Raw genomic sequence first — 72089 nt, forward strand, 5'->3', positions numbered from 1 at the left:
CTAAATACAAATAGTATTATTTGTGTGTGAGCACAGAGTCAAGTTTTGCGAGTGTCAGCGGAAGGATGCATTCATGATTCTCTTTGCTTCATTCACAGGCTTTTGTGTTACAGATCAGAGGTCATCCCAAACCCTAAATGTCATGTATTTGTTTTTACGAAGAGTTGAAATGCAAACTAGAGCAAAGTACATGGACCTGGGGTGGGGTGTCTCACTGTGTTTTTAAATGTTCAAGTCACCCCCCCTTCCTATAACTCAATGCTTTATCCAATGAGCAGTCAAACAAGGAAAGTCCTCATTCCTAAAATAAAAGCAACACAGAGGCTAGAAATCTGAAATAAAAACACAGGATGCTCAGTCAAATCAGAGTGGTCACATTCAACTCAAAACATTAGCTGCTTCTTTCTCCACAGATGCTGTGAGACCTGCTGAGTTTTTTCAGCACTTTTTGCTGAAAAGCTTTTCATTTTTATTTAAGTCCTTCGCCCTGGTCTGTGCTGATAGCAAATCTTAGCTGGGCAACAACAGGGGTTTTGTAACTGGTCTTACAGGGACAACATGGTAGCACAGTGATTAGCACTACTGTCTCACAGCGCCAGGGACCTGGGTTCGATTCCCGGCTTGGGTCACTGTCTGGGTGGAGTCTGCATGTTCTCCCCGTGTCTGCGTGAGTTTCCTCCGGGTGCTCGTTTCCTCCCACAGTCCAAAAAACATGCTGGTTAGGTGCATCAGCTATGCCAAATTCTCCCTCAGAGTACCCGAACAGGTGCCAAAGAGTGGCAACTAGGGGATTTTCACAGTGACTTCATCGCAGTGTTAATGTAAGCCTACTTGTGACACTAATAAATAAACTTAACATTACTGAGGTAGGAAGGAAGCAAAACTCTCAGTTCCAATCACTGGTCATGATCAATGCTGACAGTGTGTGTGTTCAGACAGCAGGATTGATGTTCCAATATCAAATACAGATCCAGGTTAAAGCTGTCGAGTGGGTTTAGCATCTTCATCTGAACACACGGCTCCACAGTGAGTATTGACAGCCAAAACCAAACCAAACCTAATTCAATGATACGCACACACATGCATTTTCAACATTGGATAATGATTTGGTGCAAGTTTCATTCCTAGGTGAGAGACTCTCAAGCCAATAGTGCTAACAATCGTGGGGCAGCACAGTGGTTAGCACTGCTGTCTCACAGCAGCAGGGACCGGGGTCCATTCCAGCTTTGGGTGGAATTCGCACAGTCTCCCTGTGTCTGTGTGGGTTTCCTCTGGATGCTCTGGTTTCCTTCCACACTCCAAAGATGTGCAGGTTAGGTGGATTGGCAATGGTAAATACACAGGGGTTATGGGGTGTGGACTTGGGTAAGATGCTCTTTTAGAGAGCCGGTGCAGACTCAATGGGCCAAATGGCCTCTTTCGACAGTAGCGACCCCTACTATCACCACAGCTGAATCAGCACGGACTGGAAATTAAATCTTAAGAGCTTTTTTTTTACATGGTGTGGCTTTGCTTCTGGCCATCTTTCTCCATTTACACACAGTCTTACTATTTCTGATACCTCCAGCACACAGGTCAGAAAGTTGAGGTTAATGGAAAAGTAACGTCAATGCTATACCCTCAGTTAATAAATATGGTTCATTGGTAAACATTAACCTTGAGTCAGGCTGTGTGTGATCGAAGTGTTTGTCAGCAATTCTCAAAAAGCGCTCAATGTTGAGGGTTGATGATTCTCTACTGTTCAAACCATTCAGAACACAACGTACAGCTGAAGATGCTGAACTCTGGCTTGACTGGACTCCGTGGAATTCTCTCTCATTTAAGTAGCTCACACAAGGAGAAATAATGTAAAAATCACAAATATTTGTAATTGGTTTTATTGACCATATATTTATCATCAGTAAGGTATTGTTTACAAGGTTTAAAGAGACAAAGGTTGCTATTCCTAGATAAACAACAGTGAATGAAAAGAAATAAAAGCGGGGTAAACACGTGTCAAACCTGGACAGAGTATAACAATCCCATTCTCAAACATGCGGACAGACTCGAGTCTATTAAAGGGTTTCCACCATACTTTAACGTCACGATTCTGGTTTTATTTGTCTTTACTGATTGCAGTTACAGTATTCCAAGTATTTCAGAATCAATATCCCACATGGGATCACGGGAATCCATCATCATCATCCTCTGCCATTTCTTTCGCAAACTCCAGGTCTTGCTGTTCCCGCTCTCGCCGCTCCTGTGAAGCAGAGGGGTATTTAAAATCTGTGCAATATATTCACTTTTATTCTACAGAGCTAGAGATCTGAATCATGGGCCGTAAATTCCAAGCTCTCCAGGGTCGAATTTGGGGTGGGGTGGGGGGCAAGGATTGGCGGAGGAAATCCCTCTTGGAACCTTACAGGTCAGAATCTGCACAGCAATTGTCAAGGGGTTCAGATTTTCTCTGGCAATTGTGCTGCGCTGGGAACCACCCGAAAATGCAACTTGAACTTAACTTTAAGTTCTGCCAGGGTTACACTAACATTAACTCTGAAAAAGTTAGAAGAATTAAAAGCTTTTCTAACTTGGGTAACTATTGTAAAGGTGCAGACTGATCCCTCCCACAGGACAACCCCAAAGTTGATTGAATTTCCTATTTTCATTCGACACCCTTCATTTTAAATTGCTTCCCTGAATCCCATGCCACCAGAATGTTCCTGAATTCAATTTTTGCCACGGCTGCAAAATCTCCGCTATCTCCACTAAGTCTTGTTCAGTTACTGAGTGACGCCTAGGGAATGCAGCATGGTCAGGAGTTAACGTTATAGCTATCTTTGATAGTCCCAACAGTAATTCTACACCTTGCTTGTAAGACAGAATACCCAAATTAAATACATTCATCCAGATTTGGCTATAACAAGGTCAGATACAACTTTATCAAGATCAGTCTTACAAGTCACACACCTTTAGCCGTACGTCCCAGTAATCTATTTGTTTTATTTACTGCCTGCAAAATTGATTTTAGAAATTTATCCCAAGAGTTTGCTGAAATCTCATCCCTCCACAGTCACTTAAAGCAAGTCACAGAATGGTTACCGCACGAAGGGGGTCATTCAAGCGATCGTGTCTCCACCAACCCTCCAAGAGCAGCTTAGTCAGTCCCACTCCCACCTTGCCCTTCAGTTCTGCATATTTCTCCTCAGATAATCATCCCACGATCAAATCACACTCTCCGACAGTGCGTTCCAGATGATCGCCTAACACATACTCACTTCTGTGCTCCCACCTAATTTCATCACTTTGATCATAACGCTTTGAACTCCATCTGTCATCTCTCTGCCCATGGGTCCTGTTTGCCCAAATCCATTTGAGTGATCCCATATTATTCATTACTCGTTGCTGCATCCAATTTGGTGACATCCGCAAGCACAGGCACCGTGGAAATTATCTGCCCTCTAATTTAGATTTTAAAAAAAAGAGTAATCCCAACACTACCCCTGGTTAATGGCACCAGCAATTAGTTCCAACATGCCACCTTTCCACACTGTACCAACTTTTCAGTTATGCATCAATCTAGCCTATTGCTTTGCAGCTATCTCACGGGAACACATTTTGCGAATCTTCCCCCTATAATCACATTGTTAGTTTCATGAAGTTATATGGACCAGCCATTATAAAGATTGTGGCTACAAGAGCAGGTCAGAGATGGGGAATTTTGAGGCGAGTAACTCACCCCTGACTCTCCAAAGCCATCTACAAAGATCACAAGAACAAATAGGGATAGGCATCAGATGCTGGCCTAGCCAGAGACACCCACATCCTATGAAAGAATAAAACGAAACAATGGCAATCTCACCTCGGCTGACTCCAGGTCTTTGTTGTATGATTTGGGTGGGAATCGCATTGCCTGTAAAACAGAAGTGAACATTTGAGATTTCTAGCGGTTAGAGGTTCTAAACGATAAATCCATCTTTATATTCTGATACAATAGAATTGTCTTGGGGCACATCCTGTTGGCGCTAGGATCAAAGCACTGAACCCTTTCTCCAGCCAGACCTGAATATTTTCCATCACAAAGCTCTACCGATTCCAAAATATGTTAAAGACAGTCAGGTACTTTGTGGCTACAGAGATCTCTCACTTCAAAGCCAATACTCCCAGCACTGCCGTAAAGATGTGGCACTGGGCCACACAACGCTAGCCTTCAAATAAGATAACTTATAGTAAAGAAAGTGGCATCAATTGTTGCAAAATAACCTTGCCAAACAATCCTGTTGGTGAATAGGAATATTTTTGAGAACCAGACATTAGAAGTTGTTAGAGAATCAGATTCACTTAGACGGGCGATTCAGTCTCAGTTCCGTCCTCATGGGGAACAATAGCACACGGCAATGTTACTGGGCTATTCCCGCAGAGGCAGAGAGATGAGTTCATGTCCCATCAAGGCAGCTAGGGAATTTAAATGTAATTAATTAAATCTGGAATGTAAAAAACAAGTAGTCTATTAGTAATGGTGATCATGTAACTAGCAGGTTGTCACACAAAAATATATGGTTCACGAATATCCCATAGAAAAATATTCTACCCAATCTGATCTAAATGACTTCAGACCCACAGCAATGTAGGTGACTCTTAACTGCCTTCTGAAATGGCCCAGCAAGCCACTCAACTGTCAACAAAGATGCTCACCTTCTCAAGGACAACTAGGGATGAGTAACAAATGCTGGCCTTGCCAGCAACACATACACACATATCCAATAAATAGAAACAGGCGGGACGGTGGCACAGTGGTTAGCACTGCTGCCTCTCAGCGCCAGGGACCCGGGTTCGGTTTCTGTCTTGGATCACTATCTGGGTGCAGTTTGCACGTTCTCCTCTTGTTTGTGTGTGTTTCCTCCGGGTGCTCCGGTTTCCTCCCACAATCCAAAGATGTGCGGGTTAGGTGGATTGGTCATGCTAAATTGCCCCTTGAGGTCAGGAGGAACTAGCAAGGGCAAATGCATGGGGTTACGGGGATAGGGCTTGGGTGGGATTGTGGTTGGTGCAGACTCGATGGGCCGAATGGCCTCCTTCTGTACTGTTGGGATTCTATGATAATGCCACGTTTTCACTCCCTCACACAAATTCTGCACAGGCTTCAGGTGTATAAGCAGAAACGGCAGTGGAAAGAACATGGGAGAGCACTTTTTGCTGAGAAGAGAACTTGGTCTTAACGAACAACAACCCAAACTCTAAATGAGCTCACCAATGCAAGTTTAAAAAAGGCTGAATTATGCATCCCTCCAATCTGTAACTATGGATCAAACTTCCCGCTGCCTTAAGAAAGCAGCCAGCATAATCAAGGACCCCACGCACCCCGGACATTCTCTCTTCCAGCTTCTTCCGTTGGGGAAAAGATACAAAAGTCTGAGGTCACGTACCAACCCACTCAAGAACTGCTTCTTCCCTGCTGCTGTCAGACTTTTGAATGGACCTACTTTATATTAAGCTGATCTTACTCTACACCCTAGCTATGACTGTAACACTATATTCTGCACCCTCTCCTTTCTTTCTCCTCTATGTACACTATGATCGGTACGTTTTGTCTGTATAGCGCAAAATAATACTTTTCACTGTATCCCAATACATCTGACAATAATAAATCAAAAATACTTCTACATTCGTGCTAATCTTAGTTGTTCATTTCTCATCCTAGAAATTCAATTCAATCAACTATGGAAAGAGCTGGGTGTATTTCTGCCTTACTTTGACAGACATGTTGTGGATATCCAGACAGAAGGAGATTCTCTGGTGAAATGCCAGTTGAGGTTCTCTTGTCCCGTAAATGTCGATGGTCTCTTTAGACTGCACGTATCCCCTCTCATGGTTAATTGAGGCTTCAATCACTCCATCGCGAATGGCCTGGTTAAAAAAGAAAATTAGAATGACTCTTTCCCCCTCCCCTCCCCTCCCACCAACACCTTTCTTCCTTTCCTATTCTGAAGGTCCTGTCTCCTGTTAGGTTTGGCAAATGTCAGCAGCCCCCCTCACTTTCTGACTGAAGCGGGCACCCTTAGTGCGAGAGGCTGGAAGGCGAATGTTATCAGAGGGTTCAAGAATGCCAGGCCACCACTGAGGCCAATTCTAACTGGACTCAAAGTATACAGTAGGAGTTACTGGATACTGATCGGATGATTTTCTCCGCTTGTTACACAGTTGCTGACAGGCGGATGTAGAATCACTCGAAACACTCCTCCTCATCAGACTTTCTTCTCCGTCGACCCTGCTCATTTTAATCACAACTCGCCTCCAGGACTTTTAATTCAGGATTTCAAGTATCTGAGCAACAACTTGGGCGGCACGGTGGCACAGTGGTTAGCACTGCTGCCTCACAGCTCCAGGGACCGGGGTGGATTGCCGGCTTGGGTCACTGTCTGTGTGGAATTTGCACATTCTCCCCGTGTCTGCGTGAGTTTCCTCCCACAGTCCAAAGATATGCGGGTTAGGTTGATTTGATATGCTAAATTAACCCTTAGTGTCCTGGGATATGATAGGTTAGAGGGATTAGCAGGGTACTAAGCGGGGATAGGGCCTGGGTGGGATTGTGGTCGGTGTAGACTTGATGGGCCGAATGGCCTCCTTCTGCACCGCAGGGATTCTATAACTTGTTGCCTTAGCCAATGTAGAGGGAAAACAGGCAAAATATAGAGAAGCTCCTGCTCACGGTGACTTCCTTGCTGAATAAACTCGAAACTCTCACTAGGTGAAGCCCCCCCCATGTTATTTTCATTTTCCCGTCACTCCTCCATGGGTTTCAGTATCGTGTTTCATTCTCCAACCAAGAGCTCATTTATAACTGGGAGCTGGGTGTTGGTAAGGCCAACCCTTGCCAGGGAAGCTATTTTCCAACCCCTGGAAGAAATACAACAACAGAAAATGTTGGGTTAACTCAGCAGGTCGGGCAGCATCTGTGAAGAGAGGAGCAGGGTTAATGTTTCCAGTCTGTATAACATCTTCAGTTCTGAAGAGTCATACTGACTCTAAATGTTAACTCTGTTTCTGTCTCCCCAGATGCTGCCAGACCGGCTGCGATTTTCCAGCATTTTCTGTTTTTATTTCAGATTTCCAGCATCCAAAGTATTTTGCTTTATTCAAAGAAATGTCACCATCTTGAAATTTGACCTCAAAATGTCAACCTATCAATTCACAGTACAGTGGCCTTCTAATCCATGACCCCATGTATAATAATCGACCAGAGAGACACTGTGGGTTTGAAGGAAATTCTAAAACCCTTCAGAGTTAAAAATAAAAAGTGTATAACCAACCTGAAATGTGAATCTATATCTTTCAGATACTGACTCATCTACTGTCCACCCGCAGAACTTTGCTTTTCATTTCAGAGTTCTACCAACCAAACTTTCTTTTTTAACCCCTCCTATTGAAGTTACCTTGGCAACTATAAATTCAGCATCTTCAGGACTGTCCAGCTGCAGTTTCTGTGCTATGTCAGTGAGGGAGATGCGGGAATAAGATAAGCTAATCATCCTTACACCTGTAGGGGAAAGAGAAGAGATTTTAAAAGTTGCGTGTGATTTTTTAGGTATTATCAAGCATTGGCAAAACACACTAAAGGTATCAGGGTTTTTATTTTGAGAGGCAGTGCATTAAACAGAGGAAGACAGCCTTCTAACCGATTCATTTCAGCAGATAACCCTGTAGTTCTGCCCTCCCAGTCTACTGCTTCCATCTCTCAGACTCTCAAACTCAATCAATGAGATCGAGAATCTGGTGAACTGGTGTGGTGACAATAATCTCTCTCCCAATGTCAACAAAACCAAGGAGATTGTCATCGACGTCAGGAAGCGTAGAGGAGAATATGCCCCTTTTACATCAACAGGGACGAAGTCGAAAGGGTCGAGAGATTCAAGTTTTTAGGTGCCCAGATCACCAACAACCTGTCCTGGTCCCCCCATGCCGACACTATAGTTAAGAAAGCCCACCAACGCCTCTACTTTCTCAAAAGACTAAGTAAATTTGGCACGCCCACTAAGACTCTCACCAACTTTTACAGATGCACCATAGAAAGCATTCTTTCTGGTTGTATCACAGCTGGGTATGGCTCCTGCTCTGCCCAAGACCGCAATAAACTACAAAAGGTTGTGAACGTAGCCCAATCCATCACGCAAACCAGCCTCCCCTCCATTGACTCTGTCTACACTTCCCGCTGCCTCGGCAAAGCAACCAGCATAATTAAGGACCCCATGCACCCCATTCATTTGCTCTTCCACCTTCTTCTGTCGGGAAAAAGATACAAAAGTCTGAGGTCACGTACTAACCAACTCAAGAACAGCTTCTTCCCTGCTGCTGTCAAACTTTTGAATGGACCTACCTCACATTAAGTTGATCTTTCCCAGCTATGACTGTAACACTATATTCTGCACTCTCTCGTTTCCTTCTCTATGATCGGTATGTTTTGTCTGTACAGTGCACAAGAAACAATACTTTTCACTGTATGCTAATATATCTGACAATAATAAATCAAATCAAATCAATCTGCCACTGGCCTCTCTCAGTTCCAAATTCACTCCTGTCCTTTTTAATTTTTGGATATTTAAAAATGCTGTCCCAACTCTCTAAGGCTATCCTGTCTTAAAAGCTGCAATGATGGTAGAAAAGTTCCAGTTTCTATCCCTGTGCTGCAGTGACAGTGAATAAAGCACCAAGCACATATTAAAATCAAACTGTTTACATTCTGGGCAATTGCCATGACTCCTGAAGAAGCAGCACATTAATTTTCTGACTGTCTCTCCTGCCACTGCTCACAGGAAGCAGTGAGGTGGCCAGAAACCAAATCTTAATTTAGTATTTTTTTATTCATTCATAGGATGTGGACATCGCTAGCGAGGACAGCATTTATTGCCCTTCCTTAAACAGCATTGAGAGCTGTCTTCTTCAAATGCTGCATTCCAGGTGACGCAGGTACACCCAAAGTGCTGTTAGGGAGGGAGTTCCAGAATTTTGACCCAACGACAGTGAAGGAATAGCGATATATTTCCAACTCAGGATGGTGAGTGGCTTGGAGGGGAACCTCCAGGTAGCGGTGTCCCCTTGTCCTTGTAGATGGTCATGAGTTTGGAAGGTGCTGTCTAATGAGCTCTGGTGAGTTCCTGCAGTGCATCTTGTAGATGGTAAACAGTGATGCTAATGTGCATTGGTGGTGGAAGGAGTGAATGTTTGTGGATGTGGTGCCAATCAAGCGGGCTGTTTTGGCCTGGATGACGTTGAGCTTTTTGCATATTGCTGGAGCTGCACTCATCCAGGCAAGTGGAGAGCATCCCATCACCCTTCTGACTTGTGCCTTGTTAATGATGGACAGGCTTTGGGGAGTCAGGAGGCGAGTTTCTCACTCCAGGATTCCTAGCCTCTGACCTGCTCTTGTAGCCATGATGTGGAGATGCCGGCGTTGGACTGAGGTAAACACAGTAAGAGGTCTCACAACACCAGGTTAAAGTCCAACAGGTTTATTTGGTAGCACAAGCCACTAGCTTTTGGAGCGCTGCCCCTTCATCAGGTGAGTGGAATTTCACTTCACAAACAGGGCATATAAAGACACAAACTCAATTTACAAAATAATGGTTGGAATGCGAGTCTTTACAGGGAATCAAGTCTTAAAGGTAGACAATGTGAGTGGAGAGAGGGTTCAGCACAGGTTAAAGAGATGTGTATTGTCTCCAGACAGGACAGTTATAAGAACATAAGAAATAGGAGCAGGAATAGGCCATCTAGCCCCTCGGGCCTGCCCCGCCATTCAACAAGATCATGGCTGATCTGAAGTGGATCAGTTCCACTTACCCGCCTGCTCCCCTTAATTCCCTTATCGATCAGAAATCTATCTACCTGTGATTTAAACATATTCAACGAGGTAGCCTCCACCACTTCAATGGGCAGAGAATTCCAGAGATTCACTACCCTCTGAGAGAAGAACTTCCCCCTCAACTCTGTTCTGAACCGGCCCCCACTTATTTTGAGGCTGTGCCCTCTAGTTCTGGTTTCCCTTCTAAGTGGAAAGAATCTCTCTACCTCTACCCTATCCAGCCCCTTCATTATCTTATATGTCTCTATAAAATCACCCCTCAGCCTTCTAAATTCCAATGAGTACAGACCCAATCTGTTCAATCTCTCCTCATAAGCTACACCCCTCATCTCCGGTATCAACCTGGTGAACCTTTTCTGCGCTCCCTCCAAGGCCAATATATCCTTTCGCAAATAAGGGGACCAAAACTGCACACAGTACTCCAGTTGCGGCCTCACCAGTGCCTTGTACAGTTGCAGCAAGACCTCCCTGCTTTTATGTTCTATCCCCCTCGCGATATAGGCCAACATTCCATTCGCCTTCTTGATCACCTGCTGTACCTGCAGACTGAGTTTTTGCGATTCGTGCACAAGGACCCCAGGTCCCTCTGCACAGTAGCATGATGTAATTTTTCTCCATTTAAATAATATTCCAATTTACTATTATTTCTTCCGAAGTGGATAACCTCACATTTGCCAACGTTATATTCCATCTGCCAGATCCTCACCCACTCGCTCAGCCTATCCAAATCTCTCTGCAGACTTTCCGCATCCTCCACGCAATTCGCTTTCCCACTCATCTTCGTGTCATCAGCAAACTTTGATACCCTACACTCAGTCCCCTGCTCCAGATCATCAATGTAAATGGTAAACAGTTGAGGCCCCAGCACCAATCCCTGCGGCACGCCACTGGTCACCAACTGCCAACCAGAAAAGCACCCATTTATTCCAACTCTCTGCTTCCTGTTAGATAGCCAATCCCCAGTCCACGCCAACACCTTACCCCCAACTCCATGTACCCCAATCTTCTGCAGCAACCTTTTGTGAGGCACCTTATCGAATGCCTTCTGGAAATCTAAAAACACCACATCCACCGTTCCCCTCTGTCAACCGCACTAGTCACATCTTCATAAAAATCCAGTAAATTCATCAAACACGACTTTCCCTTCATGAATCCATGCTGCGTCTGCTTGATCAAACCATTCTTATCCAGGTGCTCTGCTATTTCCTCTTTAATGATGGACTCCAGCATCTTCCCAACTATGGACGTTAAGCTAACCGGCCTGTAGTTACCCGCCTTTTGTCTACTTCCTTTTTTAAACAGCGGCGTAACAGTAGCTGTTTTCCAATCAGCCGGCACTACCCCAGAGTCCAGCGAATTTTGATAAATAACTGCTAACGCATCTGCTATTACCTCAGCCATTTCTTTCAGTTAGTGAGATTTTGCAAGCCCAGGAAAGTCGTGGGGGTCACAGATAGTGTGACATGAACCCAAAATCCTGGTTGAGGCCGTCCTCATGTGTGCGGAACTTGGCTATCAGTCTCTGCTCAGCGACTCTGCGTTGTCGTGTGTCATGAAGGCCGCCTTGGAGAACGCTTACCCGAAGATCAGAGGCTGAATGCCCGTGACCCACTGAAGTGTTCCCCAACAGGAAGAGAACACTCTTGTCTGGTGATTGTCGAGCGGTGTTCATTCATCTGTTGTCGTAGCGTCTGCATGGTCTCCCCAATGTACCATGCCTCGGGACATCCTTTCCTGCAGCGTATCAGGTAGACAACGTTGGCTGAGTTGCAAGAGTATGTACCCTGTACCTGGTGGATGGTGTTCTCATGTGAGATGATGGCATCCGTGTCGATGATCCGGCACGTCTTGCAGCGGTTGCTGTGGCAGGGTGATGTGGTGTCGTGGTCACTGTTCTCCTGAAGGGTGGCATTGCTGCAACTGCCTCAGTACTCAACGCCGACAACTGCCAATTTCCAGATGCAATTTTACAACTCATCTGCTTCATCCTGGACCACAATGTCTTCACCTTCAACAACCAGTTCTTCATCCAGACACACGGAACAGCTAGGGGGACCAAATTCGCACCTCAATATGCCAACATCTTCATGCACAGGTTTGAACAAGACCTCTTCACCGCACAGGATCTTCAACCGATGCTATATACTAGATACATGCCGGACGTGTCACTTCCTGTCACTAAAGTGACCTTCCTGTCACTTTACCGATGAGTGAGAATAGACTGATTGGGTAGCCGGCCAGGTTGGATTTGTCCTGTTTTTTGTGTACAGGACATATCTGGGCAATTTTCCACATTACTGTACAGGAACAGCTTGGCTAGGGATACAGCAAGTTCTGGAGCACAAGTTTTCTGTACTATTGCCGGAATAATGTTCGGGCCCATAGTCTTTTGCATTGATATGCTGGGCTCCCCACCCTCCCCATCATTGAGGATGGGGATATCTGTGAAGCTTCCTCCTCCAGTGAGTTGTTTAATTATCCTCCCCCACTCACAGCTTGATGTGGCTGGACTAGAGTTTAGGCCTGGTCTGCTGGTTTTGGAATCGCTTAGCTCTGTCTATTGCTTGCTGCTTATGCTGTTTGACATACAAGCAGTCCTGTGTTGTGGCTTCACCAGGCTGACACTTCATTTTTGGGTATGCCTGATGCTGCTCCTGGCATGCCCTCCTGCACTCTTCATTGAACTAGGGTTGACTCCCTGGCTTAGTGATAATAATAGAGTGGGGATGTGCCGGGCCATGGTTGTGGTCGAGTGTAATCAACTTGTAAGGACGGAGATGCAGAGGCAGACAACATATTAATATTAACATATAGAGAGAGAGAGATGAGCAGAGAAAGAGAGGAGGAGAGCAGACCAGAGGCTAGAGAGTCAATTCCCCTCCTAAACCATTATATAAATACAAGCTTGTTCATTCTGACATTTGAGCCCTCACTATAAAGCTGGCAAATCATATGATGTTCAGTCATCTGCTGCTGTTTGAAGTTAAGGTTGCGAAACAGTTGAAATGTTGACCACCTTATACACCAGTCATTTATTTTTTGGGGCTGTGAAGTAGAGAAGCTTATCCTACACTGGGTCATCTTAAGTCTGAGTATAAAATAACCAATACCCTCTCCCAAGCTCTGACATTGGACCGTAAGCCTCAGATATATTATTCCACTCATGAATGTTCTATCTCCATACTATCAGTAACTGCGTGCTCTGAATTATAAGGAGAGGCTGGACAGACTGGGACTTTTTTCTCTGGAGTGTAGGAGGCTGAGGGGTGATCTTACAGAGGTCTATAAAATAATGAGGGGCACAGATCAGCTAGATAGTCAATATCTTTTCCCAAAGGTAGGGGAGTCTAAAACTAGAGGGCATAGGTTTAAGGTGAGAGGGGAGAGATTCAAAAGTGTCCATAGAGTCATAGAGGTTTACAGCATGGAAACAGGCCCTTCGGCCCAACTTGTCCATGCCGTCCTTTTTTTTAAAAACCACTAAACTAATCCCAATTGCCCGCATTTGGCCCATATCCTTCTATACCCATCGTACCCATGTAACTATCTAAATGCTTTTTAAAAGATAAAATTGTACCCGCTTCTACGACTACCTCTGGCAGCTTGTTCCAGACACTCACCACCCTCTGTGTGAAAAAATTGCCCCTCTGGACACTTTCGTATCTCTCCCCTCTCACCTTAAACCTATGCCCTCTAGTTTTAGACTCCCGTACCTTTGGGAAAAAATATTGACTATCTACCCTGTCTATGCCCCTCATTATTTTATAGACCTCTATAAGATCACTCCTTAGCCTCCTACGCTCCAGAGAAAAATGTCCCAGTCTATCCAGCCTCTCCTTATAACTCAATCCATCAAGTCCCGGTAGCATCCGAGTAAATCTTTTCTGCACTCTTTCCAGTTTAATAATATCCTTTCTATAATAGGGTGACCAGAATTGCACACAGTATTCCAAGTGTGGCTTTACCAATGTCTTGTACAACTTCAACAAGACGTCCCAACTCCTGTATTCAATGTTCTGACCGATGAAACCAAGCATGCCGAATGCCTTCTTCACCACTCTGTCCACCTGTGACTCCACTTTCAAGGAGCTATGAACATGTACCCCTAGATCTCTTTGTTCTGTAACTCTCCCCAACGCCCTACCATTAACTGAGTAAGTCCTGCCCTGGTTCAATCTACCAATCTACTTGCATTTGTCTAAATTAAACTCCATCTGCCATTCGTCAGCCCACTGGCCCAATTGATCAAGATCCCGTTGCAAATCCAGAGGAGACATTTTTTCCACACAGTGGGTGGTGAGTGTCTGGAACAAGTTGCCAGAGGTAGTAGTAGAGGCAGGTACAATTTTGTCTTTTAAAAAGCATTTAGACAGTTACACGGGTAAGATGGGTATAGAGGGATATGGGCCAAATGAGGGCCATTGGGATTAGCTTGGAAGTTAAAATAAAAGGGTGGCATGGACAAGTTGGGCCGAAAGACCTGTTTCCATGCTGCAAACCTTGATGAATGAGGCTGCCAGTGCAATGCCAATTTAGAGTCGCTGCATTTTGGTCTCATGTCCACCTGGACCTAGACTTGTATAACAAGCAGAGCCTTTAACTTACGAACTGCAACCTTATATCAATCAAATGGACTGAGTGGACACTAGTGATTGAGACTAACGTATTTTATGCTGGTTATACAGGTGCCCCTTTTACCAGCCCTGAATTGTTGGTAGAAGCAGGAACTTTGGCTAATCTTTTCCCCTCCCAATGCAGGGACTATTCCCAACTCCAAACCTAGCCGAGATCAAGCCAAAAGAGAAAATGCTGGAAAATCTCAGCAGATCTGGCAGCATCTGTAAGGAGAGAAAAGAGCTGACGTTTCGAGTCCAGATGACCCTTTGTCAAAGCCAAGATCAACATGGACTGAGAATCAAACCGGATCAGATTTGTGGCGTGTGTGTGGCCTAGAGCTGAACCCACTCCAGGTACTTCAAGCAAAACAACTGGAGCAAACCAATAACAAAAAAATGAATCTTCCAGATTCGAAAGTCAATTAAAACGATGCTTGCCTGGAGCAGGTTCTAGAGTAATGAAACAGGCAGTAGGTGACGAATATTTTAACACTGAATTCTGACCTGTTTTGATGACGTTGTGTCGCAGGCGGATGATCAGTGTATAGGTGCCGTCAGTCTGAAACTTCTCACCAAACTGCTCCAAAACCTGGTTAAACTTGGCCAAGTTCCCAGTTCGCACAGCTGGTGGAGGACAAGAGAGAAATGTGAAGCTATTTGAGAACCGTGTGAGTGCACAACTCCTTCAGCACAAACGATAATGGATTTCAGTTTAAACGCAGCAGCTTTTGTCTGATTAAAATATAAGCAGGTGAAGGAAAAGACCCATTAAACTGGAGGGTAAAGAGGAAAAAAAAAAGCAATGCTTCTTGTTACAAAACACCATGGCAAATTCAGTGAAGAACACAAAAGAATAATGCTAAGACCCAATTAAATCAGATTTATTGCTGGTCATGATTGTGATCAAGCCTGAGTTTCCGAGATCAAAGCTTTATACCACAGTAATTTTAGCATGAAATTCAACAAAGGTATCTATTTTGGCACCCAGTGCCATTCTAGTGGAAGGCACCTTAAAACTTCTGCACCTCCTGCACTCTTCATTGAACTAGGGTTATTTCCCTGGCTTAGTGATAGAGTGGGGATGTGCCAGACCATATGACTACAGGTTGTGGTCAAGTGTAATCAACTTGTAGTGATGGAGATGCAGAGGCAGACAACATATTAATATGTTGGCTAATATTATTATCCAAGCCTTTTGGCTTTGTGGCCTCATGGTTAGGTCTCACGCAGCCTTAGAGGTCACAACACCTAAGTCTATCTTCTCATAAACTGTCATGCGTCTCAAGTTGCTGAGGGTAACAAGTGAGGTAACAACACTAAATCAGCCCCAGAAAATCCTCCACAAAATTCAGACGGGACAAATCAACAGATATGACCCATAGAAGCACAAAAGTGACACAACTGTCTACGCTTTAAGGATGCATTTCCAGGGCTGCATGGAGTCGCAGGCTGAACCACCTCAGCGCAGCAACCTCGGATCAGTCTTCAGTGACCACAAGAGACATTCCTGTGCTGGCTCTGAGAGCTCCTACCAAACCAGGGACAGTTTGTCCTGAAGCTTCACATTCAGTCTTGACTGAGGCTGTTCTAAACTATCACAATTCTGGCCAAAAGTAATGAGATTTTAATCTCATCAATCCAGGCTGGGTTCAAAACCACAGAAGGCAGAGATACTAATCCATTGTGCCATCAGCTCGGGGGGGGGGGGGTGCTTTAGTAACAGAAAAGCTGCTGTTGTTTTAATTGACCAGCAGGTGGCTGTGTTCTGCCTGGCATTAGATGATTAATTGAATAGAAATGATGTGCAGGGGTACAGGGAAAGACAGGGGAATGGCACTAAGCCATAATGCTCGTTTGGAGACCCAGTGCAGACACGATGGGCCAAATGGCTGCCTCCTGCAACGTACCAATGCTGTGATTCTCGGTTGCTAATATGGTGGTGCGCAGGGGCTAAAAGTAAACTTAACGATGTTAATGAAATCAAGAGCCCATTTAACTTCAACTGACAGGATTGCGTCAAATTAATTCGAGTTAAACAGCTTAAATTTTAAAGTGCATTTCATAGAATTATTGAATCCCTACAGTGCAGAAGGAAGCCATTCTGGTCCATTGAGCCTGCACTGACAACAGGCCCTATCCTGATAACCCCAAGTATTTACCCTGCAGCACCGTGGTACAGTGGTTAGCGCTACTGCCTCACAGTGCCAGGGACCTGGGTTCGATCCCCATCTCGGGTCACTGTCTGTGTGGAGTTCGCACGTTCTCCCCGTGTCTGCGTGGGTTTCCTCCCGGTGCTCCGGTTTCCTCCCACAGTCCGAGAGACGTGCTGGTTAGGGTGAATTGGCCATGCTAAAATTCTCCCTCAGTGTACCCGAACAGACGCCGGGGTGTGACGACTCGGGGATTTGCACAGTAACTTCATTGCAGTGTGAATGTAAGCCTACTTGTGACTAATAAATAAACTTTAACTTTGCTAATCCCCCAACACCATATTTGGAGTGTGGGAGGAAACTGGAGACACGGGGAGAATGCGCAAACTCCACACAGTAAGAAGTCTTACAACACCAGGTTAAAGTCCAACAGGTTTATTTGGTAGCAAATTCCACACAGGCAGTCACCTGAGGCCAGAATTGAACCTGGGTCCATTGCGCTATGAGGCAGCTGTGCTAACCATTGCGCCACTGTGCCGCCTGTACTTGTTGGTACAATACATTCATCATCTCAAAAGACACAATGCAAGAGTCACAGATTCATTATGGCACAGGAGGCCATTTGGTCCATTGAGTTCACGTGAACCAAAAAGAAATTGTGATATAATTTTGCCTTAATGCTGAATTCCATAGCCTGTAATGTAGCTAAACTACTTTTACCCAGACTTAATACTTCCTCCTCTCAGTCTTGTATAGTGCAATGTTGTGAAAAGTTGCATACAGACTGGTTTGAAGTGGCTGAAGGGGTGTCCACACAAGGGGTGAAATGACTTACTTCAACTAGATGGCGCTGTTGCATGCTTTGCAAATAAGTGGCACCGGTACAGGTTCACACAAGGCAATCTTCACTTGCTTAATTCAGGAGAAAGTTTTAGGGTGACCGATGTTCCAAGGGAACAAAAAAAATTAAACCTCATTTAAAGCCAAAATGCTTGTGTTGAGCTGCGTTGTACTGACCTTGAGTGAGCAGGAAGTATGGCATCAGGGACCGCTTGAGCGACGGTTGTCGGAACTGTAGCCTGTCGGGAATCTCGCCCAATAGCAACTCCACCACGATAAGCAACTTATGAACCTGGCAATGGAGTACACATTCCTCATGAAATTAGTTTTGTGAACGCAGTTAAGGGAGGAAAACACTCATCTTTAAAAATCACCCCAGTAAGCTATAAACTATTTTGAAACAGGAGCTGTAGGGTTTTACTCACCGTTTGCTTGAAGCCGACTGCGGTGTGCTGTGGAGCCTTACGCAGAGCATTTGTCAGGGTTCTCCGTGCTTCTGAGTATTCTAACTGAATTGCTTTAATACGACCTGAAGGCAACAAACAAGAGGTTCTTTTTTTTAAAAAATCACAAAACCTATTTGGATATACTAATAATATCCTATCAGCATCCATAAAGTGTGCAGTTACAGAAAATAATTCAACACAGAAAATGACTAACTGACATTTTGCTGGAACTGTAAAACACCTTTGTTACAGCAACTTGCAATCAAGCTGTGTATAATATAATGCACGACAGTACGACAGGAGTATTCACCGGCTACCTAGAGTGATGGGTGATCTGCCAACGTGGAAGGTAATTACTGGTAACACTTCAAAAGCCATGATTCACTCACAAAAAGAGAAAAGGCTGTGTCGTGACTGGGGAATAACTGAATGGGCATTTCAGAAGGCACGACGTCTCACAAATGTCTTTATTTTGTATTCATTCCCAAGTGACTGCATTCGCACAGTGACTCAGCTGGTAGCAGTCTCGCCTCTGAAAAAGAAGATTGTGGGTTCAAGCCTCGCTTCAGAGACCTTGAGCACAGAAATTAGGCCGAGAGGGAGTGCCACACCGTCAGAGGTGATGTCTTTCGGTGAAAGGTCAAACCGAGGTTACGACTGGTGTTTACAAAAGGTCGAATGGCATTCTCCCAAAGAACAGCATGTGCCCTGGCCAATGTAGGAATAACAGAGTTGTCGTGATGGGAGATTTTAATTTCCCAAACATAGATTGGAATATCCCTAGGGCTAGGGGTTTGGATGGAGAGGAGTTTGTTAGGTGTGTCCAGGAGAGTTTCCTGACACAGTATGTGGATAAGCCTACTAGAGGAGAGGCTGTTCTTGATCTGGTGCTGGCTAATGAACCTGGACAGGTGGAGGATCTCTCGGTGGGTGAGCATCTTGGGGATAGCGATCATAATTCTATCTCCTTCACGATAGCATTGGAAAGAGATAGGGTCAGGCAGGCTAGGAAAGTGTTTCTCTGGAGTAAAGGGAAATACAGTGTCATCAGGGAGGAAATTAGACGGGTAAATTGGAAGGAGGCATTCTTGGGGAAAAGTACCGAAGGAAAGTGGAGGATTTTCAAGGAATGTTTGTCTGGAGCTCTGCATGACAACGTTCCGATGAGACAGGGGGGTGTTGGTAGGGTACGGGAACCGTGGTGCACGAAGGTTGTGATGAACCTGGTAAATAAGAAAAGAGAGGCGTACAGAAGGTTCAGAGAGCTAGGAGGTGTTAAGGATTTAGAGGAGTATACGCGATGTAGGAAGGAGCTTAAGAAGGAAATTAGGAGAGCGAGAAGGGGTCATGAGAAGACCTTGGCGGGTAAGATTAAGGAGAATCCCAAGGCTTTCTACAAATATGTCAAGAGTAAAAGGATGAGATGTGAAGGCATAGGACCCTTAAAAGGTGAAGGGGGAAAAGTTTGTGCGGAACCGTTAGAAATGGCGGAGGTGCTTAATGAATACTTTACCTCGGTATTCACGGTGGAAAGGGATCTGGGTGGTTGTACTGCTGGATTGCGGAGGACAGAAAGGATCGAGCATGTGGACATAAAGAAAGAGGATGTGTTGGAACTATTGAATGGCATCAAGGTTGGTAAGTCGCCGGGACCGGATGGGATGTACCCCAGGTTACTGTGGGAGGCGAGGGAGGAGATTGCGGAGCCTTTGGCGATGATCTTTGCATCGTCGATGGAGACGGGAGAGGTTCCGGAGGATTGCGGATGTGGTCCCTATATTCAAGAAAGGGAACAGGGACAGCCCGGGAAATTACCGACCGGTGAGTCTAACCTCAGTGGTTGGTAAGTTGATGGAGAGGATCCTGAGAGACAGGATTTATGATCATCTAGAGAAGTTTAGTATGATCAAAAGTAGTCAGCACGGCTTTGTCAGGGGCAGGTCGTGCCTTACGAGCCTGGTTGAGTTCTTTGAAAATGTGACCAAGCACATTGACGAAGGAAGAGCGGTGGATGTGGTCTATATGGACTTCAGCAAAGCGTTCGATAAGGTCCCCCATGCAAGACTTCTTGAGAAAGTGAGAGGGCATGGGATCCAAGGGGCTGTTGCCTTGTGGATCCAGAACTGGCTTGCCTGCAGAAGGCAGAGAGTGGCTGTGGAGGGGTCTTTCTCTGCATGGAGGTCAGTGACCAGTGGAGTGCCCCAGGGATCTGTTCTGGGACCCTTGCTGTTTGTCATTTTCATAAATGACCTGGATGAGGAAGTGGAGGGATGGGTTGGTAAGTTTGCTGACGACACCAAGGTAGGTGGTGTTGTGGATAGTTTGGAGGGATGTCAGAAGTTGCAGCGAGACATAGATAGAATGCAAGACTGGGCGGAGAAGTGGCAGATGGACTTCAACCCGGATAAGTGTGTGGTGATCCATTTTGGCAGATCCAATGGGATGGAGCAGCAGTATAAAATGAAGGGTACCATTCTTAGCAGTGTAGAGGATCAGAAGGACCTTGGGGTCCGGGTCCATAGGACTCTTAAATCGGCCTCGCAGGTGGAGGATGCGGTCAAGAAGGCGTATGGCGTACTAGCCTTCATTAATCGAGGGATTGAGTTTAGGAGTCGGGAGATAATGCTGCAGCTTTATAGGACCCTGGTTAGACCCCACTTGGAGTACTGCGCGCAGTTCTGGTCACCTCATTACAGGAAAGATGTTGAAGCCATTGAAAGGGTGCAGAGGAGATTTACAAGGATGTTGCCTGGATTGGGGGGCATGCCTTATGAGGATAGGTTGAGGGAGCTTGGTCTCTTCTCCCTGGAGAGACGAAGGATGAGAGGTGACCTGATAGAGGTTTACAAGATGTTGAGGGGTCTGGATAGGGTGGACTCTCAGAGGCTATTTCCAAGGGCTGAAATGGTTGCTACGAGAGGACACAGGTTTAAGGTGCTGGGGGGTAGGTACAGGGGGGATGTCAGGGGTAAGTTTTTCACTCAGAGGGTGGTGGGTGAGTGGAATCGGCTGACGTCGGTGGTGGTGGAGGCAAACTCGTTGGGGTCTTTTAAGAGACTTCTGGATGAGTACATGGGATTTAATGGGATTGAGGGCTATAGATAGGCCTAGAGGTGGGGATGTGATCGGCGCAACTTGTGGGCCGAAGGGCCTGTTTGTGCTGTGGCTTTCTATGTTCTATGTTCTATGTTCTAATATTAATCCCGCAATCAACATCATGAAAAAAAATAGGTTATTGGATCATTGTCGCATTGCTGTATGTAAGAGTTTGTTGTTCACAAAGTGGCTGCCACATTTCCTACATTACAGTAAGGACTACACTTTGAAAATACTTCATGGCTGAAAATTGCTTTGGAACATCCTGAAGTTGGCAATGGCACTATATATATGCAAGTCTTTCTTTTAAAAGTGCATACGTGTTTAACAGTTACTTCACATTGCAAGATTGGAAAGAGCCTCACCAGTGTAATACAGATATCTTGCCCACTCGTTGTTATTAGCCTGTTCTGGGAAAATGGATTTGGAGACTAGCTTCTCTGCCTGATCGTACAGGTTATACTGTAGGTAGTTTCTCAATAACAGGTTCAGCAGAGTGGCCTGGCCATCAGCGTCATGGCGAAGGGTGGCTGTCCTCAAGCGTGCATGCAAGAAACTGAGAAATAACAGATTAGTTACTCACAGGGTTATAAGGTTACACTGGGGCCAAAGTGAAGATACCAATCTGGTCTGTCACAGTACAGTACACACATGCATTTCCTGAATTATTTCATGGGCATGATGTGGGCAGCACTGGCAAAGCCAACATTTATTGGCAATCCCTAATTGCTGCTTACCACGACCTTCTTAGGGGCAGTTAGGGATGGCCCACAACCCACAAATGAATGATAAAAAAGTCCCGGAACCGTGCCTGACATCCCCCACTCCCCCCACCCCACACAATGGTTCTCCCTCAAGGTTATCCAAGCCAAGCAAAGCAAAGGCAAGGACGCAAGCTTGATTCGGGAGGACGCTATCATGGGTGACAGGATACAGTTACTGAATAATCAGTTTGAATTCCCTGGAACAGAGAACGTTGAAGCAGTTAGAAATGTTCAAGATTGCAAAAGGGGATTGAGAACACGAAGAGTCAAAAACATTATTCCCCCGGTCTGTGAATGGAAGGCAAGTGGGTGTGGGTTTAGAATTAAGACTAGAAGCATACGGGTGGAAGGTCAGAAGCTTTTTAATCTCACAAAGGGTTACTAGATCATGAAACAGCGGCTACTGAAAGCAAATTGATTATTTAATTAAACGCTAAATCCTGCAGCACATCAAGGTCAAAATCTGCAGCAAGTCTACCGGCATTTGGGGACATTTTAGTCTTAATAAATATTTTTTTAGGGAACTGCATATCCATCATCTTCAGCCTCCACCACATAACTATGTCCTCTGCCACTAATTCACCCCTCACCCCTTATCAACTGAAACACACCTTAGTGTTCAGTTTGACCCTGAGCTGAGTTTTAAACTCCAAAGCCTATCCATCACCACGTCCGTTTACTCACACCTCTACAGCACAACCACTACTTTTACAATCGGGGATTAATTTGAAAAACAAAGGAGAAGAAAATGGCAGGGGTAAATATACTCAGGCCTCAGAATCATTGATCTCTAGGGGTTCTGATTGAAAGGCACGTGGAAGCGGAATTATATTACCCAGCTCTGATGAGGAACCAGCACATACGTAATAACCCAAATGGCTTTGAGCTGAAATTTCCACGATTCTATGCACCTTCTTGCACTCTAAGCAGGTAGCAAACAAGAATGGGACAATGTCTACATTTTTCTTCCTTGTTGGTGACCTGAGCTCCAGTTGAGGTATTCCCACTATTAATGTCAGCAAACACAGTACAAGGATTAAACTTAACACGTTTTTAAAACAGGAGATTGAGGAGGAATTTCTTCAGCCTGAGGGTGGTGAATCTGTGGAACTCTTAGCCGCAGAAGGCTGTGGAGGCCAGGTCATTGAGTGTCTTTAAGACTGAGATAGATAAGTTCTTGATTGATAAGGGGATCAGGGATTATGGGGAAAAGGCAGGAGGATGAGAATGAGAAAAATATCAGCCATGATTGAATGGCGGAGCAGACTCGATGGGCCGAGTGGCCTAATTCTGCTCCTGTGTCTTATGGTCTTATGTTCCTCATCACAATGGCTTAGTGCCTATCATCTGGGATAGAATGTGGTAACTTTTGGCAATGGGACAGTATCAGGATATATCAATCTCCCAATATACCAATTCCTTCATTTTCAAATAGTCATTTGGCACTATAGAACTTGAGCATTGCTGAAAAAAGACATGTTGTCGAAGCTTTTCAACGTGCACTTCTCGGGACAATTCACAAGAGTACCAAATGTAAAGGGAACAACAATTTACACTTCATGAGAAAAGAGTGTTGATTGGTGGGAAAGTGGACTCGGATTGGTGGAGGTGTTGCCATAACAAATGCACCAGTTAACTGCCAAACTTTATCTCAGTTCAAACCAAGCTTTGTCCTTCATTTTCATTATTGTTATATTTTAATATTTTAAAGGTCTAAAGTGAAACAATTTTCTCACCTTCTGACTGCATCAAGTTTGTTTAGAAATTCATAAACGCGAGCGTGGTAATAATAGCACTTAGCCGCAACCAGGTCGAGAGCACGGCGATTCTGAGCAGCGATCTTTTGCATCAGATCGTCTGAGCATTTCTGTGCCTGCATTAAAAAATACAAGATAAGGCCGTGAGCATTGCGTTTTCTTCAGTGCCAACTTCCACTCTATTCTGAAGGTGCTAAACCCTACCTCAGCCTTCCAGTATCACTTGTAAGCCAGTATTCTTTAAATGAAAGAGTGAATAGTCAGTAGTGACAAGCTTCAACCACTGTGGATATCACAGCTAAAACTGAACTGAAATGAATGCGCTCTTCTAATTCTGGCCTCTCGTGCATCCTTGTTTTCACTGGTGCATTATTGATGGCCACGCCTTCAACTGTCGAAGCTGAGGTTCCCTTCCTAAACCTCTCCAACCCTCTCTCCTAAATGTTGCTTCTTTGACCAAACCTTTGGTCCCGTTTCAATAGTTTCTTTATTGCAGCTCAGTGTCAGCACTCCTGTGAGGCCTCGTTACCACATTAAAGTTGCTAATATGAATGCAAATTGTTTTCTCTTGAATCTTAACATGCATTCCAGCAGAGAGCAAGGCACAACATTTCCTGGCAGTGAGGTCACACGTTGTGTGGAAATTGCCACATTTAACTCAACAAAGACTTTGAACCTAACCAAGGGCTCTCTGATTTAAGATCTATGATTTAAGGCTAAACCAGCAGTGCCTTTATCCATCAGGCCTTCAGAAAATCTGGATTTTAAAAAGATTTCCTTCACAGGATGACGCCGCTGGCTTGGTCAGCATTTTTATTACCAGGTTCTACCTGCTCAGGTGATCGCACTACACTATCAAAGGGCAGGGAAGTTCTCTTGGCCCGGCTAGTATCAACCGTCGCAAATTACAGCCATGCCTCAGTTGGTAGCACACTCGCCTCTGAGTCACAAAGTTCCAGGTTCAAGCCTCACTCAAAGGTTTGAGTCAAAAGAAAGAATCAAAACAGACACTCCAGTGCAGTACTGGGGGAGCGCCTCAGTGCTGGGGGAGCGCCTCAGTGCTGGGGGAGCGCCTCAGTGCTGGGGGAGCACCTAAGTACTGAGGGAGTGTTGTCTTTCAGTTCAGACATTGAACTGAGGCTCCATCTGCCTGATCAGATTGAGGTATAAGATCCCATGGCACTGTTTTAAAGAAGAAGAGGGGAGTTACCCCTGGTGTCATGGCCATTATATATCCCTCAACCACCATCACAAGAAGAAAGTTTATCTGGTCATTATTTCAGGTTTATGGAAGTTTGTGGAGAGCATTTTGGCTGCTCTGTTCCTACATTACAACAGAGACTACACTGCAACAACTATTTCATTTGCTGTAAGGTGCTTTGAGATGTCCAGTGGTCATGAAATACAAGTCTTTCCATGGACCATATGATATAGGAGAAGGAAGTGTTCAGACCATCAGTTCTGCTCCATCATTCAATGAGGTCATCACTGATCTGATGTGATAATCCTCAACTCACTTTCCCGGCTTATCCCCGTAACCATCGATTTCCTTACTGATTAAAAATCTGTACCTCAGCCACGAACATACTTGAGGAACCAGCCTCTACAGCCAGCTGCGGTAAAGAATTCCACAGACGCATTATCCTCAGAGAGAAGAAATTATTCTGTCCTAAATGAGCGACCCTTGCACTGAGATTATGTCCTCTGGTCCTAGACTCTCCCACAAAGGGAAACAACCTCTCAGCATCTACCCTGTCAGCCCCCTGAGAATCCGATATGTCTCAATAAAGTCGCCTCCCATTTTTCTAACTCCAGTGAGTACAGGCCCAACCTACTCAGCCTCTCCTCAAAAGAAAATCCTTCCATACCCGGGATCAACCTGGTGAGCCTTCTCTGGACTGCCTCCAATGCCAGTGTGAAGTTGTACGAATTCAGTAATGGCATGATGGGAAAATTGGTCAACTATTTGTGACAATATAAGGAACGGCTGACCAAAGCTACTTCGAAATGCCAGACCACTGTAAGAGTTAATAAGGCTGTATGAGTAAATAAAACAAGATAAGGTCAGGGAGGAAGGAGTCACCGACCTTCTTCTGTTCCATCAAAGGACAAGGTAAGGGCATGAATGATGAGACAAAGAGTTCTAGGAGGTCAGCAAGTTATGACATGATTAATAACATTGCTTATGATTCTATTATTAATCGAATTCCTGAATATGCTCTGGTCACGAAAACTGATAATGATTATGTATAAATACTGAACTGTTTCTTTGTGTAAGTGCGGGCTTGGGGAGGAATTAGCAAATTGTAATAACTGCTCTCTGAACCCAAGTTTCAGCCAAAACTGCATGCAGTCTTTCGTGAATAAATGCTTGTTACTTTGTCGGAACGAACTTTGTTGAGTCACCAACTCAGCAGGAAAGTTTCCAGTTCAACACCAGTATATCTTTCCTTAGCCAAGGAGACCAAAACTGTTCACTGTATCTTTAATTTTCTTATTATTAAATATACTGTTTGATCATGTATTTCATTAGCGATGTTGTGTACAAAGCAGCTGTCACATTTGCCAACAAAACAGTAACTGCGTTTCAAATGCATTTCATTGGTTGTGAAAGAACTTGGGTTATCTAGAGGATGCAAAATTCTTTCTTTAACTGTTACAAAAGCCAGAAAATTACAAAACTAATCTGCAAGTGATTTACAAATGAGTGGGACTCGTGTCACTGCTCATCTGAGGTTCTGCAGCGTAAAAGTTTCTCCTGAATGGCTATCTTTGAAGCTGAATCTCACTCACCTCAGTGTAGCGTTTGTTGTTTGTCAAGTAAATAACTAGTAAAAGCTGCAAATAGGCCTCTGCCTCAGGTAAAAGAGGCACCGTGGCTGCCTTCCCCGTCCGAGGGCGAAACTGCACGTCTCCCTCTGTATCCATGGGCTAAAACAAGAATGATGCATGTCATGTAATACGTTACGCAGTTTTCAGTGCAGTTATTTTTAATTGATCATTTTTAAATACACTGGCTATGCAGGCCTCCTGAATCTCTTTTTGGTGATTTAACACACTGTGTGAAGCTGCTTTTCTGTAGCATACCCTATCGGGTGAAGCTAACAATACTCTACTGTGTCAGAATGTGAACAACAAGCTTCCAGATAAAGGCGAGGCAGCATTATTTTTTTGGTACTTTATTTCTAATCAAAAAAGCCAATTCAAATCAAGTCCGACCATGGTCCCCACAAGGGACAAACCAGATCCAAGCTGACAAGAGTTTGCATCCCACCTTGGGCTCGATCAAACAAGATCCAAGCTGAGAGGATGAAGCATTGCATCCCCCAAAAGGCCGAGGTGGCTTTAAAAAATTGCATCAGGTAAAGCCTTGGTTTAACCTCATTGGCTACCCTGATCCTATACTCTACCCGAGCTTAGGGAAACCACGATCTCAGGCGTCAGTGCACCCCCAGTGCAATGGGCTAACTTCGTCCCCTGCTTGATCATGGTTTGACAGCTAAGAGCATTTCACCGACACTGGCTCACAAAGACATGGTCGCATCAATTCTTGAAACATTACTAACTAAGAGCATGTAGATTTTATTCAGTAGTTTGGCTATGCAATCTGTGTTAAGGGGGCAGCACGGTGGTTACACTGCTGCCTCACAGCGCCAGGGACCCAGGTTCGATTCCCAGCTTGGGTCACTGTCTGTGTGGAGTGTGCACGTTCTCCCTGGGTCTGCGTGGGTTTCTTCCGGGTGCTCCGGTTTCCTCCCACAGTCTGAAAGACGTGCTAATTAGGTGCATTGGCCATACTAAATTCTCCCTCAGTGCACCCGAACAATGTCGGAGTGTGGCGACTAAGGGATTTTCACAGTAACTTCATTGCAGTGTGAATGTGAGCCTACTTGTGACTAATAAATAAAAAATAAACCAATCAGATGTCTAAGGAGTTGAATCCTAATTTAATCGTACTCACATCAATTTCAGACCACTGATCTCAATTGTAAAATCAGCAGTTAATGCTGAAATTACACAACATAACTGAACTGCCTTTATTCCATCAATTCATCCTACTAGCTGGTTTAATACTTTCAATCGTTACATCAATAACTCTAAAGTCAATAAGCAATTGTTAATTCACGTCTTTGATAATCAGTAATGAGGGTTTAACTCACTCATTCATCCTGTGCAGATCCTAAAAGCAGATTATTGCTGCAAATGTTAATATAATCCAAACCGGTTGATGCAAGACAGCTTGACAAGTCAAATTTCGGTCTCAATGCTAGGCAGACAGAGTGGCAAATCCCAGATAATTCTTTGAGAAGGAATTCAGGTGAACTAGTTAAGGATTCCATTTTAGACACCATGGACAGTGGCAAGCACTGCTGCATCATAGCACCAGGGACCTGGGTTCAATTCCGGCCTCGGGTCACTGTCTGTGTGGAGTTTGCACGTTCTCCCCGTGTATGCGTGGGTTTCCTCCGGGTGCTCCGGTTTCCTCCCACAGTCCAAAGATGTGTGGGTTAGGCTGACTGGCCATGTTAAAGTGCCCCTTAGTGTCAGGGGGATTAGCAAACTAAATACTTAGGGTTATGGGGATTAGGGCCTGGGTGGAATTGTTGTCAGTGCAGGCTTGATGGGCCGAATGGCCTCCTTCTGCACTGTAGGGATTCTATGGGAATCAAGGATATGGTGATAGGGAGGGAGAGAAAGCAGAGTTTAGGCAGAAGTTCAGCCATCTGGCAGGGGTGAAACCACAATCATGAAGGTGGTTCGCCCAGGATGAGGCCGGCCCATTGCACTTCAGGTGTGCTTACTTACACCTGTACCTGTATCCTTACTTGAGAAAGGATGTACTGGCACTGGAGGGGCTGCAGAGGAGATTCACTAGGTTGATTCTGGAGTTGAGAGGATTGGCTTATGAGGAGAGACTGAGTAGACTGGGGCTATACTCATTGGAATTCAGAAGAATATGGGGAGATCTTATAGAAACATACAAGATTATGAAGGGAATAGATAAGATAGAAGCAGGGAAGTTGTTTCCACTGGCAGGCGAAACTAGAACTAGGGGGCATGGCCTCAAAATAAGGGGAAGCAGATTTAGGACTGAGTTGAGGAGGAACTTTTTCATACAAAGGGTTGTGAATCTGTGGAATTCCCTGCCCAGTGAAACAGTTGAGGCTACCTCATTGAATGTTTTTAAGGCAAGGATAGATAAATTTTTGAACAGTAAAGGAATTAAGGGTTATGGTGAGCGGGCGGGTAAGTGGAGCTGAGTCCACGAAGGGATCAGCCTGATCTTATTGAATGGCAGAGCAGGCTCGAGGGGCCAGATGGCCTACTCCTGCTCCTGGTTCTTATGTAAATACGGAATACTCAACTGCACCTTTTTAAAGAACAGCAGCAATGATCGGCGGAACATGTTCAAGGGGCCGAGTGGCCAACCTCTGCTCCTGATTCATCTGGCACCTTTGTTGAATTCCTTGTGCAACTGAATAATCCCCTCTGATTCACACATTTACAACCAGTAAGGCATCCACTTTCAGCACACAACACCAACCTCCTCAAGGAAAGCCAGCAGGAAATCCCGCACTGATGTGTTTGACACAAAAAAGCCATTGATGGCCTTGTAAAGAACGGTGGGGTTCAATCGGCGACAGGTTGGAGGAAGAGCTCGCAGAGCCCGCAGAACAAACCGTGGCTCTTTGCTCGACACAGCTTTCTCAATCTGCTTCACATGTTCTTTGATATCTGAAATAAAAAAACAAGTGTTTGAAGGTGATCTGTTCAGACTATGTGGAACTGCATTAGCCTTCTTGTCATTTTGACTTGATTTTGATTTGATTTATTATTGGCACATGTATTAGTAAGAAGTCTCACAACACCTGGGGCGGCACGGTAGCACAGTGGTTAGCACTGCTGCTTCACAGCTCCAGGGTCCCGGGTTCGATTCCCGGTTCGGGTCACTGTCTGTGTAGAGTTTGCACATTCTCCTCGTGTCTGCGTGGGTTTCCTCCGGGTGCTCCGGTTTCCTCCCACAGTCCAAAGATGTGCGGGTTAGATTGATTGGCCAGGTTAAAAATTGCCCCTTAGAGTCCTGGGATGCGTAGGTTAGAGGGATTAGCGGGTAAATATGTGGGGATAGAGCCTGGGTGGGATTGTGGTCGGTGCAGACTGGATGGGCCGAATGGCCTCCTTCTGCACTGTAGGGTTTCTATGATTTCTATGATGACCAGGTTAAAGTCCACCAGGTTTATTTGGTAGCAAATACCATAAGCTTTCGGAGCGCTGCCCCTTCGTCAGATGGAGTGGAAATGTGCTCTCAAACAGTGCAAACAGACACAAAATCAAGTTGCAGAATACTGATTAGAATGCGAATCCCTACAACCAGCCAGGTCTTAAAGGTACAGACACAGGCAATGTGTGGTATTTGCTACCAAATAAACCTGTTGGACTTTATCCTGGTGTTGTGAGACTTCTTACTGTGTTCACCCCAGTCCAACGCCGGCATCTCCACATCATGACATGTATTAGTATACAGTGAAAAGTATTGTTTCTTGCGCACTACGCAGACAAAGCATACCGTACATAGAGGAGGAAAGGAGTGGGTGCAGAATGTAGTGTTACAGTCATAGCTAGAGTGTAGAGAAAGATCAACTTAATGCAAGGTAGGTCCATTCAAAAGTCTGACAGCAGCAGGGAAGAAACTGTTCTTGAGTCGGTTGGTACGTGACTTCAGGATTTCATATCTTTTTCCCCGACGGAAGGAGGTGGAAGAGAGAATGTCCGGGGTGCATGGGGTCCTTAATTATGCTGCCTGCTTTGCCAAGGCAGCAGGAAGTGTAGACAGAGTCAATGGATGGGAGGCTGGTTTGCATGATGGATTGGGCTACATTCACGACCTTTTGTAGTTAGTTGGATTCCCACCATCTAGCTCCAGAGCCCCTGGGACATCACCCACCCACACTTGGCTGCATCTTGCAAAGTTCCATCTCTGTATATTTCAACGGGGAGACGGAATCTTAAAAAAGGAATCAAGTTTACTTCTTTTAACATTTCCCCCCCTCATCACACTTTGTTGATAACATCCATATTGTTGCAAAACAGTGTATAAGCACCATGAACCACTCCATGGGAATCTAACGCACTGCACAGGTCTGCCAGATACCGCAGAAAACTAATTTTCCTCCAGCCTCCACTGAAAGAGGCTGAATGGCCTCTTTCTGTACTGTAGGGTTTCTTTCTTCCTGCAGGATGGGTTCCATATTAGGGGACATTCCACACAGACAGATTACATGGGTCAAAATTCACTTAGTTCCCCAGTGTTCAGAGAACGTGAGAAGCAACAGCCTTAATGCTCACTAGTCTCTGCAATACACAATGCCCTCTGCGTGCTCTGAAAATCTATCAATTCCAATCGATTACATCCACCATAAACGGAATCACTCTGATAGTATATCCATTTCTAGGGCAAATTTCTTGTAATTTTTATTGCAAGCCTAGGAATGAAAAATATACTTGGTCATTCCAGAGGCATGTTATTAGCTGGCCATCAGATGTGTCCCTGAATGCAATGTGTAACACTTGAAGGCATCCTTCAGAAGACCCGCAGTAAAGACCTCTGTGGGATCAAGTAACAAGGATGGGATTAATTAGTCCTACATGAATATCTGAATTCTAAAACACTTAATCACTGAATCGGTACAGTGCAGAGAGAGGCCATTCAGCCAACGAGTCTGCACCGGCAACAATCCCACCCAGGCCCTACCCCCGTAACACTATGTATTTATTTACCCTGCTAATCCCCCCCGACACCAAGGGGCAATTTAGCACGGCCAATCCACTGAACTGGCACATCTTTGGAGTGTGGGAGGAAATCGGAGCACCCGGAGGAAACCCATGCAGACACGGCGGGAACGCGCAAACTCCACACAGACTGTCACCCGAGGCCAGAATTGAACCTGGGCCCCTGGCGCTGTGAGGCAGTTGTGCTTACCACGGTGCCACCCAAACAAGGCTATTTTTAAACTAGTTTTCTAGAAATCGCAGGAGGTTCAATGAAGCTGTCCTGTGCTTACACTGTCATTAAAACATAAACTGAATTGAAAATTTTCATCCACAAATCTAAATTCCTTTGTGGCCTTGACCGCAGCCAGCAAACTCTGTAAGCTCACCTAGGCCTACAACCAGCCCTGTGCTCCTCTTTCTCCTTAGCCTGACCTTTGGTGACCCCTCCCATACCTCTGCCCCACCACTTGACATCTATGTTTCCAACTGACTGACAAACTCGGAGATTCTCTCCCAAAGCCTCTCAGCTTCACCACTACCTCAAAGGACCTCTTAAAACTGATTTATATAACCCTCCTGATGTCTCCATCTTAGGTTTGGTGTCCATTTTCTTGACTATACACTGAAAGCTCAATGATATAACTAAATAAGTTATCAATGGAAACCAGATTATTTCCAGTTTCTTTTCTCCACATATCTTGTACAAATATAAAATGAGGTGAGAAATATCTCCTGTACTCTGTCACTGCTGAAACGGTCATCATCCCTCATGATAGCAATGAATTAAAATCGTATTGGTAGAAATTAGACAGATATACAATGCAATGGTTCTGGGCATTAAAATAACCACCATCCAGAGATTGAGAATTCAAATGCCACCACTGCAAGTGTGAAACTGAAGTTATCAAATTTGGTAAACCGCAACAAAGATGAGGCATTTGCACGAGGCGATGGTGAAGAAAAGTCCCAACTGGCTCACTAAGAGAATTTGATCTTGCCTATAAACAGCAATCTAACTCAGATTGATTCAAAATGGGATCTGCTGGATGCAAAAAGGCCACGGTTCATCTGAGAATGGAATTGTTGATGAATCACAGCAAACAATCTCCATCATTAAGCGGCAGCGTACAAAAGACCCAGACATGACGGGAAGGAAACCTCAGTCATGGGGAGCTTTAAGATCCAAGGTCAAAGGTCAGCTATTTCCCTAAGCTTATTACCATTTGGGGCGGCACGGTAGCACAGTGGTTAGTACTGCTGCCTGACAGCACCAGGGACCCGAGTTTGATTCTGGCCTTGGGTGAATGTCTGGATGGTGTTTGCAAGTTCTCCCCATGTGGGTTTCCCCCGGGTACTCCGGTTTCCACCCAGTCTAAAGATGTGCAGGTTAAGTTGATTGGCCATGCTAAATTCCCCCTTAGTGTCTAAAGATGTGCCGTTTAGGTGGATTGGCCACGATACTGCAGGAAACTAGTATGTGCATAAAACTATCCCCAGGTTATGGGGTGGAGGCGAGGGCCTGGGTGGGAAGCTCTTTTGGAGTCGGTGAGGACTCAATGGGCCGAATGGCCTCTTTCTGCACTGTAGGCATTTTATGGTTTACCACATCTCGTCTCAAATCACTCATATGGCACATTCCAAAATCTTATTTTCTGAAAGAAATCCATCTAAGTTGGTGTATCGCATAGGTAGACCAGAAGTTTCTGAACGACAGAATTTGCCACACAAGATCATTATACTCTGCTACCATACAAAAATCCCAGGATAACATTACCAGATGCAAATAGCTGCAGGTTTCACAGTGCAGTTACCACTTCCATCACAACATTCATGCTTAGTTTCCGAACAACTAAACAGCCAAACAAAATGGAAGGCAGCAATACAACAACTCCAAAGCAAACAACTAGCAGGCAGACATACCAAGCAGGAATAGGTTTGAAGGCTGATGCTGCTGCAATTTTAGCACATTGAGGGTCACTCGCCTGTCATCCCTTATCTAAAACCCGCATGGGAACTCTGTCAATAGAAAGATGGCAATGATTCAAGGTGGTGGCTCATCACCCTCTCAGGGCAGCTAGCGAGAAAAGGCAATAAAATAAGTGTGGTCTGGCCAGCATCACCCACTGAACAATTAATAGCACCCATCCCTCACCATGCTGTTCTGATGCATCATATTTATCAGTCACCAACAATCTGCTCAATTACAGAACAGCATCAGATAAAATCCTGGAACTCCCTCATTAACAGCAGCAGTTCGAGAAGACACCACCACCTTCTCAAGGGCAATTAGGGATGGCAATAAATGCTAGTCTAGCCAGTCATGCCCACAGAGAATCATCATCTGGGCGGCACGGTAGCACAGTAGTTAGCACTGCTGCTTCACAGCTCCAGGGACCTGGGTTCGATTCCCGGCTTGGGTCACTGTCTGTGTGGAGTTTGCACATTCTCCTCGTGTCTGCGTGGGTTTCCTCCGGGTGCTCCGATTTCCTCCCACAGTCCAAAGATGTGCGGGTTTGGTTGATTGGCCATGCTAAAAATTGCCCCTTACAGTCCTGAGATGCGTAGGTTAGAGGGATTAACGGGTAAATATGTAGGGATATGGGGGTAGGGCCTGGGTGGGATTGTGGTCGGTGCAGACTCGATGGGCCGAATGGCCTCCTTCTGGACTGTACGGTTTCTATGATTTCTATGATCATAGAATCCCAACAGTGCAGAAGGAGGCCATTCAGCCCACTGAGCCTGCACCGGACACAATCCCACCCAGGCTCTATCCCCGTAACCCCACATGAATGTCCTGCTAACCCCCCCCCCGACACGAGGGGTCAATTTAGCACGGCCAATCAACCTAGCCTGCACATCTTTGGAGTGTGGGAGGAAACCGGAGCACCCGGAGGAAACCCATGCAGACACGAGGAGAATGTGCAAACTCCGCACCCAAGCCAGCCACCCAAGGCTGGAATTGAACCCGGGTCCCTGGCGCTGTGAGGCAGCAGTGCTAACCACCGAGTCACCGTGCTGCCCAGCGATATTACCACTCGGCCATCACCTGCCCCTAAATCCCATGAATGAATTAAAAAGAACATTTTTGAAGTGGAAGGAAATACTGAATTGACATTAAAAATAAGCCATGCTGATCAGTTTCCTGCTCTCTTATTATGTATAATGTATCACAATGTACAATATAGGGGGAAAAGGTGAGCACTTCCATCCTTCTTGAATTTGGATTGTGAACTGGTAATAAATCATTACAAATGCTTATCCTTGAGGGTGAACAATTCCTTACAGCTATATAGAGCACATCAGCAGTTAAGCTGCAAACAGCCACTTTAGCTATCAGTTGTTGGAAAGCAATTCTGAATAAAATACATCCAATTTCACTTATATGCATTAGAAAATAATAGGTGGTTGTAAGGACTTCAGCTTAACCTCAGAATTTCAGCTGAAATGGCAGCAACACAATGGTAACCAGCTTACTCCACTGAGGCAATGTGTGTTAACCACCACAGTGCAGGATTGGGGATGGTTTCTCAAATGATAATCTTCACATCATTGCTCAGAAATAAAGCAACGCCTGTTAAAAAAGATTGTTTGAAACAGCCAGCCTTTGGATGAAATGTTAAATCGAGGCCCTCTCAGGTGAATGTAAAAGATTTCAAAGCGCTATGTAGGGGAATTCTCAGTGTCCTGTCCAACATCGGCCATGATCAAAATGAACGGCGGAGCAGGCTTGAAGGGCCGAATGGCCTACTCCTGCTTCTAGTTTGTTTCTATGTTATCCCTCAGTCAACACAAGTCAAAAATAATGATCTGGTCACTTCCCACACTTTGTGAGCCCTTGCTGAGTTTAAATGTTTTGGCTACATTACAACAGTACCTACACTTCAAAAGAAATCATTGGCTGTAAAGCCAGGACATCCCAAGATTCTGAAAGGCGGTACAGAAATGCAATAAAAACAGAACTCGAGTTCTTAGAAATCTTAGAAACCCTACAGCACAGAAAGAGGCCATTCGGCCCATCGAGTCTGCACCGACCACAATCCCACCCAGGCCCTACCCCCATATCCCTACATATTTACCCACTAATCCCTCTAACCTACGCATCCCAGGACACGAAAGGCAATTTTAGCATGGCCAATCAACCTAACCCGCGCATCTTTAGACTGTGGGAGGAAACCGGAGCACCCAGAGGAAACCCACGCAGACACGAGGAGAATGTGCAAACTCCACACAGACAGTGACCCAAGCCGGGAATCGAACCCAGGTCCCTGGAGCTGTGAAGCAGCAGTGCTAACCACTGTGCCGCCCTTAAATATTACTCCTTGAACATTACCAGTATTTTGTTTTTATTTCAGATTTTCAGCATCCACTGTGTTTTGCTTTTCTATGCTGTGGAAATGTAAGTTTGTTTGTTCTTGCTTTTCATCAGCCACTACTTTCTGTTCTTAAACCCTTTATAGAATCCCTATAGTGCCACTCAGGCCATTCAACTCATCAGGCCTGCACCAACTCTCTCAGAGTATCTTACCCAGGCCCTCTCCCATGCCGCCCACAGGCAGTAGAATTCAATTTACGTTAGAGGCGGAATCTATTCACATTTGGGTGGCATGGTGGCACAGTGGTTAGCAATGTTGCCTCACAGCGCCAGGGACCCAATTTCAATTCTGGCATTGGGTGACAGTCTGTGTGGAGTTTGCACATTCTCCCCGTGTCTGCGTGGGTTTCCTCCAGGTGCTCCGGTTTCCTCCCACAGTCTAAAGATAGGTTAGGTGGGTTGGACATGGTAAATTGTCCCCGAGTATCCCCAAGATGTGTAGGTTAGGGGAATTAGCCAGGTAAATGTGCGGGGTTACAGGGATAGGACAGGGGGGTGACATGGGTAAGATGCTCTGTCAGAGTCAGTGGCATTCCCAAAATCAGGTATCAAAATACCAACAACTGGGCCAATCCACACAACGGATTTTTGATTTTGATGCAATTGATAAATGTTTACTGACTGATAATATGCAAAGGATTAACTGCCACAAACAATGCAATTCTATAATATTTTTAAAAATTCTGTGCAGTGCTCTCTCTCCATAGATCTATTGCAAATCAGATTTATTCAAGGCTAGAATTAAAGTGTAGATATCTCGGAGATTTGTCGGGCTGGAGGAGATTACAGTAATCGGGAAGGGTGAGGTCATGGAGGCATTGGAAAAGTGAGAATTTTAAAATCAAGGTATTGCTTAACAGGGGGCCATGTATGACAGTGAGTGCAGTGATGATGGTGAATAGGAGTTAGTGCGAGTTATGACATGAGCAGCAGAATTTATGGAAAATTATTATACATTTCACAGTGGACATTTTACCCATCAAGGTTATCAAAACCATCTCTCTGCAAACACTCCTACTACTTTCATCCAATAACATTCCAGATGATACTTATATTAATTTAATGTTGGTTATAGTATGTTTTTCTTCCACTCATTCACAGGGTATGGACGGCACTGGCAAGGACAGCATTTATTACCCATCCCCAATTGCCCTTTAGGAAGGTGTTAGTGATCTATCTTTTTTATGAGTACAACTGAGTGGCGTGATAGGTCATTTCAGAGGGCAGTTAAGGGTCAACCACCTTGCTAAGGGTGTGTGTAAGCCATCCAGGTAAGGATGGTGGATTTCCTTCCCTAATGGACATTAGTGAACTTGATGGGTTTTTACAATAATCTGGTCGTTTCATGCTCTCCATTAGTGATTACAAAATCCCTACAGTGCAGAAAGAGGCCATTCAGCCCATTCCACCCCGGCCCTATTCCCGTCAGCCCACGTATTTACCCTGCTAATCTCCCTGACACTGAGGGGCTAAATTACCATGGCCAATCAATCAAACCTGCACATTTTTGGACTGTGGGAGGAAACCCATGGAGACATGGGGAGAATGTGCAAACTCCCCACAGACAGTGACCCAAGGCCGGAATTGAACCCAGGTCCCTGGAGCTGTGAGGCAGCAGTGCTAACCACTGTGCCACCATGATGTTAGTTTTTTAATTTCAAATTTGTTTAATTAACTGAATTGCCTTGGCGGAATTTGAACTCTAGGTCACTCTCCAGCAACTTAACCATTATACTACAAGGCCAACATTTGTATGCGTGATAAGTACCATTTTCTCCAGGTCAGACCACCCAGTTCTCTGGCACTAACTTATTAATATACACTGTATATGTCTGTATTAATTTTTTGCCCGTGATTATATTTTACACTGAGGGGATCAGATCCATCCAGATTTCTGCCCCGTACTCCACATTTTATTACCACAGTTTATATATCATTCAAGTTATGCATGATGCTGAACCATATGAATGATGACCTGTCTATATTGTTGTTGATGATGAACTACAGGTATTTATATTTTGTGATCAATGTGATCAGCTCTCTGCCCCTAACTCCCACTATTTATCTGGGATACTTTACTTCAGTGGGGCTTTTATTTAATATGTGGGCTTTGTTGGCTAGGCCAGCATTTATTGCTGGTGTATTATGTTACCCTAACTGTAATATTGTTTACCTTCCAATGCGGTCAGATGCATGCACCTCGCAGTCCCACTAACTAAATATTTAATTATCCCAGCCTAACTATCGCTAAGGCAATCTCGTGTAAGGGTCTATTTTATGGGTAGGGTGGTCACACTTTGACCTCAAACCCCACTGTTTAACTGGGATATTTCGGGCTGGGGTTTGTACTTAGTGCATATTTAACCCTCCAGGGTGATGAGATCAGCTCTCAGCCCCACTCTGTTTAGACTGGGATTGTTAGGTTTATGATTTGTGGTTATTTATTCTTCAAGATGATCAGATTTAGTTCTCTGCCCGAATACCTACTATTTATCTGGAATCATTTCGTTTAATGGGTTTAAGCTGCACTGATGTCACCATCCCGGGTGATCAGATCCATCACGCAAACCAGCCTCCCATCCATTGACTCTGTCGACACTTCCCGCTGCCTCGGAAAAGCAGCCAGCATAATCAAGGACCCCACGCACCCCGGACATTCTCTCTTCCACCTTTTTCCATCGGGAAAAAGATACGAAAGTCTGAGATCACGTACCAACCGACTCAAGAACAGCTTCTTTTCTGCTGACATCAGATTTTTGAATGGACCTACCTTGCATTAAGTTGATCTTTCTACACCTTACACCTACACAACTATAACACTACATTCTGCACCCTCCCCTTTCCTTCTCTATGAATGGTATGCTTTGTCTGCATAGCGCGCAAGAAACAATACTTTTCACTGTATCCCAATATATTGACAATAATAAATCAAATCAAAAAGATCCAGCTCTCAACTTCCAATACCCCTATAGCTTAGCTGGGTCATTTTACATTGGGTTTATTAGACATTGTTATTTGGGGATCTTTTACCTTCCAGTGTGATATAGCTCTCTGCCCCCTAACCCCTCACTGTTTTAACTGGGTTATTTGGGATATTTTACCCTCCAGGGTGATCCAGTTCTCTGCCGTCAGTCCCTAGTTAACGGGGTAATATATTTTGGGTTCACAATTTGGGATATTTTACCCTCTAAGGTGATATACTTCTCTGACCCCTAACCCCCACAGTTTGACTGGGTTATTTAGGGTTTATAATTTGGGATATTCTACCCTCAGGGTGATCCAGCTCTTTGCCCCCAACCACAACTGTTTAACTGGGTTGTTTGGGGTTTATAAGATGGATATTTTACCCTCAGGGTGATCCAGTTCTCTGTCCCCCAACCCCTCACTCTTTAACTGGGTTATTTGGGATATTTTACCCTCGGAGTGATCCAGCTCTCTGCCCCAGCCCCTGGTTAACTGGGTTATATATTTTGGGGTATTTTACCCTCAGGGTGATCCAGCTCTCCGCCCCCAGCCCCTGGTTAACTGGGTTATATATTTTGGGGTTTATATTTTGGGGTATTTTACCCTCAGGGTGATCCAGCTCTCTGCCCCAGCCCCTGGTTAACTGGGTTATATATTTTGGGGTTTATATTTTGGGGTATTTTACTCTCAGGGTGATCCAGCTCTCCGCCCCCAGCCCCTGGTTAACTGGGTTATATATTTTGGGGTATTTTACTCTCAGGGTGATCCAGCTCTCTGCCCCCCAGCTCCTGGTTAACTGAGTTATATATTTTGGGGTATTTTACCCTCAGGGTGACTCTCTGCCCCCAGCCCCTGGTTAACTGGGTTATATATTTTGGGGTTTATATTTTGGGGTATTTTACCCTCAGGGTGACTCTCTGCCCCCTAACCCCCTCACAGTATAACTGGGTTATTTGGGATATTTTACCCTCCAGGGTGATCAGGTCCAGCTCTTTCTGACTCTTCTCGCCGCTCTCCGGCTGCTCGCACTCGGCCGACACATCCTTCATCTCCACATCGGGGGCCGGCGGCCCGGCAGCCGGCTTGGCCTTGTCCGGGGCCGGCTCCTTGGGCTTGTGCTTCCCGGCCGTGTCCTTCATGGCGGCGGCAGCTGGGGAAAGGCTGGGCTCTGGGCTGGGCTGGGCTGGGGGGTTCGAGCTGCGGCCTCAGGCTCTCCGGGCGGCTTTACCGGGCTCTCTCACTCTGCACGATGACTGGGCACAACCCCCCGCGACTAGGCCGCGCCACCAGCCACTCTCAATCAACAGCCGCATCATCCAGCGCAGCCCCAGCTCATCGAGTGCAGACTGATCGATAGCTGAGAGAGTTGTCTCTATCTGGTCAGCATTACCCACAGGCAGAGGCAGTGGCGCAGGAAGAGTGTCCTGGCCTGGGAGCCCAAAGACCTGGGTTCAAATCTCAATGAGGCTGGATCCTCAATCCCAATGGGGCAAATTAGAAGTTTAAAGTTTACTTATTAGTCACAAGTAGGCTTACACTAACACTGCAATGAAGTTACTGTGAAAATCCCCTCGTCACCACTGTTCGGGTACACTGAGGGAGAATTTAGTATGGCCAACACACCTTAACCAGCACGTCTTTCGGACTGTAGGAGGAAACCCACACAGACATAGGGGGAGAGCATGCAGACTCCACAAAAAGACAGTGACCCAAGGCCAGGAATTGAACCCTGCTGCTGTGCCACCCAACAGTAGAGTCACACGTAGGCCAGACAGGCTAAGGCTGGCAGATAGTGAACCAGAGAGGGTGGCACAGCGGTTAGTACTTCTGCCTCACAGCATTAGGGGACCACCTAGTTTCAATTCTGGCCTCGAGTGGATTGGACATGCTAAATTACCCCTTCGTGTCCAAAAATGTGTGGGTTAGATGGGATTAGCCATGGTAAATGTGTGGGATTACAGAAAAAGGGGGAAAAAGAGGGCCTGGGGGAAAATACTCTTGATTACCTGTAAAGACTCACATTCCAACCATTATCTTGTAAATTGAGTTTGTGCCCTGTTTGTGAACACAAGTCCTCACTCACCTGATGAAGGTGCGAGACTCCGAAAGCTTGTGCTGCCAAATAAACCTGTTGGACCTGGTGTTGAGAGACTTCTTACTGTGCTTACCCCAGTCCAACGCCGGCATTTCCATATCATAAAATACTCTTGTCAGAGTGGCAGTGCAAACTTGATGCATTAAGGGATTCTGTAATCAATGATAGTTTTGCAGTCACCATTACTGAGAGCAGCTTTCAATTCCCAGATTTTATTTATCAATTTTAAAATCCATCAGTCTGCCATGTTGGAATTTCAACCCATTTCCCCACAGCCCAGGCTTCTGGATTAATAGTCCACTAACATTACCTCAATGCCTCCCCCCCAACGTTTATGTTATATTTATGTTAATGAATTAGAGTGCTGATCAATTATTTTATCTTCACCCACGACTTGGAATTCACTACCTGAAAATGTGGTGTATAACCCTCATCACACTTAAGCCAAAACAGCACGCTTAATCAGCATCCCATCCACTTAAATATTCAAATAAATACATGCATGTATATGGCACTTTGTGATCAGATTTCTCAAAGTGCTTTGCAGCCAATGAAGTATTTTTTTTTAAAGTATAGTCACTGTTTCAATGTAGAAAGCACACCTGCCAATAAACTCCCACAAAGAGCAGTCGGGGAATGTTAAGGGCGTGGCTGATGGGACATAATTGTTCAAATCCCAGAAGGGAAACTTGAAACAACTACCCCCAATGGTGTTTGCAATTTGTATAGTATGAGGAGAGGTTTGAAATCCATAAATTATGTCCTCTACTCCTTATGATGATTTTATAGTAAAGCAAATGTTTAGAGAAATAGAAGCAAGAAAATGCACTCCAATAAGGCGATGGCTTTACAGTTTCACTACTTTAGCCAATTTGAACAATCTTAACTACTGAGCTAATTCTCCCCAATCTGTTCCACAACACTTATAGATTTTAACATCTATAAAAACCCAGTAACTTTTACTGCATTCTGTTGGGGTTGCTTCTGAGGTTTAACCAGCAGTTTGCTTTCCAAGGCTGGCTTTCTTCACTGTATGCTGTATAGCTATTCCTGCTGTTGGAGATCTTCAGCAGCCACTACATAGGGTTCAGTGTCCCCCTAAATATGTTTTCTCCTTATTTTTGGACCGAGGGAGGAAACCCACACTAACATGGGGAGAACGTGCAAACTCCATAGAGACGGGTAGTCACCCAAGGCCAGAATCAAATCCAGGTCCCTGGCACTGTGGGGCAGCAGTACTAACCACTGTGCCACCATACTGCCCATAAGTCTACATTAACTAAATTAAAGGGCGGGGGAGTGGGATTAGCTGAGTTGCTCATTGCAGAGAGCTAGCATTAAGATGGGCTGAATGACCTCCTTCTCTGTTGTAACCATTTTATGCACATCAACTTTAGTTGTCATGTTTATTGGGATTTCTCTGTGCTCTCCCTCTTTGCTTCTTGTTCTGTTAAACATACGTTTGAAACTAATCCCAGAGTTATCAGCATTCTGTAATCTTATCTTTCATTTTGCAAATCAAAAGGTTGTGCAATAGTACAGAATTGCAGGTATAAATTATTAACTTGATCAAGAATCTATCTAGTTCTGCCTTAAAAATATTCAAAGACTGCCTCCAGTGCCTTTTGAGGAAGTGAGTTCCAGAGACTCTGACTGATTGCCTTAAATTTTTTCAAGTGCCCTGCTATAACATCTTTAGTAATGGCTTCCAACACTTTTCCTTTGAAAATAAAGTGTAAACTGCTTTTGCAAGTTACGTCTAACTACTGTCCTAACATGCCTTAATCCCAAAATATGGAACAGCATTGGTGCAAATAGGATTTGCGTTGCCTTCAGCTCTGACGAAGGGTCATCCAGACTCAAAATGTTGGCTCTATTCTCTCTCCACAGATGCTGTCAGACCTGCTGAGTTTCTCCAGCCTTTTCTGTTTTTGTGTTGGTACCAACATTCCCAGGCGCACACACCCACCCACAAGATTTTAGATTCTCCCAGCAAACAGCAAAGGATACTTTTGTGCTACAGTTAGAATTTGATCAAACCTGCCCAACTTTCATTCCAGTTACATAGAAACAGGAGGAGGAGGCCATTTGGCCCTTCGAGTCTGCTCTGCCATTCATCACGAGCATGGCTGATTGTCCAACTCAATAGTCTAATCCTGCTTTCTCCCCATAACCTTTGATCCCATTCGCCCCAGATGCTATATCCAGCCACCTCTTGAATACATTCAATGTTTTGGCATCAACAACTTTGTGTGGTAATTAATTCCACAGGCTCACCAGTCTTTGGGTGAAGAAATGTCACCTCATCTCCATTCTAAATGTCTACCCCGAATCCTCAGACTGTGACCCCTGGTTCGGGACATACCCACCATTAGGAACATACTCCCTGCATCTACCTTGTCTAGTCCAGTTAGAATCCTTACAGCCAGAAACTTTCACTACAGTTCTGGTTCATCCCCATAGGAAGGCAAAATACCATGGATGCTGGAAATCAAATAAAAATTGAAAATAATGCAAATACGCCAGTCAAGCAGTTTTGGTGGAGAGAGAAACTTGAGTTAAGGTTTCAGGTTGGTGACCTTTCCTGGCAGCAGATGTGACCAAGAAAACCAAAATGTGAACAATATGATCCGATGAAAGGCCCTCGACCCGAAATGTTGGCTCTGTGTCTCTCTCTCTCTCTCCATTGCTGCTGTCTGACCTGGAGTATTTCCAGCATTTTCTCTGGTTCATACCCATGTCAGAGATTAAACTGTTTTACTCCATCCACTGAATCGACAATCCTAACTGGGTAACAAGGAGTAACAAAGATTCACTGATAGAAACACAGGGCTGCTAACAATCAGTACCTAAAATATGAATTAAAAATTCCCCACTCAAACTTGAATACATCACACACTTTAAGTGATTTCACACTGTTCCTGAAGTCAGTCATTAGTCTCAGTGGAAGTTACTATCCAGAAATCACGATGCTAAATGGTTAAGACTTTAGAGGGAATCCTTTTGGTACTGAATTACTTCAATAAAAAACAACTAGTATTGGTGAAAATGACTTGCTAAGCTCACATCTTACCATGCATAACGAGAGTGATAAGTTATCTGGACAAGGTTATGGCTATTTCCAGCTCTAAAGCTTCAAATACTTGAGACTGCATCATAAACCACAAGAAAAGGAATTAAACAGGGTAAATGATCAGATTTTCCACCTTCTGCACTTTTAATTAAAAGTCTTATAAGTTCTGCATTTACTATAAAGTAATTGGAGTTAAAGTGCTGCCATATCTTACAATAAAGTTGCAACTGTTAAATAAAACAAGCTTCAGTGATTAGGGGCACAGTGGCAATTACCGTAGTTTTTAAAAAACATTCTGATTACAGCAATAGGTCATGCAATATGCTGGGGTCGTGGGGTGAAGGCATGATCTCTCACTTATGTTTCAGACTGCTTTTGGATGTATATATTGGAAGAAAATTGGAGGGGGGGCGGTTGGGCAATTAGATTTCTTCAATCTTACACCTAACTCTCTCTTCATAATTGAAAGTTCCAGTGAATGCAACAGGTCGCATTCAACTGCGTTGCAATGAGGGAACAAAAGAGACTGCACAAGTTTACATGAATACTGACCTTTATTAAATATCAGAATACTGTACAAAGGAGTAATAAAAATATTATTCACACTTTCTTACAAAGATCTAGATGAAAAACATCTGCGTGCAGAAGGGCAGTTGGCTTACAGGACCCTTTTTGCAACCAGATGCTAAATTAACTCTTATTTACAAGATGTTCAAATACACAAACACACACTAGTCCCCAACGCAAATAATTCTTCAAATGGTTAATATCACAACTGATAGACTGGCATAAAACTCAAAAAGGCCCAGCCTGGCACATATTTAATTCAGATTCCACCACAATAATTTTGATATTCGTACCTCTTACAGCCACTATAAAAATAGTGCAGGTGTTTGACCCTGGGTTGTCCTGAACTTGAAGCACTCCATCAATTCCCACATTTGCTACGTTGGAGGGGGTTGGGAGGGAGGGGGTGCTAAGCACTGATACTGCATCAGTCCCAACCCATCACCCATTACTATCTATTTAAGATACGTATTGAAAGTGGAAGGAAGTTAAACAAAAAAATATACTGTACTTTCACCACAAAGGTTTGCTACTTTTTGACAATCCAGAACCCATCAAAATACTATAAAAACAGCCTTCCTTGATGTCTTTATTTACCAGCATTCAAAAATCTATAAATTCAAAGCTTTAATCATCTTGTACAAGGCATCGGATTAGAATAGTCAAGCAATATTTTAAAATGTTTAACAATTCCTGATTACAGCAGGTTAACCTGTTCACTGGTTCAACCCTTGCACTGAGTTTGAACAACTTGACACAAAACGCCTGCAAGCATTTTGCGAATAAAGTTCAGCAGACTTCAGCAACGTGCAAAAATAAATCAGAGGTTTACACACACACATGCACACACACAGTCTGTGCTGCTGTAGGATCAGAGGTGACAGGGTTACCTGCTGCAAGTGTTAACTTGTTTGATAAGTAATGCTTCAGGTAGAATTACAATTGATTTGCGGAACGTTGTTCAATTTCGCACAGGACTTTTTAAATGCGAGTCTGCAGTCCACTTGCTTTCCTCTTACTTTCCTTTTCACTGCAGAAAACTGGTGTCAGTTTGTAAACATTTTAAAAAGTGCAACTTTAGCATTTCTTCTACAATTGAGTAATAGTGCAAGAGAGAGGGTTATGATTAAATTCCAAGATTTAAAAATATGTAAACTTTCAATTTTGCCAATAGTGGAGTATTCTGCTCATTAGGTTATACTGGTAGACAATTCCACATTGGCTCCTAACCCAAAACACCTCAGGATACTCTTCCCAGTGTGAGTATAAATTTTCAAAAGACAAATATATGGCAAATTTCTTTAGAAGCTCAGGATCATTCAAGGTCTAATTGAAAAGTAGTAACATATTTGCATGTGTACCTCAGCAGGGAAATACAGGTGGTAATGGAAATTGGTTTACTTGCTCTCTAGCTTTCTCCTCTCCATGGTAGCTTTGCACTCCCTTACTCCACCAAAATCATCAACCCCTCGCTGGTGCACGGTTCCACACACCAATAAGCTTTGTCCAAGGTGGCAGTCACTATTCACGATTGTGCGTTATTTCAATCAATTCCTGTGTTTGTTCCTAGTTATTAATGCGTGAGCCTTCAGAGTGACTAGTTCAGTCATTAAAAGGGACATTTTAGCGGTGTTCAATCATCATCTTGTCCAGCGTCCACACAAGCACATCTCCAGAAGAGGATAGTTGCTGGACTCTGTTTATGAAGAGACTGTTTTCTCCTCTGTAAACGAGAGTCAGCGAGACCAATCGTGGGTCTCCACCACTGCCCTAGCTACAGTTAGCTGACACATTTAAAACAGGGCATGTCCCTGGCTTCTCCCTCCTTCCTGATCTACATGACTCAATTAATCACTATGGAAACACACTGAACCAATGTGAGTGGCTGACAACTTCTTTATCCAAAATCACTGGGGGAAAATAATACTGCACATCTCCTAAAGCACCCTGCACCAGCATCAGACACTCAGATCAGGGATGGCACAAATCAGATGTTCACTGAAGTTGCAGCAATCTGTCTTAACCCCAACTACACCATTACCATAGCATTTCCCAGATCTGTTAACTTCATGGTCTTGACAGATTTTGCCAAATCAGACAGACGGTCTTAGGAACTGGGTTGAGGCGTCGAAAATCTAACTTCAGCTCTTTCCTCTCACCATGAGCTGGCTTCAAAGCCCAATTCCTAAAAGCAGAAGTTCAGCAATCTAACTAACCCACTATATAGCAGCCACGGCCTCCCTACCCAGGCATAGCTTCAACCCCTTGCTATGGTACATGTCTCCATATGTTATTGCTTAAAATCATGATTCACAGTGCTATGATTTTTGTAGTCCTAACAGACTGCAAGCAGGACCAGCGGAACGAGCCCGTGCTTCAAGTGTGCAGCAGGAATACCATAGAATAGAAAAGAAGTCGAATACATTGCTACCATCCAGGGGAAAAAAAATAAATCAAATGAAATTCGTACATATTTCTTCAGCTGGTCAAATTACAATAAACTCTGATAGAACAACAGACAACCAAAATTACATTTTTGTTAAAAAAGGAACAAAAGTTAGGCAAGTGGCAAACTTACAGGAAAATTGCATGATTGCTGATGTTTTGCAGTATTCCAACATCTAACATCCTGATTTGGTTTTGAATGTTAAAATAAAAATCACATCGAGATTCCGTACAAACAGGTCCTGGGTAGACAAATCTAAGTATCCAGCCTCAATCACTGTCCTCGTTTAAACACACAGGATCTATATTATTTAACACTTCAGATGCTTTAAAAAAAAATCCAACAAACACCTCTTTAAGTCAAACATTCATCATTCATATGTTGTGCTTCAACATCCTCACTAGTGTTCACATTCTCCCAAGTGAATTTTTCCACACACACACAACACTGAATGTATATGAGATAGAGAAAAAAAAGAAAACAAAATAAATAAAATTATCCGCAAAAGATAGTAATTAAAATGCACAGTAAGACCAGCACTGTCTCTTTAAAGAGGCTACTAAGCCACATAGACCATGTTTCCAAGTACCTCAACATAGTGAAGGACAGCTAATCCTGCCATATTGGAGCATGCACATAAACGCATTGATTTTATAGCCTTCAGCAACTGCTTCCATTGTGACACTGAAAACAAATCTTCTGCAAATATCAAACAGCATACCTTCATAAATCTACTTTCATTACAGTATTTACATGTTATACTTTTACATCCGTTTGGTCACAATAGACAGCAAAATTCGCACACCGTATCAACTAAATGTCTACGACGCCCAAGTCTCCTCCACTTAAGATGGCAATCACTGCGTCAGAAATATTGTCTGGGAGAATAGGATCTACAGGCAGTAAACAAAAAAAAAAGCAGGCTTTCTACTCCGAGCACTGCAAATATTTAATGTGATACCTGAGCAACCAACGCGAGTGAGCTGCTTCATTCACAAAGATACTACTCATAATTAAAAAGTCCATGATGAGGGATTATAGGGTGCCGGGTATAAGTCCTAATATCTGAACATGATGTGTCCTTGCTGCTGATGGCCGTTCCAAGAGCGTTTTCTTTCACACTCGCGATGTCGCATTCAGTACTTGTTGATGCCAAAGATTCTGACTCCATGAAGTTGAGGCAGCTTTGGGATGAGGACACTCATCAGCGAAACTGTATTTATAACAAAATGTAACTTGTCGTATTTTGTGTAAAAACTGGTAAGAAAATACCTGTTTTTGAAATGAAAAGACAAAAATAAAGCATCAAAACCTTCCTGAAGACTCAGCAATATTTTCACAACAAAGCCCAAATCTAACACTGTAATGAAGTTACTGTGGAAATCCCCTAATTGCCACACTCCGGCGCCCGTTCGGGGACACGGAGGGAGAATTTAGCATGGCCAATGCACCTAACCAGCATGTCTTCCGGACTGTGGGAGGAAAACGGAGCACACAGGGGAAACCCACGCAGACACGGGGAGAACGCGCAGACTCCACACAGGCAGAGGTTTACCAGGATATTGCCTGGTATGGAGGGTCTTAGCTACGAGGAGAGATTGGGTAAACTGGGGTTGTTCTCCCTGGAAAGACGGAGGATGAGGGGACTTAATAGAGGTGTATAAAATTATGAAGGGCATAGATAGAGTGAACAGTGGGAAGCTTTTTCCCAGGTCGGAGGTGACGAACACAAGGGGTCACGGGTTCAAGGTGAGGGGGGCAAGGTTCAATACAGATGTCAGGGAGACGTATTTTACACAGAGGGTGGTGGGGGCCTGGAATGCACTGCCAAGCAAGGTGATTGAGGCGGACACGCTGGGATCGTTTAAGACTTATCTAGATAACCACATGAACAGCCTGGGAATAGAGGGATACAAAAGAATGGTCTAGTGGGCACATGAGTGGTGCAGGCTTGGAGGGCCGAAGGGCCTGTTCCTGTGCTGTATTGTTCTTTGACAGTGACCCAAGCCAGGAAGCGAACCAAGGTCCCTGGCGCTGTGAGGCAGCAGTGCTAACCACTGTGCCACCATGCCGCCCTATTTACAGATCTTTGGATTCAAACCATAAAGATTCTAAATTTTGACAACTCATTGTTAAATTTGTTTCTTCTATTTTGGAATTTTGTAGAAACATTTAAACATGGCAATAATGGAACAACTTTCTTGAACTTTTTATCTCCCCTTATTTCTTGTGAAGGCAGCGAGTTGTGTCAGGTTGTGTTGCCGTGGGTGATAAAAGTCCTCCAATTGCTCATCACCTCGAATACTAGGCAGCATTGTTGGACTATTTGATCTTGGAGGCCACTACAACCAAAAGGCCACTGTACCCTGACAAGGGAGTTCCAGATTTCATAGCTAACTAACTAACAAGGGGAATCCTGGCTGATTTCCAACCCTAGCCCCATCCCTTCTAGTTTTGATAATATAGTGCATGAAGCAAATTGTTGAAACCCCAGTGGTGCTCTGGTTGGACCAGAAGTTGGTAGTTTTCTGAAGTGTACAGCTCAGGATCAAAGGTTTTTCGAGGGCATCAGCTATGAGGAGAGGTTGGAGAAACTTGGTTTGTTCTCACTGGAGCGACGGAGGTTGAGGGGAGACCTGATAGAAGTCTACACGATTATGAGAGGCATGGACAGAGTGGATGGTCAGAAGCTTTTCCCCAGGGTGGAAGAGTCAATTACTAGGGGGCATAGGTTTAAGGTGCGAGGGACAAGTTTTAAATGAGCTGTACAAGGCAGATTTTTTCTACACAGAGTGGTGGGTGCCTGGAACTCGTTGCCGGGGGAAGTAGTGGAAGCGGATACGGTAGTGACTTTTAAGGGGCGTCTTGACAAGTACATGAATGAGATGGGAACGGAGAGATATGGTCCCCGGAAGAGTAGGGGGTTTTAGTTAAGTCGGGCAGCATGATCGGTGCAGGCTTGGAGGGCCGAAGGGCCTGTTCCTGTGCTGTAATTTTCTTTGTTCTGTATAATCAATGATGGAAAAGAAGGGAAGTTTTCTATTATTTTTCAGGGACGATGCATTACAAAGTCTATGCTTAAAAGGGAGATAAAATCACGAGTGCCAGATTGGTCACTGCTCCTTGGGCTGACTCAGTCTTCAATAGTTATGTCTCAGACTCACAAGATAATAGGTGTGATTGTGAGGAATTTGCGTGAGGCTGTAAATTGCACTCCGTAATCCATCTGCTCCCAGTGAGTCAACAGCCGTGCCTTTCCTTGGTCTGGAGTTTCAAACGGTGTTCCCTTTACGGTGTGCAGGAATATGTACATTCCCTGGAGGCAGAAAGGGAAAAAAAGAGGGTTACACAGATACCTGGAATGCTGTAAACACGCCAATTGTGGTACATTCCTTCAATCCAGTTGACAGCAAATATTAAGATAACCCTATCTCGAGACGACTGGTACTGACACCAATATGCAAGATATTAATGTTTCAGTTCAAAAAAATATCCAGTACAAATCGTAAAAAGCTTCTCAAGTCTGTTGACCTTTACAGCTCTCACGTTTTAATAAGTGGTGGATGCCATAGGTTCATTATTCTATCTATAACTTTGGAAGATAAGGACTCTTGAATTAGGGAAATTAATTCCATATTTTACCACAAAATATTTCAAAACCATCTTCATTGAATCTATCAGCATGGAGCAGCAGATTTGATATTGAATATATTCCAAGGTGGAGTTACAGATTTTTGATTGACAAGAGTTCGGGGGAGTGGGGTGACATGCAGAAAAAAGTGTTGTTAAGGCCATAATCAGATCAGCCAATAGGGCAGCACAGTGTACAGTGGTGAGCACTCACAGCGCCAGGGACCCTGGTTCAATTCCAGCCTTGGGTGACTGTCTCTATGGAATTTACACGTTCTCCCCATGTCTGCGTGGGTTTCCACCAGATGCTCCGGTTTCCTCCCACGGTCCAAAAAGGGGTGCGGGTTAGGTTGATTGGCCATGCTAAATTGCCCCTTAATGTCCCAAGGTGTAGGTTAAGGCGGATTAGCAAGGCAAATACGTGGGGTTACGGGGATTAGGGCCCAGATAAGAGTCGGTGCTGACTTGATGAGCCGAATGGTCTCACTGTCAGGATTCTATAATTCCATGAATGATCTTATTGAATGGAGAGCAGGCCCGATGGGCTGAATGGCCTACGCCTTCTACTACCACTTCTTATGCCCTTATATTTTGCAATGTAGCTGGCCCAGTTGCTACACGGGTATTCATTTAGGATGCAAGCTTTTCTCCCCTCAGGAAGACAGAGGTTTATATTGGGGTACAGTTCAAATGCTCGTGGCAACCTGATATCCCACCCAGGTGATTATTCACCACTTACAAGACGCATGAGCATCTGGAGACCATTTGACCAAGGAAGGCTAAAGACAACGTGACCCTGAGTTGAACGTTACCGCCAGACTCGCAATAGTCTACTCAGTGGCTTTCCATCCTCCCTTTCATAAACCTGTTCTTTTATAATTCCACTGCCTGTTTCCAATCTTACTCCCCCCCCATTGTAGATCTCTTGATCTGTCTCCCAACATCTTAAATTTGATATTCTCATCTTAAGTGTTCAAATCCTTTCATGGCTTCACCCCTTCCTATTTCTGTAACCTCCGGTAGCTATATAAACCCTCTCAAACTCTTGACTCTGGCCTGTTATGCATCCCACCATCCCTTCACCCCACTATCAGCCAGGTTCTGAAATTCCCTCACTAGATCTCACCATCACCCCTTTTCCTTTTAAGGCCCATCTTAAACCTACTTTTGGTTACACATTATAATCTCTCCTCCTTTGGCTCATCCATTGTTTCCTTGCATTTTTTAATTTGTTGCACACAAGTTGTACATTAAAGGCAGCAAAACGAATGCAGGTGGTTGTTAACTAAATAGTCAGCTTACGTTTATATTATCCATGTCTCTCACCATTCTGAAGATCCAGAACATAATGATTGTTAAACTCTTATTTCAATCACTAAAGTTTTCTTGAGTCGCTTCCTGAACTACAGCCTCAAATCAGAGCCATTCTTATTACTTTTCTCCAAATTCTCTCCATGCATCCATGTTCTTTCACAGGGTGGGGTGGCTTGAATTACGCAGATCCATTTGAACCCAAGGCCTTTCAGTCTGCTTAACTGAACAGTAGACTCGGCAGGCCTTTACTCATCAGGGCACCGGGTGGATTTCTGAAGAAATCTATTTGCACTCAAACACTCGAGTAATTCTCAGTAATCGATTATCCCTTTCAACATCCCGGCTTCACATTTACTATATACTTTGTGAATATTCTGCAAACACATTTGACATTCTATCTTGGTCAAGGAGCACTTCATTGTGTACACACTTCCATGCATGTAACGTGCAAGCCATTTATATACCCACATCCATCATTTAAGCACACTCACTGTCTAGATCCTTTGAGGGGCACAATCTCCATTACAGTCTTCACCTAGCCATAGCTTATTAGCTCATTTACTCTTACTGTACTTCATCTAATGTTCTGGGGACCTGGGTTCGAATCCCACCATGGCAGATGGCGGAATTTGAATTCAATAAGAAATATATGGAATTAAGAATCTACTGATGACCATGAAACCATTGTTGATTGTTGGAAAAACCCATCTGGTTCACTAATACCCTTCAGGGGAGGAAATCTGCCGTCCTTACCCAGTCTGGCCTACATGTGATCCCAGAGGCATAGTAATATGGTTGACTCTCAACTGCCCTCTGAAATGGCCTAGTGAGCCGCTCAGTTTAAGTGCAATTAGGGATGGCCAGCCAGCGACACTCATGTCCCACGAATGAATTTTAAAAAATCTATTTGCCTCCACGTTCCAGATATTAGGTAGAGGTCTAAAAATCACGACAACCCTTCCTCCCCCAAGCTAAAGTCTTCTTCTATTTCCAGCTGCTCATTTGTGTTGGTCGGCCAGTTTCCAACGCAGCTAAATCTGTCATTTACTCCACCAATCTCAATCTTTAGGGGCTTCACTAACCAGGCTTCATCAAACATATTCTAAAAATCCAGATAAATGATCTCCATTAGATATCGTTTAACCACAATTTACCTCTTCTGTTAGAGTTGTAACTTATGAACTTGAGCTTTGCGTCAAACACATAAGTATGCTCAGAGCGAGCATGATTTGCTCAAAAAACAAGGGACAATTACAAGCAATCCACTTATTTTTTCAACACTCTACTGCATAACATTGCAATCAACACAACACACTTCTTGTCATGCAATGTTGACCTCCATACTCTTCTTTCTCAGTAACCTGTCAAGTTTCAAGATCTTCCCCATCTTTCACCTCAGCTCTCACCATTGTGCTGCGCTATTCAATGTTGCTCTTATGTTTGTCTCAAATTTTCTGACCACTATCTTAATTTCATCCCTCAGTGCACGCATATACTGTAACCCTCTTCCGTGCACATCTACGAGACTGCTACCTCACTTCATAAAATCCCACTTCAAAGTTTCAACTCAATGCCATTTACTCAGGGTGACAGTGGCTGGCGCGACTACCTCACAGCTCCAGGGACCCAGGTTCAATTCGGCCTTGGGTGACTGTGTGGAGTTTGCATGTTCTCCCCGTGTCTGTGTGGGTTTCCTCCGGGTGCTCCGGTTTCCTCCCACAGTCCAAAGGTGTGCGGGTTAGGTTGATTGGCCGTGCTAAATTGCTCCTTAGTGTCTGTCCTTAACCCCTTAGGTGGATTATCCATGGTAAATGTGTGGGGTAAAAGGATAGGATGGGAGGAGGCCTGGGTAAGATACTCTGTCAGAGAGACGGTGCAGACTCGATGGGCCGAATAACCTCTTCTGCATTGTAGGGATTCTACGATCAAACCAGACAACTTTTCACCCTTGCATATAACCTGGTTTACATTCCTTTCTGTAAACAAGTCGCCTAGTATACTTAAAAGGCTGTGCTTGCTGCCAACACCATGTACGCGTGGCCACCATCTTTATAGAGGGCAATGTGCGGCATGAACCTCGTCTCATTTACTTGCCAGAACTTTGTGTCACATGTCAAAATAAAGTGGCTGCCAGTACTTTGCAAAATCATATTTTGCTCTCTGCAATATCACTAATTCATTGACCCTTCCTAAACCGAAGAGATGCGAGAATGTAACAGAATGTGAAGGCATTTTAAGGCAGGATTTTGCCCCTTCACGAAACTGCTGCAGAGGAACATTTTGTCCAAGTGTTAGTAACATGCTGGTGAGCCAGGTGTTACGAGCAACCTGCTGGCTAAGTGATGCGTGGGAGCTGTATTGCAAAACCGAGTTAGAAAGCAAAATAAGTCGGTGGTGAGCTGGTTAAACTGACATGTGCATGTCATTGGATCTCTGTGTGGACCAATGAGCAGGCAAGTATCAGCAGTGATCTTGTACAGCCAAGTTACGGTGGCAGGAGATAGAAACTTTAAAAATTGGTACATCTTCACAGGGATCACATGACACTTCATAGTGCTTTCCATCAGAATCTTCTGAAACAACACGATTGAAAAATCTTAAGCAAATGTCTCAAACTAACTGTTGCTAAGCTCTGACGAAGGGTCATCCAGACTCGAAACAGTGGCTCTATTCTCTCTCCACAGATGCTGTTGGACCTGCTGAGATTTTCCAGCATTTTCTGTTTTGTTTCAGATTCCAGCATCCGCAGTATTTTGCCTTGATGCTGCTCAATGGTCCCTGATAATTAACTTGACAAACCAGTCTATAAATGAACACGAATTTGCAATAACAAAGTGAAGTCAAAAAGTTGCTTGAACGGATTTCTTACTAAAAAAAAAATCTTCTTCAAAAGTATCTTCCAAATGTCATAATTGGGAAATAAAATGGAAGGGAATGGGCAACATTTTCTACATTTATCTGTTGTTCACACAATTAAAAGAATTCAAAGATCAAGGTCTATTTCTTCTAAGATAATCAAATTACTGCATTAGGGTCCAGCTAGGTACGCGTGTGGTAATCAGACTGAGCGATGTTGGTTTTCTGGATCAGAACACTTCAATATTTTTGGCACCGTATCAGCATCGAGAACTCTGAGGCTCAGTCTAAAAGACAAATGCAATCAAGTAGAATCCACTTTTATTATTCGTGTTAAAATGTTTAATCAGAACCTCAGAGGTGTCCCCTATTGGAGAAGTGTGGAACTTCCACCACATGACCTCCGAGCAGGAATTCTAATTTATTACAGTGGATTTGCACTGATTAAAACTGAGTTCAGATTGAATAGATTTGGGATAAGTGTGCTGAATATGGGCCAGATGTAAATGCTGCTGCTGCTGTTGGCAGCTCCTCCGGCCAGGAGATCTGCTGTCATGGTACGTCACGCTGGTCCGCCTTGTATCATCCTCACATCCATTGCAACTTGTTTGCAACCGCTCTGTGAAGTCCATTATCCAACTACCCCTAGGTCCACCCCTCGTTCTGCTGACCTTCACTTTATCCTCTGGAAGAGATCTCTGTAGCTTTTTAGCTCCGATCAAATGGTCAAAATACTGACGTTTTCTTTTAAAGATGTCGCTTTTTTAAAGTTCTTTTTGCTCTTGCTATTTCAAGCACCTCTTTATTTGTCTGAGGGTCTGTATATGGAATTTTTAAGCATACGTCTCAGCATCTACATGCCTATTTTCTTCCATAGATCTTTATTTATTATCCAGGTTTCTGAGGCAGATAGGAAAGTGGATGGAATGTTGCATTTTATGAGTTTTTCTCCTTGTTGCAAACTTGGGTTTTGTTGTTAACACATCCTTTATCATCTCCATCTTTCTTCCAACTTCAGCATTGCATCTGCCATAGAACATTACAGCGGAGTACAGGCCCTTCGGCCCACGATGTTGCGCCGACCAGTGAAACCAATCTAAAGCCCCTCTAATCTACACTATTCCAATATCATCCATATGTTTATCCAATAACCATTTGAATGCTCTTAATGTTGACGAGTCCACTACTGCTGCAGGCAGGGCATTCCACGCCCTTACTACTCTCTGATTAAAGAACCTACCTCTGACATCTGTCCTATATCTATCACCCCTCAATTTAAAGCTATGTCCCCTCATGCTAGCCATCATCATCCAAGGAAAAAGGCTCTCACTATCCACCCTATCTAATCCTCTGATCATCTTGTATGCCTCTATTAAGTCACCTCTTAATCTTCTTCTCTCTAACGAAAACAACCTCAAGCCCCTCAGCCTTTCCTCATACGATTTCTCATCTTCTGTTATCATTTGCCTTAAATAGACAAACTCACCTGCTTGTAGGTAAGTAAATTTAAAATGCAACGCATGCTTTCGGTGTGAAAGCACCATTGCATAGTATTAGGAGAAAACTAAAAATATGGAGACTAGGGATCCTGCAGCGAGTAACTCACCTCCTGATTTCAAAGCCTGTCCACCATCTACAAGGCAGAAGTCAGGAACATGATGGAATATTCTCCCCTTGCCCAGATGAGTGAAGCTCCAACAACACTCAAGAAGCTTGACACCATCCAGAACAAAGCAGCCCACTAGATTGACACCCCTTCTTCAAGTATTCACTCCCTCCACCCCTGATGGTGGCAGCACTGTGTGTATCATCTACATCTCACCAAGACTCAGTAGACAGCACCTTCCAAACCCATGAGTACATCTTCTTGAAGGACAAGGGCAGCAGATGCATGGGAACACCACCACCTGCAAGTTCCCCTGCAAGTCACTCACCATCCTGACTCAGAATTACAATGCCATTCCTTCAGTGTTGCTGGGTCAAAACCCTGAAACTCCCTCCCTAACACTGTGGGTGTACCTACATGGACTGCAGCGATTCAAGAAGGCAGCTCACCACCACCTTCTCAAGGACAATTAGGGATAGGCAATGAATGCTGGCTTAGTCAGAGAAGTCCACATCCTTTGAATGATTTAAAAAAAAGATGAGGGTCCACATCACTAGATACTGTTTAGCAATCGTTCATAATGGTGGAGGCAAACTCGATAGGGTCTTTTAAGAGACTTCTGGATGAGTACATGGGACTTAATAGGATTGAAGGTTATAGGTAAGCCAATATATAAGCCTAGGTAGGTAGGGACATGACCGGCGCAACTTGTGGGCCGAAGGGCCTGTTTGTGCTGTATTTTTGCTATGTTCTATATAAGGCTGAAATTCATCCTAGTGTTAGCTTATGTGCTTGGTATACCAAAACCACATGACTGCAGACACCCAACACCTGCTCAGCCAACCAAGGACAAAGGCTCAGCAACATCCACTTCTGAACATTTCTTCAGAAGTCGGAATAAATCGCTGGGTGGTCTTGATGTTTAGGAAGCACAAGATGTAAGTGGCGTGTACATGCATGGACTCCCCCACCAGTCTCCGGTCATGTATCTATCAGTTTGCCTCTCAGCATTATCTGGTTCCCAAGGTGGCTTTCCTGCACTGGTTGCTGGAAATAATTGCAGGAAAAAGGGCAAGAAGAAGAAAGTAGTGCCAACAGCAGCAAGCTGGATTGGTGGATGCCATTTGCGAGGGTTAGCAGGCACATGCCGAGCATGAATTTTCGACAGTGAATCAGGCCACTGAGGATGGCCTCCTGCGTAGGAGCCGATCTTTATCGGTGAGATTGGAGAATTGCTCAATGTTAAATTTCACTGATAGATTGCATTTGGGCAGTCACAGAGGTTGACACATCGCTAGAGTCAGAAAACGTGACTGTCAAAAATGTACTGCTAGAAAAGAGCAATTTAAATTACAGAAATTCTCTCAATGGCAGTGGGAGAAGAATAGTTGCACAGTCCAGAACACGCAGCTTTGTTCAGCCCAGTGGGAGAGGCAGCCAGGCCAAGCATTTCAACACCTTATCAAAACATTCAAAAGGTGTAGTATCCTTGAGTTAATGTGGGCACAGTACACAGAGGTTGCGAATGAAAAGAACAAACAATGCAGAGGTTCAAAGCTCATGAGTGGGCAAGAATAAAATGGTACTTAAATAACATCTTTCACAAATTCAGGATAAAATAAATCGTGGAGGTATAACAAAAACCAGGAAGCCAGGAATAGGGGTGGCACCTGTGGCACAGTGGTTAGCACTGCTGCCTCACAGCGCCAGAGACCCGGGTTCAATTCCTGGCTTGGGTCATTGTGCAAACTCCACACAGACAGACATTCTCCTCGTGGGTTTCCTCCGGGCGCTCCGGTTTCATCCCACAGTCCAAAAATGTGCGAGTCAGCTTGATTGGCCATGCTAAATTGTCCCTTAGTGTTAGGGGGATTAGCAGGGCAAATATGTGGAGTTACGGGGATAGGGTCTGGATGGGATTGTTGTTGGTGCAAACTCGATGGGGCGAATGGCCTCTTTCTGCACTGTAGGTATTCTATGATTCTAATACACAAGCAAATGGAACCTATCATAAACTAATGCCACTAGAATGCTTAAAGTTAACTCCAGATTTTGGAAATTGAGACAAGATGATACACTCACAGAACAACAGATCAGAGTCAGCAAATATTCATACTGAATTATTTTAGAAGTTCCAATGGCACAGTGGTCAGCACTGCTGCCTCACAATGCCGGAGAGCCAGGTTCGATTCCAGCCTGGGGTGATTGTCTGTATGGAGTTTGCATGTTCTCCCTGTGTCCGTGTGGGTTCCGTCCAGGTGCTCCTGTATCCTCCCACAGTCCAGATTAGGTGGATTGGCCATGATAAATGCTCCTTAGTGTCCCAAGATGTGTAGGTTAGGGGGATTAGCGGGATAACTATGTGGGGTAACAAGGATAGGGTGGGGGGGGGGGGGGGGGGGGTTGGGTAAGATACTCTGTCAGACAGTCAGTGCAGATTCGATGGGCTGCATGGCCTCCTCCTGCACTGTAGGGATTCTATGATACTCTCTGTCAGAGAGTCAGTGCAGACACGATGGGCCGATTGGCCTCCATTTGCACTGTCGGGGATTCTATGGTTATACATCACAAGAGCAATGACTTCTCTACTTATTAGTTACCTTGATTCAAGTAAATAACAAATGATTTAGTTGAATTATCAGCATTATTACCTCTTTACACTTCATCTTTGTTTAAGTTGGGGAGGGGTGGAATTAGTGGGAAAACCCGAAGCTAACCAGCATTGATCAACGAAGGCATTAACTCAATAGACAGACAAATGACTAGCCCAGTTTGTATTACACCAGCTCTGACGAAGGGTCATCTAGACTCGAAACGCTGGCTCCATTCTCTCCCCACAGATGCTGTCAGACCTGCTGAGATTTTCCAGCATTTTCTGTTTTCGTTTCAGCTTGCATTCAAATGCACGAGATGGCAATAACTTGGTAGATGTACAAGTGACTGCCTCGTGCATATTAATGCAAGCTGAACAAGTCAGTTCAGCTATTTCAGACAGAACAGAAACATAGGAGCAGAAGTAGGTCATTCAGCCACTCCAGTCTGCTCTGCCGCTGAACCAGATTAAAGTGGATTATTTTAACTCCATTTCCCTGCCTTGGTTCCACATCCTGAAATACTTTTTTTCCCAACAAAAATCTATCAATAGCAGTTTTGAAATAGTGTCGGCTTTTTTTGGGGGAGGAACAGAGTTTCAGATTTCAGTCCCTTTTGTGTGAAGGAGGGTTTCCTCACATCAGCCCTGAACAACACAGTTCTAGTTTTGAGGTTAAGCCCCCACGTTCTGGATTTGTCCTCCACAGGAAATGGTTCCCCTCTATCTACCTAAACAAAGCATTTAAGCGTCTTAGAGACTTCAACTAGATTACCCCTTAATCTTCTATAGTCAAGAGAATGCAAGCTCAGTCCACACAATCTGTCCTCATAAATTTAACACTATTAGCTCTGGTATGATTCAGTTGAATGTGTGTAGCAGCCTCTCCGAGGCCATTAACCATCGTGAAGGATGGTGCATAGAATTAAATAGAGTACTCCTTGGATATAAAACACTCTACTCCATCATCCAAGCCGAACAAAGCAACTTCTCCAGTCAGGTGCCCCATCTTGCAGGAAGACTGGAAAACAAAGCTGAGAAGCCTATGCAATTGCGTATAAACCGGGGAATTCTCGGGAAGTGCAGGCTGATTTTAAAGCTTTCCATCTTCATGTTTCATCGTGCTCATACCTCTGCCTTTTTAAAACTTAAACTTTATGGCAACTGACTTAGGAGGAGGAAAAAAAATTAAATCTAAAAGAAATCAAAATGCAAAATAAACAATGAAACCAGGAGGACAAAACAGCAGAGTATAGAATCCCTACAGTACAGGAGGCCATTTGGCTCATCGAGCCTGCACCGACAACAATCCCACCCAGGCCCTATCCTCGTAACCCCATATATTTACCCTGCTAGTCCCTCTGACACTAAGGGACAATTTAGCATGTCCAATCCACCTAACCTGCACATCTTTGGAGTGTGGGAGGAAACTGGAGCACCTGGAGGAAACCCATGCAGACACGGGGAGAATGTGCAAATTCCCCACAGACAGTGACCCGAGGCCGGAATTGAACCCGCGTCCTTGGCGCTGAGGCATCAGTGCTAACCACTGTGCCGCCCCAGAGTATCATCTTAGCACGCCTAAACAAAAGTATCTAAAACAGTTAGAAAAGCATTACTGCATCTTTATCAACAATCTGCTTTTTCAACCAGCCTTACCAAATTGTGAATTACGTTAGTGAGCGTCCATACTACCGGCACACTGAAGAAAGGGATGCTCAAGAGAATGATATGAAGCAAACCGATGCCCAGGATATAAGACAGCCAGATCCCACGGCTGTTCATAACCCGGGTATTTGGATTGACTTCACTGTGAGCGGTGCCCACATTCATGGTTTGTTTCTTTACAACCTAAGGGGAAGAGAGAAATACAGAATTAGCAATTCTTGAATGAAACACAGCAACGTCTATTGTTCCAAGAGACATAAACAGGCCATGCAACATTGCTGGCTACAGAAATGATAAAAAGCAAATAGGAATCCCACTCCTCCCCATCAAAAAGATAAAATGGATGAAGAGGAAATTTTTATGACTCTTGCAAGCAACATACATGCATTGCTGTCTTGCAGTTCTGTTATTTAATAGTTAACTCAGTGGTTTTTGTCAATCAAAAAGATTGCATCATCTACCTATTGGCCGCATGCTCCCTTTAATGGTTCAGTGACTAGGTTTGAGAGATCGATTTGTGTATCTTGGACAATAATTATCTATTACTAAGAATTATCATGGATATTTATTATATTCCTATTATCAAGCTGACAGCAGCCACTGTCAAGCCACTGGAATGCACAATGGCACCAATAATCAGGGTCACTGACAAAGTGGCAGAATAAGTCAATGTCTTTTTTCCATCGCATGGAATTCCAGATTTATTTTTAAAACTGCGCTTTGAGAACCAAAAGTCACAATTCCTGCCTCTTTTTTCCTCCTGAAAACCACTCCATTAGCAGCCGCACCAATAAAATTAGACTTTTCTTCCTTCACTTCCCCAAAACGCTGACAATATTAACAAACCGCTTAAGGATCCAAACCAGTCTTTTGCTGCAGATTTTTTTTTTTGGGAAGTGGTGGGGGTAGAGAAATAGGGAAAGGCTTGAATACATATATTTCTATTATGTAATAAAAATAGTCTTACCTGTGCGAGTTTGGCTACTGCAGAATTGGCTTCAACTTATGCTGAACTATAATCCTGGTTATATTACCATGGTTCATAATCACAAGCTTTGCTCTTTACCTTTCTTGCTTATTAAGAATGCAAAGTCAATAACCAGTGGCACTGCCCAGTTGACAGTTAAAGGTTTTGCAGTGTTGGGAAAATCCTCAACAATCCAATACACAGAGCTCCTCAACCACTTTCAGAGCCTGCAGCTACATTGACTCAGCAAAAACGAAGGCATATGGAAAATACCAACAAGTTAATTTACAATGGTAAGTGCTCACTTGTCACTTAAAAATTAAATTTGCAACGCGATGGCTGGCTCATGGAGAGGTGTGCACGGGGCAAAAAGGAAAAAAAAAAAAGTTTTTGTGGATGAACTCAAAATGAGCCATTGAAATTGACAAGCATTCTTTTTAAGTTTATTAGTGTCACAAGTAGGCTGACATTAACACTGCAATGAAGTTAGTTAAAATCCCACACTCTGGCGCATGTTTGGGTACACTGAGGGAGAATTTAGCATGGCCAATGCACCTGACCAGCATGTCTTTCGCACTGTGGGAGGAAACCCACGCAGACACGGGGAGAACGTGCAGACTCCGCATAGGCCGTGACCCAAGCCGGGAATTGAACCCGGGTCTCTGGCGCTGTGAGACAACAGTGTTAACCATTGTGCCACCGTCTCTCCCAATAGACAACGTTTTATCCCATTTTCTACTCAAAAACAAAATTCACAACATACAAACGTTCGCTTTTTTCTTGGAACCTGTAAATAAAGCCCTTTGAAGTTAAAAACTCCTCCGTATTTAACAGCTTCCCCATTCTTTTGGAGATACACCCAACTTTGAAATGTGCTGTAGTATTCGAGGGCGAGATATTTTGGTCATGCCATCATTGAACCCTGCTCAAATTTTTTAAAAAAGGAGTTGGAACCAACTGCACACCAGTATATCTTTCTGGGAGAGGAGGTGGTGGTAGCATGTTAATGCGTGCAGTCTCTGTTCTCCCCACCCAACCCTTCACTGTGATTCCACATGACGGCTGCAATTCTCCCCAAAATATTCTAAGTGTCGAATTCGCGTGAAAACTGGAGTAATTCACATTGGTTTTCTCAGTGGGAGTTCAGAGAAAAACTTTCTACATTCTGCGCACTGCAAAGGCCACCAACGTGAATATTAAAAGTTAGGGGACAGGGCCTATTCTCATTGAAATCAGTGCGCTGATCAGGCGACCGTGCATGCACCGATCTGTCAGTGCCGAGGTCGACGCATGCGCAGTGGCCTTGCACTGATGGCCTCCCGATTATTGGCCACACGACCCCCGCAACCCCGGCTCTCCGCCCCCCACAGCCCGATCGCTGGCCCCCTGACCATTTCCGGTCCCAACACTGACCACCCGCCCCCCCACCCTTCCTGGCCCACCCTGATCTCCAGTCACCCCTCCTCCCGCAGTGCCGACCCACTCCCCCTCTTATCCCCCCACCAGCTCACCCCGATCACTGGCCTCCCTCTTCCCCTTACTGATCCCTATGCAGAGTGACAGTGGGACCCCCTCCCCCACCGATCGCTCCCATCAGGCCCCCCCATGTCCCCTGCCCCCTCGGCACCGCCTAATGCCTGATGGGCAGTGCCAAGGTGCCATCCAGGCATTGGCACCGGAGTGCCAATGTGCAGGGGCACCCCCGCCACCCATCCCCTGGGGCACCCCCCGATTGCCCCTCCTTCACTCCAGTGAGGCTGGGCCACTAATTCCCCATTAGTGGGGAGCCACAATCTCACAGGAGAATCGCAACCAACATTTCTCAAACAACTTATTTCGTGAGCAGATTCGACTCAAATGCAACACTAGTCTCAGGATGGCACATTGACATCAGATAAGAAGAGCCCTACCCCAGAATAATATTCAGACCGTGGCTGAATGGCTGGCTTTATGTAAAACATTAAGATATGCGCTTATCTCTTCAACCGTCTTATCAACTGGGTGAAGTTGTTATGCGAACACAAATAACTAAATTACTAAGTTCACATGCTGCATCTGAAAGAAACAAACATGTTCTCTGCCATTTTCTTTCTTTGCCCGTTTTTCCCAATTTCCACCTCTTCTCAAGGCAGTGACTTATGAAGTATCTTCCCCCCCACTCTCAAAAAAAAAGGTTGTGTATGGGGTAACATATCAGCATGGATAGAGGATTGGTTAGCTAACAGAGAGTAGGCATAAATGGGTAACTTTCGGATTGGCAACGTACAAGATCATAAGACATAGGAGCAGAATTAGGCCACTCGGCCCATTGAGTCTGCTCCGCCATTCAATCATGGCTGATATTTTTCTCATCCCCAATGGCCTCATAACTAGTGGAGTGCCACAGGGCTCAGTCCTAGTGTCTTGACCATTCGCGATTTGGCTTGGATGAAGGGACAGAATAAGTTTGCTGATGGCACAAAGATAGGTCAGAAAGTCAGTTGTGAAGAGGATTTAAGGAGCCTGCAAAGGGATATAGATAGGTGAAGTGAGTGGACAAAAATTTGGTAGATGGAGTGTAATGTGGGAAAATGAGACCTTATCTACTTTGGAAGCAAACTAGAAAAGCAGCATATTATCTAAATGAAGAGAGATTGCAGAACTTGAGATACAGAGGGATCTGGGAATCCTGGTGCATGAGTCACAAAATCAGTATGAACATAGAATATTACAGCGCAGTACAGACCCTTCGGTCCTCGATGTTGCGCCGACCTGTGAAACCAATCTAAAGCCCATCTAACCTACACCATTCCAATATCATCCATATGTTTATCCAATGACCATTTAAATACCCTTAATGATGGCAAGTCCGCTATTGCTGCAGGCAGGGCATTCCACGCCCTTACTACTCGCCGAGTAAAGAACCTACCTCTGACATCTGTCCTATATCTATCACCCCTCAATTTAAAGCGATTTTCACAGTAACTTCATTGCAGTGTTAATGTAAGCCTACTTGTGACTAATAAATAAACTTTAAACGGAACATGAATGTTGTCAATCTGTATACGCCTACACAAAAAATTGGAACTAAATTTGTTTTAAAACAATTTTAAGTTTTGGTGAGATTTGCAGCTTTTAAAAGCAGAGACCTACATTAATAAATATTCATGTTTGCTGCATCTTGCCAAACAGAACTACCCTCTTAAAAAATCTCAAAGGGCTTCTTTCTGCAACAATACTTTCCAATGGAACTCTACAAAACAGAATGCCAAACAAAATTTGCCATTGGTCTTGTGCAGAGAAATATCCTATTAAATCCTGCAGAACAGTCTACAAATAGCCTCAATGATGTTAAGTGGCTGAATACAATAGAGTTCCCTTGAACAAAAAAAAAACCCCTGTACTAGCCAGCTCTGTACTATAGAGATAAAGTTGAATTCATAATACCAGCACAATAGACTTAATAAGTCAATTTTACGGAACAGGAAAGGAATTATAACTTTAACCCTGACAAAGTTGACCAAGGAAAATAAATTAACTGTCTTGGTGAAAAGTAATCGTGATGCCTTTGTCCCCATCATTTGAGGTGGAACGGGCTAGTCTGCTTTCCTTATCTCCGAATTAAATATTGCTGTTATAAATATTAAAAAAAACTTACCTCTAATGTTTACTTGCAAGTAACTCTTCCCAATACTTAACATACAAGATTAAATTGATGCTACAATATATAGTTATGTCACACAGTAATGTCCGAATGTAACAATTGGCAGTTTCTGTTGTCACAATCACTAACGTAGATAATAACTGCTTTGCATTAAATTATGCATTTAAATCTTGCAGAACCACAAATATAATGATGATGTGGAGATGCTAGCGTTGGACCAGGGTGGGCGCAGTAAGGAATCTCAACACCAGGTTAAAGTCCAGCACGTTTATTTGGAATCATGAGCTTTCGGAGCGCTGCTCCTTCATCAGGTGAGTCACTCACCCGATGAAGGAGCTGTGCTCCGAAAGCTCGTGAATCCAAATAAACCTGCTGGACTTCAACCTGGTGTTGTGAGACCTCTTACTGTGCCCAAATATAATGCAGAGACGCCCAAACTGTGACTGGTTACGCCATGTAGAGATATCAGGTCTCATAAATCCCCAATGATTTCCTGGTCTCCAGCATCAACAAATCCCAATTGCAACAATTAGGAAGCTCTGGTGCAAACAAAGTACAAAATAATTCATAACACTAACTGAAAATATCCTGGAATTCCAATTAATTATGTTAACACTGTGGCTCAAGTTGGTAGCATTTTCACCTTTGAGCCACAAAGTTCAACTCCCCCCACTCCAGGGTGTCAACACAAAAATCAAGGCTGACACTCCAGTGCTGTGCCGAGGGAGCGCTGCACTGTCGGAGATGCCATATTTCAAATGAGATGTTAAACTGAGACCAAGGCCCATCTGTCTGCTCAGGTCAATGCAAAATATTGCATGACATCATTTCAAAGAAGAGCAGAGGAATTCTCCCCAGTGTCCTGGTCAATATTTATTCCTCAATCTAGATCATCAAAAACAAAAGACGGCGTGGTCGTTATAACATTGTTGTTTGTGGGAGTCAGCACTCCTTACATTACAACAGTGACTTGATTGGCCGTAAAGCACTGAGACGTCCAGCAGTCCTGAAAAGCACTACACAATAATCTGGGGCAGCACGGTGGCAAGCACTGCTACCTCACAGCGCCAGGGATCCGGGTTCGATTCCCGGATCAGGTCACTGTCTGTATGGATTCTGCACGTTCCCCCCCGTGCCTGCGTGGGTTTCCTCCCGGTGCTCTGGCTTCCTCCCACAGTCCGAAAGACGTGCTGGTTAGGTGCATTGGCCGTGCTAAATTGACCCTCAGTGTACCCAAACAGGCGCTAGAGTGTGGTGACTAGGGTATTTTCACAGTAACTTCATGGTAGGGTTAATTTGTAGTAATAGTTTGTAAGCCTACTTGTGACACTAATAAATAAACTTGACTTGATTGGTTGTAAAGCATTTTCAGACATCCAGTGGTCCTAAAAAGCACTATACAAATGAAAGTCTTCTTCACTTACTTACTTCAAATGATCTGGTTATTCAATTTTCTAAGCACTAAATTCCCTCTATGATGTTTTATTTGCATTCTTTAATTAAAATTATGGGATAATTCCAATTTTTTTCAGTGCAAAAAATAACTTCAAATTATCAGAAGGCTGCAGTTGGAAAGCTGCAGGAGTAACTCTCACCTAATACTGTTCGCCAGCATGTTCTTGACAAGATAACAGCAAGTACGCAACAACAGGGTAGGGAAGCCTCCCTTTATGGCTTTCAATCTCACTGCAGCTGCCTGGTCTCCCTCTCAATATCTTTTATCAATGCAAAGATCACCAGCTCTTCACAAGAGAAAAGTTGAACCTGTAGCCTTGTGATCATTCAGATTTAATGGTTGACCTACATGCAAAGCATATATTTAATTGTGCTGTGACACTTAAACGATGCCTCATAACTGTAAATTGTTTTTACGGACTAATGTCTTATCAATGCAGAGTTTCTAACACTTTCTCAGTATTTTTATCATGTATTTTATAGGAAGACTGTTTTGATAAGTTAGATTTGCTCTTTATTACACCATACATCATAGCAGCACCAAGGGCAAATTAGGCCACCTACCCGTTGGACTCTGTCAGTCTGTGTGACTGGTTGCTAAGAGGCACACAAAAATGGCCCAGCTCATATATCCTCTTATGTTTAATTTCTTACAGGGAAAGCATCCGGTGTCTGCTTGGTACCTTCCAGATAATTGAGATCAATGTTAGAATGGTGGATAGATGCAATAGTTTAGATCGTGTTAAGGGGAAGAGTTTTTGAAAATCTGAAAACACTAATAAAGGGAAATCTTCAAGGTACAAAGATATGAAACATTAAATGTCTTTTTAAAAAAAAATAAATGTCAGCAATCTTGCAGAACTCTCAGCATTCTCCAAAAAGCACAGGTCCTGAAGCAACTTATTTTGTTGTTTAGTTGTTGGAGAAGAGAGTCTGAAGCAAGGTCTCCCCTCCTCTGTAACATTGGAAAATGAAAGAGTGAGCAAGCCCACTGCCTTCAATATGTGATGCTCGACCACAAGGTCAAAACCTCCACCTAAAGTAACCCAAAATTTCCAAGTGCAGCAAGTCATCGAAAAAACAATTTCCTCCAGTTACTTCTGTCATGAGCATGCTATAAAGTATCACCTATGTCTAATTACAACTTACAAAGTGCAATGATTTCCTTTGGCAAGAAATGGCATGGAAATCTGCCTTTAATCTATATTCCCTCACCTGAAAACCATTAAAAAGTTAATGAAGCCCACTTACATCCATTATTTTGCACTGCATTCACCATTTGTGAGGCTGAAAATATGTTGTCCAATCTTATTTTCTTTTAAAAAAAACCTCTGAAAGAAATTTAGTTTACAGTCTATCTTCATATTTTAGATTCGAGTCCAAAATCAGCCATGTCTTTATCCTTTCACAGTAAGAAGTTTAACAACACCAGGTTAAAGTCCTTTCATCCTTTCAACCCGCCCACAATCTTTGAACCCGACAGTGGTTTTGCTGCCCACTTAACAAATTCAGTGACTGAATGTTACACTCATCGAGGTTACAAACAAAAGGATGAGGGAATGAAAAATAAAACTTTCCACATTCAGCCACTCTGGTGGTTGGATGCAAACTAAGTCCCTGACAAAGGAGCCCAGACATTTTTTTGTAAATCACAAACTAGCCAGATCTCACCTGCTGTACGATTTCAATTTTCCACATCCAACACTGTGCTGGCCTTGGACTAGATTCAAGCAATTAGAACTGGACTATGGACATGACACAGGGCTCTTGCAGCCAGCAAACCTTTATCACGCTGGCCTGGGCTGAGTTCAAACAAGCAGCAACCATTCTAATTCTCTGCCATGGAAGTTTTAGAAAAACGTACAGATAAAAAGCACAAGGTTTCCGGGGGAAGCCGAGTACCGTAACACAGGGAGGGACAAGTATCACATGTTTGCATGCATGCAAAAAACTTCAAAATTACATCATTGGCTGGAAAGCATATTTGAGATATCCTGTTATCACGAAAGGAACAGAGGCATTTTTTTAATATTCTGAACGCACAAGCTGTGACATGCCCCATGTACTCATGGCTTCAAAGTCAACCTCAAACAGATAGGTTCACTGGACTAGAACTCTAGCCTACATTATATTCAGTGCAAGTGCAGAAATTTAGACCAAAAAGAGTCATGGTCCATGATAATAACAGCTACAGAATGCTCTCATAAGAAGCTAGGATTGTCTTCAAGATTTTAGTTCTCAAGGAACTGCATTCCTCATTTCGAACTAGATTTTACCAATTTGCCAAATTAAAACCAATCACCATCTTCAAAATGATTTGCAAAACTTACAAGTGAAACTGCATTTCATTCCAATGAGAGCCACCATTTTAAGATCAAACTGCTTGATCCAGTTTCACAGGCAGCAAGAACAGTCGTGTCAGATTCCGTTCTCAAAAGAAAAACTAGAATACGACTCCGTGCTTTCTCTTCCAAAATCTGTATTTCACACACCTCACTGGCCATTTCACAACCTGGAACACTGAGAATGGTGTCCGATACACAAATTTTAAAAAAAGATGGCAAGAGCAACCCAGCTGCTGTTTGAGTCCAAAACTGCTTACAGACTTAAATAATCTCAAAGAAGTTTTAAGTAATCCCCGTGTTAAATTTTATGCATCCAGCACAAACTTGAAAAGTAAGCCACAAACTTGGAAAGTAAGCCAAAGATACAACTGGTGGATATACTTCACTCTGTAAAACAAACTGTCTGGTTGGCTCTGGGAATGGATTAACGCCAGACCTACACAAGGCTAAGTAACAGGCAGACATTTCTTACACAGGAATCATTCTTCTGAAACTCTCAGGAATCTGCTCTATTGTAAAAGTTCACAGTCGACTCCCATGCCAGCCATTACCTTGGATACTCTGTGAAAAGAGTTGCTGCTTTGTAAGCAGCTCTTGGTTTCCAAATCCAAAATTCCTAAAGACAATGTGCCCATACAACCATAATCGGAGGGAAAAGGGGAGACACAGCAGAGCTGCGCGGCAGCAACCTGAGATTAGGACTGCTGAGAACATACAAGCTTTCAGAATGGAGCAGTTTGCTTTAGAAATCAGCATTGATCCTGCACCAAAAAAAAAACCCACCCCAAGTATTGAATTCTAATGCACAAAACCATTATACTGAACGGTCTCCTGATGCGGTAACAACTGAATGAGTTTATAATCTGAGATTAACCGTCACTCTCTCATCTCTTCCACTTGTTTCATAGAATCCTACAGTGCAGAAAGAGGCCATTCGGCCCATCGAGTCTGCACCAACCACAATCCCACCCAGGCCCTACCCCCATATCCCCCCACTAACCTACGCATCCCGGGACACCATGGGGCAATTTAGCACGGCCAATCAACCTAGCCTGCACATCTTTGGACTGTGGGAGGAAACCGGAGCACCCGGAGGAAACCCACGCAGACACGGGGAGAATGTGCAAACTCCGCACAGACAGTGACCCAAGCCGGGAATCGAACCCAGGTCCCTGGCGCTGTGAAGCAGCAGTGCTAACCACTGTGCTACCGTGCCGCCCCATTCCTTGAATGCACCAAGTACAGGTTTGACTATCATGATCTATCCCAGTATTCAAATCAGATTATGAAAAACCAGCTACGTTTAAAAAAAAATTAGAATATAAAGTTAGAAAGAAAGCAATTTCTGTTTTCCCAGTACACTGGGCAACGAGGCTCACCGAAGTATCATCGCCATGGCAGGCACATGGCGATTTGCCAGTGTTAACTCACGTCACCCACCGATGCTTTCTACCCGAGGATAAACTGGATTAGCTATCTGGTCTGGATCCCTTTATGAAACAGCCTTAAGCCAAGGTCTGAGACCACATCATCTGTTGCCAGAAGTGGCAACAGGCCCCCCATTGCAGAGAGAGAGAGGAGAAAATATGAAGGGAGGGATGAAGTTTTGACACAAAGAAAACCGTAGCATCATTATAAATAAACCCATGTCAGAAAAATCCTTCGCACATCAATGATTTTTTGCAATAGTATCTTTTAAAGAGTTATGTGCAATAGAGTTGCTGCTTTTTTAAAAAAAAACATTCAGAATGAAGAAAAAGCAGGAACCATCAACAGCCACCACTATCCCACTGAAGCCGATAGTCCTATTAGAGCTGGGAAAACATTTTCCCAAACTTCCAGTATCCCTTGCAACAAAGGCCACTCTATTGTTATAAATGCCTCATCAGCATCTACAGAAAGAATCAGGCTACACTCATCTGGCACAATTAAAGTCAATGGGAATCGGGGGAACACTCCACTGGCTAGTCATACCTCATACAAAACTCATTAGCTGTGGTTGAAGGCAGCCAACCAGTTCAGTCTCAGGACATCGCTGCAGAAGTTCCTCAGCATAGCGTCCTAGGCCCAACCATCTTCAGCTACTTCATCAATGGCCTTCTCCATCACAAGGTCAGAGATGGGGACTTTTTTTGATGCATGCGTGGTGTACAATTCCATTCGCAACTCATCAGATACAGAAGCAATGAATATCCACATGCAGCAAGGTTTGTCCAACATTCAGGCTTGGGTTAAATGGCAAGTAAGATTTAAAGCAAAGTTTATTTATTAGTCACAAGTAGACTTACATTAACACTGCAATGAAATTCGTGCAACACAAGCACCAGGCAATGACTATCTCCAACAGGAAAGTGTCTAATCACCTCTTCTTGACATTCAATGTCCTTACAATCATCAAATCCACCACCATCAAAATGCTGGGGGTCTCCACTGACCAGGAACTTAAAATGGACAAGCTATCTAAATACTCTGGCTGCAAGACCAAGATCAGAGGCTTGATATTCCGCAGTGAATGACTCACCTTCCTATTCCACAAAACCTTCCCAGCATCTAGAAGGCACAAGTCAGGGATACAACTGAATACTCCCCAGCTGCCTGGATGGGTGCAGCTCCAATAAGACCCGAGAAGTTCAACACCATCCGTAGCTTGCTTGATTGGCACCTCATTCACCACCAGCACATCATGGCTGCAGTGTGTATCATGTACAAACTGCACTGCACAACCAAAAAGTTTGACTTAATTCCTTAAAGCCATAAATTATTTAACTTCTTACACCTCAAGAATACAATGTTTACAACCTGCAGTCCTGTTAAGCAACTCCCTTACATAAATTTAGACAAGCATGCGCACTGCTTTAAGGTGGGGATCAAGGTAGCAAATGAGGCTACAGGACGCCTCCCTGATCAAAACATATTGTGCAAGGGAGAAATGGAGCTACATTTGGATTACTACAAAGGGTTGCAGGATACATGGCAAAACAACCAGCACCTATCCAGTGTTTTGTATGTAGAAAAATGTCAACATATTTCACTAAGACTAATTAGAAAAAAAATGCACTTTTTATTAAGTGTCCACTTTATTAGTTTTCATAAATGTCAGCAAAATTTTTCAACAAGTTTTATCAAAAGTTTATTTCTTAGTGTCACAAGTAGGCTGACATTAACACTGCAATGAAGTTACTGTCCCCTAGTTGCCACACTCTGGCACCTGTTCGGGTACA

General features: G+C 44.0%; 2 protein-coding genes across 5 annotated transcripts in view; both read right to left on the minus strand.

The window, feature by feature from the left end:
* Window positions 1-1861: 1861 nt before the first annotated feature.
* Window positions 1862-40102, minus strand: psmd3 (proteasome 26S subunit, non-ATPase 3). Its single transcript, XM_078224068.1, has 12 exons — window positions 39581-40102; window positions 29050-29240; window positions 26298-26435; window positions 23484-23620; window positions 21349-21539; window positions 17867-17970; window positions 17619-17733; window positions 14956-15075; window positions 7410-7513; window positions 5728-5883; window positions 3839-3889; window positions 1862-2239 (listed from the first exon to the last, which is right to left on the minus strand). The coding sequence occupies exons 1-12, from the start codon at window positions 39750-39752 to the stop codon at window positions 2162-2164; spliced, it is 1557 nt and encodes a 518-aa protein (XP_078080194.1). The 5' UTR covers window positions 39753-40102; the 3' UTR covers window positions 1862-2161.
* Window positions 40103-44314: 4212 nt separating this feature from the next.
* LOC144500713 (ORM1-like protein 3) overlaps window positions 44315-72089 on the minus strand; it is a 40713-nt gene continuing 12938 nt past the window's right edge. The window contains exons 1-4 of one of the 4 annotated variants that reach the window (XM_078224049.1): window positions 71390-71588; window positions 60450-60641; window positions 49959-50110; window positions 44315-48066 (exon numbers count right to left, since the gene is read on the minus strand). In XM_078224049.1, coding sequence (XP_078080175.1) covers window positions 47931-48066; window positions 49959-50110; window positions 60450-60623 — 462 coding nt within the window. In that variant the 5' untranslated portion in view covers window positions 60624-60641; window positions 71390-71588 and the 3' untranslated portion in view covers window positions 44315-47930. Of the gene's footprint in view, window positions 48067-49958; window positions 50111-60449; window positions 60642-68194; window positions 68367-71389; window positions 71589-72089 lie in introns of those variants that run through there. The other 3 variants (XM_078224045.1, XM_078224046.1, XM_078224048.1) reach the window with 3 other exon arrangements.

This window comes from Mustelus asterias, chromosome 11 (genome assembly GCF_964213995.1).
Source record: "Mustelus asterias chromosome 11, sMusAst1.hap1.1, whole genome shotgun sequence".
NCBI lineage: Eukaryota > Metazoa > Chordata > Chondrichthyes > Carcharhiniformes > Triakidae > Mustelus > Mustelus asterias.

What these genes read in the sequence shown, in the direction of transcription:
- psmd3 (XM_078224068.1), bottom strand. Translation starts at nt 39,752, where the DNA reads ATGAAGGACACGGCCGGGAAGCACAAGCCCAAGGAGCCGGCCCCGGAC. An exon ending in ACAACAAACGCTACACTGAG is followed by an intron (nt 23,621 to 26,297) that starts GTGAGTGAGATT and finishes TTTTTAATGCAG; the next exon opens with GCACAGAAATGCTCAGACGA. An exon ending in ACACAACGTCATCAAAACAG is followed by an intron (nt 7,514 to 14,955) that starts GTCAGAATTCAG and finishes TTTCCCCTACAG; the next exon opens with GTGTAAGGATGATTAGCTTA.